The sequence below is a fragment of the Tripterygium wilfordii genome, chromosome 8, assembly GCF_013401445.1.
Source record: "Tripterygium wilfordii isolate XIE 37 chromosome 8, ASM1340144v1, whole genome shotgun sequence".
In the NCBI taxonomy this organism is placed as follows: domain Eukaryota; kingdom Viridiplantae; phylum Streptophyta; class Magnoliopsida; order Celastrales; family Celastraceae; genus Tripterygium; species Tripterygium wilfordii.
In genome coordinates, this window is record NC_052239.1 from 4337134 (window position 1) to 4409222 (window position 72089).

At 36.5% G+C, this 72089-nt stretch overlaps 2 protein-coding genes across 2 annotated transcripts; one reads left to right on the plus strand and one right to left on the minus strand.

The window, feature by feature from the left end:
- Window positions 1–4805: 4805 nt before the first annotated feature.
- Window positions 4806–12273, minus strand: LOC120004112 (serine/threonine-protein kinase SRK2A-like). The gene is made up of 9 exons (XM_038853360.1): window positions 11681–12273; window positions 11259–11333; window positions 11012–11113; window positions 10650–10703; window positions 10469–10561; window positions 10286–10378; window positions 9278–9382; window positions 7778–7876; window positions 4806–5579 (listed from the first exon to the last, which is right to left on the minus strand). The coding sequence occupies exons 1-9, from the start codon at window positions 11798–11800 to the stop codon at window positions 5256–5258; spliced, it is 1065 nt and encodes a 354-aa protein (XP_038709288.1). The 5' UTR covers window positions 11801–12273; the 3' UTR covers window positions 4806–5255.
- A 13167-nt stretch (window positions 12274–25440) lies between these two features.
- LOC120004140 (transmembrane 9 superfamily member 1) lies at window positions 25441–33998 on the plus strand. Its single transcript, XM_038853402.1, has 12 exons — window positions 25441–25686; window positions 27625–27817; window positions 27909–28013; window positions 29711–29728; window positions 29833–29930; window positions 30015–30167; window positions 30380–30514; window positions 30652–30818; window positions 31143–31237; window positions 31337–31710; window positions 32407–32680; window positions 33457–33998. The coding sequence occupies exons 1-12, from the start codon at window positions 25597–25599 to the stop codon at window positions 33522–33524; spliced, it is 1770 nt and encodes a 589-aa protein (XP_038709330.1). The 5' UTR covers window positions 25441–25596; the 3' UTR covers window positions 33525–33998.
- Window positions 33999–72089: the final 38091 nt, after the last annotated feature.

Genomic DNA, 72089 nt, shown 5'->3' on the forward strand with positions numbered 1-72089 from the left:
AAATGGATCAATTTAAATCATATAACGTATGTACATGTAAAATCAATATTAAATGAAAAATCGACCCGAACAAAATCTGGGTATTACAGAACCTTAACCCTAGCATAGATGGTATGAATTGCAAAGAAAGGTTTATATGGGAGGAAAACAAAGACATGCGAAGAAGAGATTCTGCATTTCTATTATCAATTTCATAACTGCCTTACAAAAGCTTACTCACCAACTATATATACAACCAATGATCACCGACTTAACCATAATGACCAATCCTGGTAAGCCACCTGGAACCAAATTGTTAAGCTAAAGAGAATACTAACATGTTAACAGAAATACTAAACTGAATTAACAAACCAACTATATATACAACCAATGATCACCGACTTAACCATAATGACCAATCCCGGTAAGCCAACTGGAACCAAATTGTTAAGCTAAACAGAATACTAACATGTTAACAGAAATACTAAACTGAATTAACAAACTAATAATATGGACACGTATTAATACCCTCTCCTTCAAATCAACCTTGTCCCCAAGGTTACATGATCGTCATATCAAAATTGGAACTCAGGAAATCTTGTAGTGAATGCATCAAAATCCTCCCAAGTGGCTTCCTCTTTGTTATGGTCCTGCCACTGAACCAGAAGCTATGTATCAGCTACACGACCTTTCTTATAAATTCTCCCATCCAAAATTGCCAAAGGAAGTTGCTGAACCAATCCATTCTCAATTACTGTTGGTAAAACAATAGAAAAAATTATGGCAGAACCTAAGTACTGCTTCAAACGACTGACATGAAAAATTGGGTGAATCTTAGTCTCAGCAGGTAATTTCAGTTTATATGCCACTGCACCAATACGTTCCAAAACCTCATATGGTCATAAAATTTGAGGTGTAGTTTTGTAAAAGAATGAGAAGCTAATGCAGGTAATTGGTAAAGCAATAATTTCAAAGATACCAAATCACCAATATTGAACTCCCTTTATGTCATGTGCTTGTCAGCCTGGGTTTTCATCCTTTCTTGAACAATCGTCAAATTATATTTGAGCAAAGATAAGACTCCATCTCTGTCCAAAAGAGTCTGTTCCACAAGATTTAACTTAGCAGAACCTTTCTAATAACAGGTAACAAGAGGAGGTTGGTAACCATAAACCACCTTTAATGGAGTAACTTTGATTGAGGAATGATAAGAGGTGTTGTAGCTCCACTCAGTTCAAGGAAGCCATTGTACCCATTGCTTAGGTTGCAAGCTGGTAAAACATCTCAAATAGGTCTCCATCACTTTGAGGATGGTACCCTAAACTTGTGCATAATTTTGATCCTTGTATCTTGAAGAACTCTTTGCAAAATGCACTAAGGAAAATTGGATTGCTGTCACTCACTATGGTTCTTGGCATCCCATGTAACTTGAAAATGTTTTCAATGAAAACTTTTGCCACTCCAATAGTTGTATAAGGATGAGCTAAGGCCATGAAATGGGCATACTTAGACATTCTATCCACTACCACCATCACTACTGTCTTTCCTCTGCAATTAGGAAGTGAAACAATGAAGTCCATACTTACATCTTGCCAAACTTGATCAGGAACAGGTAATGGTTGCAGCAATTCAGGAGGTGAAATTGTTTCATACTTATTCTGTTGACAGATTGCACATTCTGCTACCATGTGCCTCACATCTTTCTTCATTCCATTCCAATAAAAAACGTGTTTTCAATCTCTGAACACCAAGATGTCCAATAGTGGGTGTAGAATGGCATTCTTCAAACACCTTAGCTCTCCATGGGGAATCAGGACTTAAGACAATTCTTGCCTTGTATTTTAGAAATCCATTATCCATGGAATATTTAGGCAACTTAGTAGCTCCATCTAAACCTTTCAATCCTTGCAATATACTCAAAATCCACTCATCAGATTCATTAAATCTTCTTAACTCATCCAACCATCGCAAATATGGGTAGGAAATTGCCTGACATTCTGACACTACCAAATCCTGACTTGTATTCTCCTTATCAGAGAATAATGGCTCTCTTACTTCCTGCCCTGATCTTGTAACTCTTGAAAGTGCATTAGTAACTATGTTATCCACCTCTTGTTTGCACTGAATTTCATAATCAAAGCCTAACAACTTTGCTACCTATATTTGTTGAAATGGAGTTATAGCCATTTGATGTAAGAAATACTGTAAACTGTGATGATTATATTTAATGATAAAATGTCTACCTTTAGATAGTTTTGCCATTTTCTCACAACATGCACAATAACAATTAACTTTTCGGCAGTGATATACATCCCAGCAGATTTTGTCCCAGCAAAAAAAACAGTTAATGTGGCACGTTGATATATACTGGTGAGCTGGAATAGATTGGTGAGCTGGAAATTTTAAAATTGAAAAAAAAAAACTTTTATTCGGGGCGGATCTCGAGATGCTTCTCTGCGTATGAAGGCTTTCCATATTAATGTAATAATTAAAAAAGCATAAAAGTATAAAGGTGAAATTCACTTTTCATTCTCATATCACAAAAAATATAATAATATTTTAAGTAGCTGAAACACAATATAATAAACATATGTAATAAATGATACACAAAATAAAAAAATATTGTAATAAAAAAATGTAATAAGCTTATATAAAACAATACAAACAATGTAATTACAAAATTGACACATTTAAAAAGAGTGTAATAAGTTTATATTTGCTATTAAAAAGAATGTAGTTATCAACTGGCCTGTTTAAAAACAATGTAATTAATTAAATAACATTGAATGTAATATAAATTACACTAGTTTTTGCAATTCAATTCAATTCTTAATTATCAATATATTTTGGTATCCATGACTTTTTCAAAAAAAAAATTATTTATTTATGTTACATAATCAAATAACAATGTAATAAATAACATGAATTATTATCTAAAATACTTTTAAGATAATTACATTGTTTTTAGAGAACAATGTAATTATATGCTGCACACAAAAACAAATTTTATGACATAAATACACCAGTTTTTCTAAAATAAAATGTTTAGATAATAAAGACAATAGAAGAGGTAAAGTCAATTCTAGTGAATAACCAATTACTGTCGTGCGCGCCGTATGAATGCATTTATGGGTTGCAATTAATTATGACGCAACACACAACACGCATTCCAACTTCCGAAATACGGAACTCTCATTGATACAAATTTTAAAAATTGTCGACAGTGGCATGCACAATCAGCATGCCACATAGACTGTTAAAATGCTGGGACACTTTCATTTTCATTAACTTTTTTCATAAGTTGAGCGGCCTTGGTTCGTGGGTTCCAAAGATTGACTTATAAAAGTTATTGGCCTTCCACCTTGCTGTAGGATAGCCTCTATCCCATTGTTAGAGGCATCACATTCCGGTACAAATGGCCTTGAAAAATCTAACAAAGACAGTACTTGAGGAGATGCCATGCTTTCCTTTAATCTTTCAAAAGTCTTGGTAGTCAAGTCATTGGTTAACTGGTATAAAGAACTGCAAATCTTCCCATAGCCTGGAACAAACTTCCTATAATAACCAATGAGCCCCAAGAAACCTCTTAATTCCTTCATAGTGAATTTTGTGAGATGACAGACGTAAAATTTAAGCCAAATGGGATAACATGTGTCAGAATTACGCCAATTAGGATGTCACGTTTGATTTTTCTGATGGCGGAATCATTTAACGGACGAACGAGATACCTTTGAATATTTGAAGGATGATTTTAGGGAAAAAAAAATTAAGGACAAAAATGAAATTAAGCGCATAGTTGAGGGTCCAAATGTATATTTTTGCTAATTCACTTGATTGGATAGTTCATAAAAAATTAAGATGAAGAATTTGAAGGGAATTGAAATGAAGATTTCATTAAATTTTTGTCAAAATTCTTCCTCTCAAAATGGAGTCATTTGGAGGGAATGGATGATTAATTAAGTTATTTATATGTTAAAAACATATTTTACCCTTGTATAAACACTTTAACATAAAAATAAGAATAAATTAATAAATTAAACTATTTATCTTTCCTTCCTGTTTTATCTATCCAAACATGAGAGAGAAAAATATTATTCTTTCCCCTCCCCTCCCCTCCCCTAAATCCCTAAGTCCAAACACACACTCTAAAGCCAGCTTCAAAAAGTTGCTTCCAACCCATGTAAAACAGCAAATGCCTTATAGGCTCATATAGACACCTCCAAAACCCTTGAAAACGAACTCCAAAGCATAGCCTTGATTCATCCTTAGAGTGTATTTAGATTAAGGGATTTGGAGGGAATAAAAGAGAAGAGAAATTGATTTTCCTTTCAATTCCCTTGTTCGGATAATTTATAAAAAATTAAGGGGAGGGATTTAAGAGGATTTCGGAGAAAGATTTCATTAAAATTTTATCAAAATTCTTTCCTCTCAAAATGGAGTCATTTGGAAGGAAATGATGACTAATTAAGTTATTTATAAACTAAAAACCTATTTTATCCTTATACATAATACTTAAACATTAAAAGTAAGGACAAATTAATAAATTAAATCACTTTTCTTTCATTTCTTTTTTTATCTATCCAAACATGAGAGAGGGAAATGTATTCTCCCTTCCATTCTCTTCCTTCCCTTTTCCTTCTCTTCTCCTCCCCCAAATCCCTCAATCTAAACACACTCTTAGGCAACGAGCTAGTTAAACTGTAAATCGAAGATTTCTCACGGTGGATGATAAAAGAGAGCAAATGGGTCTAGGACTACCGATCAATACAAATATCAAGCACACTGATAAAACAAATCTAGAAAGAAGCCAAGGGCTCAAACGCTGGTGTTGAGAATATGTGACGACTGAATAGATAGCTCAAAACGCATTAAGAATAGGAAGAGGAAAACACACACACACATTACCATAAATCACTAAATATTAATAACAAGGCCACTCTTAGTCTTCTTTAGCGTTCATGTAAACCCTATGAGGATTTGAATCCCCTTACAGAAACATCTTCTCAGCCCAGGCACCAGACACTTTATTTTATGCTAATCACACCGCCTTATGTCAACAATGACATAATAGTAAGAACCCATTTTAACTCGACTGCTCTTAACGGCTGAAATCCACTGAACGCTGCTCAATACACTGTCAATCTACAAACACTTCGTTCAACACCACGTACTTGGTAGAGACTGACATCTATACAAAAACGGAAATCCAACCTAAAGCATTGATGTTGGAAAGGCAAAATCCTAGCACTCCGAACAACTGTTGAGTAAATTATTCCTTAGCTTAATTGAACTTCTCCACTGGATTGTGCCTCCTTGACTTGCTTCTCATACTCATCTTCTTCATCCTCTTCCTCGGGTACAGCCTCTTCTTCCTTCTCATCACCGTCCTCTTCTCCTGCCCACCCAAAACCTCCAATAGATCGTGATGCCGAAGGAGGGATTTTGGCCTCTTCCACAATTTTCGTTATGTCTTCAACTCTCTGGAGGGAAAAGGTTGGATTTTCTTTCTTGTAATAGATTGCCTGCGCTGCCTCTGTCAGTTCCCTGGGCAAGTTCTTTAGGAACCATGGATGGCTTTTTATCTCCTTAATGGTTATCCTCTACAAAAACAAGGATGGTTTGAGATTATAATCTCCTAGTTAAGTTGTCAAACATAAAGAAACAATTGATAGTAAAAGTACGATAAATCAAATGGTAAGAATGGCCATAGGAAGCATGTGCTTTGCAGCATGACACTCAAAAAAACCATTTCCTAATTGCTCTTTTAAGACATTACTGAAATGGTTGGTGCTAAAAGACTATGGGTTTCTTAAACACATATTAATCACATGCCACACAATAGAGAAACTCAAGATCTTTTAGACAGAGAAAAACACAGATGACACATCGATATCGTCACAACAGTGTTAAATTGTTTAATGTAAGAGGCATATGTAAAGACCCTAAGCAATCATAATTATCTCATACATTTATTCTATATTAGTCCACTGGATGAAAATATTCAAACTGCACTTCCCTAGATTATCTAAATCATAATTCATGAGCGATATTTTCTTAAAGGGAACTGATTCGGCTCCTAAGCATGCTGTCTGTAATTCCTGATAAAAACCAAAGATGTTAAAATCCAAAAAGTAGATGAGCCTTCAAGACAATGAGAAAAAAAGAGAGACTCTTGTGGCGATTAATATACAATGAAAAAGATTTAAATATCTACCTTCACAAGACGTCATATGAAAAGCTTGAGAGCTAATGGAAAATAAAAACATAAGTGAATCATATTTCGGGACAATCCCACTACCATTGGTTCATTGGATCCTTTCAGTAAATAGTTGTCAACTACACACTCTGAAATGCGATTTTTGTTGGACTTCTGAACCATATAATGTTAAGGTTCACACAACCCAGATTAATGGCTAAGAATCAACTAGCCCAAAAAAAAAAAAGATTCATCAAAAAGTAAGATGCTATGTGATGCTCTAGCATAAAGAAAGCAAATACTAAACAAAAGTACAAAACAGAAAGAAAGTAGAAAAGTAAGGGTAGTGAGAGTGAAGGGAGAATAAAAAGGTGGAGAAACAACATCATAGCAGGCAAAAATCGTTCTCTATAAGTGTAAACTGCCCTCTCTACGAAACTCCAGTGTCCAGTTATTGCCAGCCTACTGATAAGAGCAGATCAGTCTTCACTAGATATATTGGCAAATACTTCCAAGAAATCAACACAGTAGCAAGACTTCGCTGTACTAATCACTAAATCTGTTACAACTTGCTCAGATAACAACAAAGAAATACTATTAAGGATAGTAGCAACTTCGAGGGTGCTAAGGCCTCCAAAACACACTTCTCTGTAGTCTTCTCCTCCCTTTCCAAGAACGACTCCTGCCAACATAAACCCTACCACAACCTTCATTCAGAACCCTTCGATCACAACCTCCAAGAGCGGTTCAGATCCGTTCACTCAAATCTAACACTTCTCCAACTCTGGGCTTGGTCTTCTTCCTTTTATACTGAATAGAAATGGGCCTGCGTTTATCACCTACCTTCTCCTAATATCCTGATAGTTTAATCACTGTAATAAGTCATCTAGCTTGCCCATTTTATCCAGGTTTTGATTTAGCCCATCCCCAACATAACTTATGCTCTCATCCAGTTTGAAACAAGCAGGGAGAGAGCCTAGCCTTCCCAAACTCCAAAATTATCCATGAGAAGTGAGACCATGGAAAAAGAAAATAGCAAAACAAGCTTTCAGAAAAGGTTCAATGCCACGAAAACAGTACAAGATCAAATGTGGAGTCTGCATCCGAAATACATTCCAGCAAAAATTCATATTTTTATTGGCAGCTGGAATTTGAACTGGTAGCTAAGACAATATTAAGAATCTACATAAGAGCCTGGTATTACTGCATTGAAGAGGATATGGAAAAAGCTTGAATGCAGCAAGAGAAAGAAGAAAACCATGTGCGTCCTCCCACAATCAAGTTAAATGATCTATGATCGCATAACTTAAACAAACAGCAAATATGAGAAAAGTGATACTTTAATCTAAAACAGCATACGACCAAATCCTTCTACCCATTTCCTAATTTGTCAAATGCTTCTAGGTCGATGGAAGATAACTGCATACATCATAAAGATATTTTAATTCTCAGGCAATAGATCCAAAGTTCCAAACATTATGAGGACCTTGGACCCTTGTCTTGGCATATAAAAGCAGCATGAAAAAACAATATTATATAAACACAAACATGGCATTACTAAAATTTCCTGGATGAAGTTAAGTAGCTTGTTGCAATACATACCCTTGCTGGGCTCGCAACAAATATGCGAGCAATAAGATGCTTGCACTCTTGAGATATGTGGACATAGTCAGGGATCTTGTATTGAACAGCCATAATTCTCTGCAAAGGGCAAGCATCAAATGAATTCATAACCAAAAAACTATTTTAAAAAAGGGTTAATTATACTTTTCAGCACTAAAAGATTAGATTTGTTACAACTCAGTCACAAAATGTTTATTTGTTACAGAAGCAACACCCAATATTTATAAACATGACAAAGCACTCACTCTGGTAGATTTCTCTCAGTCTCGGGCAGGCTTCTTGCTGATGTGGCAAGAAGTCAACAATAAGTAATCTACCATATGCTTACATGTCTAGAATTCTCTGATTCTCTTCTTCGTCTTCATCGCTATTCACAGAAATCAAATGTTTAATGGGATCATCATCCTCAACATCGTCCCCATGTACTCTAGCACTATTACGAATTTGGGGCTACTTGAGGAGATGTCCAGGAATTCAGCTCTCGAGAGCAGCAATCCTTCATAGGGACTCAAAGCGCCGCGGAATCGAAGATTCTAGTGAAGCTATCTTCATCAATTACACCATCACCGTCTTCTTCAACTCCATCTTCGTCAAGGTTCTGCTTTTGTTGATTTGGAAATTGGGTTGCTGGGATCTTGCCCTTGTAAAGAGACGGTCCATAAGACAGATTGCGCGAAGAAGAGTGTGTGTGTGTTAGTGGTAGTCAGGGAGGTGAGCAAGGTAGTTAAAATCACGATTTTACGATTATGACTAGGTTTCCAAGTTGAATAGTGATGATATCGGAAGGGAGCGAGTTGATGCCAAAGAGAGCGTATGACTGGGATTCAGGAAACTTGATGACGCAGAAGGAGACTTTGTAGAGGGCGGTAATGTCATCGGCAATGTTGGTGATGAACAAAGAGGAGAAGAGTTGGAGATCCTGCTTGCCCTGAAGGTAAGAGGCATCAAAGAAGATGAGTGGATAGTATGAGCGGGGGGTTTTGGTGGAGGTGAGGAAAAGAGAGACTGAGGGAACTCCTAGAGTCCTCGGTGGATCACGCCATCCTTGGACTGGGATCGCCGAGAGAGCAGCTCTACTACAAGTTCTCAGTTGGAATCGGAGGACACGGTGGTGATGGAGAGGACAAGGTCCTGAGAGCGTGTCATTTTGATGTGAAGATGGTTAGAGAGCATGAGAGAAGGGTTTTGTCTCACTGGGAAGAGGAATACCAAGGGAGGAGAGAGAAGGGATAGATATTTTATTTTTATTTCAAAAAAGAGAAAAAAAATTATATATTGCCACGTAAGCATATGTTGACTTCTATGAGAAATTTGCCCGAGTGAGGGCTTTGTCGAGTTTATGGATATTGGGTGTTGCTTTTGTAACGCATGAACATTTGGTGAATGAGTCGTAATGAGCCAAATCTTTCAGACAAGTATAATTAAACCTTTAAATAAGAAATATGAACAAGAAATACGAACAGTGAGAAGATAACTAACATTAATAGTTTTCCTGAAATTCTTTGGGTCCTCCGGGTCTTCAAATGGGTATGCTCCCACCAACATAACATAAAGAGTCACTCCACACGACCAAACATCCGCTAACTGAACAAAAAACACAAACCAAAAATAAAGTGAACCTGCAAAAGAAATATACCCAGGTTTCTCTTGAAAGCCCATGTATAGTACAGAGCACAGTATCATAATTGGCAGAAAGCTTCAACACTTTCTTGCTTTCTTGAATGAAACGCATAAATTAGTTTTATACTCAGTGAAACAAGACACCGATCCCAAAATAACGAATTAAATTTTACATGGCAGAATTAAAGACAAAAAAAAAAGGTTTTGCACTAGACAACTGGGATTGAATCCGCCCTCACTGATGACAGCGAAAATGGATAGGCATGTCCTTGAATTTATTGTTTCCCATGTCAAGCTTATATCATAATTTCCATCAGCAGAAAGGTTTAACAACTTTGTTAAGTGTGTCATGCATAAATTGGTTTTTCATCGCACAGAAAACACATCACGAAACAAAGAAATACTGAACACGGCACAAATAATGCGACAAATTCCTAGGATTTGAACTATACAACCGGGATTGAATCCACCCAGCAGTGAGCAAAATTGATAGGCATGCTCTTGAGCTTTTTTCTTTTACATGTAAAGATTAAATTAACAACAAATTGTAGTTCTTATTGAAGTTTCACTTTCCCAAGTGAAATTGTCAGAGACCCTGACAAGATGATCCCCCCATATAATTGCGACATTAACCTTGTTGCACTCATTTCCATGGTAAAACCCAAGCTTCACTCGCTTCCTCACCAAACATCTTTGTCTATCTTGGGAATGTTCTACTCAATTGACACAGTAGTCTAAATAATTATACATAATTACAGTATGATGTAGCCCGTGGCAGTAAATCACTAATACCATACAGAAATAACATATAGCCAGCAACAGAAAAAAAAGAAAAAAAGGCATCATTAGAAATACAAACTAACCAACCTTGCCATCATATTCTCTCCGAGAAAGAACCTCTGGCGCGATATATGCTGGAGTTCCAACTGTTGACTTAGGTCTTGAATGCAGCAGAGATGACTGCGTGGAAAAGTTTGTTAGATGTGAAGATTTCAGTGTAAATCCTAAAAGTTACAAATATGATTAAAATAGTAATCTACATTATCAAACCTTAGAATAACCAAAATCACAAATTTTCAGGCGTGGTGCTGGGCTTCCATCCAATAGGGTGTTCTCAAGCTTCAAATCCCTGTGGCATATTTGCTGCAGATCTCGCAGAAGTAGAGGATGAAGAAAGGGTTAAGCTTTTCTATTAAGAAAAAGGTAGAAGAGAAAAAAAAACTTCTTTTACCATTGAATGACAGTAGCTGACTCCTGAGATAAGCTGCTGGAAAAAATACCTAGCCTGAAAATATCAATAAAAGATGAATTGTTTAATTAAAATTCAAAACGTTGTTCTCTTGCTCAAAGAAGACCAAGAAGAGTTGATGAAAAATGTATATTTCCATTGTCCCCTTTTTCTAGTGAATTCATTTAATAAATACAAGATCTCAACCCAAACCAGCCAGATATACAGTGCATACTCGACTGGGAACTTTGGTTTTGAGGTATTAAACAAAATTTTCTACTACTGCATTTTCTCATCCTTCAAATATGGAAACAAAATAATGAATAATGCATTCATTTCCATAGAACTAAGGAAAGCCATAGAACCTCATCCTCGCTGAACCTTCCGGCATTGCAAATCCGCTCAAAGAGCTCACCCCCAGCCGCATATTCCATCACAATAGCAAGATGGGTTGGAGTCAAAACTACCTGCAAAGCAAAAAATTCCGTCCACATTGTCGGAGTAATTTAATCTCTTTTACATACAAATAAAAAAAACAGATTTTCAAACACTGTACAAAACAAGAAGAAGAAGAAGAAGAAGAAGAAGAAAAAGAAACAGAAAAAGCTTAACCTCCTTGAATCGAATTATGTTTGGATGGCGAAGTGATCTGTGATTTATGATCTCCCTTGCTACATTCGCATCAATCTGTTTAGATAATCACCTTAAAACAATTATTAATATCGGGCTATTATACGAAAAGAAAAGGATTTTAAAAAGCAAGTAATTTTTGAACTTCTATGAACTCAAATTATTGATCCTGAGCATTAATTTTTGTTTCAAGAAATAAACATTTCACTTTCACTCCTGATTCTGAGTCCTGACAGTGAAGCTGCCTGCCTGATTATGCATAAAACAAAACATGCATGCGTAGATACGAACCTATAGACACTACTAATGCGCACATATTAGAATATATAAACATTTCGATATGCATTCAACACAAAATACACACATAATTAGCTGATTTTTTCGTGGAATCATAAAAAAGGGACCTTGTAACCACGCTCGATATACTTCATGGCGACGAGCTCTTTGGTCTCCTTGTTCCTCATCAGCCTCGCCACCCCAAAATTCCCAGATCCTATGTCCTTCACCAATTCGTACTTCTCCATCTCTCTCTCGAATTCACTAACAGAAGCCAATTACCCTAACTCCAAATTCAGCTCCCCGAATCCCCAAGACAATCCGAGCAAACAACCGATTCAGCCCCAATTAATTCCCTTGCAGCTCCAACAAATCAACACGCACGTCAAACAGACAATTTTTCCAAACACTAAACCCTCAATTAAAAAAAATAAAGTTGAAAACTCTTAAATTTCGAGAAATGAATTGGAAGGAGATGGGTCTGTTCAGAGAGAGTAATTACATGATGGATTTACCGAGGGAGAAGAATTAAAAGGAAAAGAGAAAAGGCTGCATCGAGTGAGTTTTGGAAAGATTACAAGGAAAGTAAGGAATTTCCACGGAAAACAAACAGTGATTTTCCTGGTGAAGAAAATCTCAGTGTGGCTTTTTTTGTGGGCAAAGAGTGTTTGTTTGTGGGGGAAAGACGGAAAGACAGACAACTTGTTATGGAATATCTTACATTCTCGCTGCTCATAATACCATGTAAGTGAGACATCATAACATGCAGGGACCCGCAGGCACTTTAATGTGAACTCTCCTTTCCTGTCTTCTCTTTTTCTTTTCTGAATTTCCTTTTCTTTATACAGGGAGATAACGAACTTACGTGGCTGCTTCCTCAAGAGATGGATGATTTCCCACGTCTGCATAGTAAAATAGCGAGAAATTCTTTTTTGTTTAAAAATAGTATTTAAATTTGATGATTTTATAGTTAAAAATGCCTCAGCACATTAATATTACAATTATTATATCAAAAAAGCTTAAGCTTATGTTCTTATGTTTTGAAGGAGCCTTATCTCTTAGGAGGTTGTAAGTTTGGTTCCTACCCAATTCATACATAAAATTATCGTATACGTGTTTGACACGACTGATTTATGGGTTATTACATTACTCTGTGCACACCCGAAAAGTAGCGATTGCGGCTTCTCATGTCACAAAAAAAATACTTGACGTTTTTGCGACCTAATGCCAGCATGGAAGAATAGAAAACAAAGCCTCGGTACCGATCGAGGAGAACTCCTCGTTGCCGACCGCAATAGGACTTTCCAATGAATACAAAAATAATCACCTTGATTCAGACCTAGGTAGAAACATCTTTGAAGAATTAATGTCTTGATAGGACACTAACTCTAAACATAGTCCGACTCCCCTTTGAAAATGACTATAGATGAGATTTACCCTCAAAAAATCCTCACAAAGACTAATGAGAGAGAGTCGTACTCCTACCTCCTACTACAATAAGAACACTTCAACTCATATAAAAGGAGACTTTAAGCCTCAGGTAAGCATTCTGACTGTTGCACTTTGAATTACTTATTGAGAAATAGGAGAAGCTTTGGGCACCGAGCCATCCTTCCTAATGAAACTCTGTACTGACTTGAGTGTCGAAGTGGACCCCTGAGCACATCCTCAGGGCCCTATCATAGCTTACATTTGTTCCCTATGTAGGAAGAAAAGCAAAACACTCACTGATTAGGAAGGATATAGTGACTTGAGCTCTGTATGACTAACTGATTCGTCTAATAGGATCGGTTTGGCGCCGTCTGTGGGAAATAGAGTCAATTTTCCAAAAGAAACTCACAATGGTCAAACTGAGGAAGAATACAACTACTACCTCGAGAACAAGCCATCCTGCCAATGATCTCGAGAACTCTAACAGATTTGTTTAAAGCCAATTATGGATGATATATAAGTGTGAGTCTATACTACAACAACTACCTCGGGAACTAGCCATCCTGATATTGTTTTTGAAAAACTGTTCATGTATTGGTGTTGCTTTGTTGAGAACTTGAAGAATGGATACGTGGAATGATATAATTAGCATGTGCACATAGCTACCCCCAAACCTTGGCCCGGTTGTGGGGACTATTGAGCCAAATGGGTGGTTTTATACCGACTTATGGCAATTGATTGGATCGAGGCTAGTTGCTGCTAGACCTAGTATATATGGGCTTAGTTTTTGACTAACCCATACCCTGAAATATAATTCGAGGCTAGTTACGACTAAGCCTAGTAAAGGATTAGTCTATGACTAACTTTACTCTATGAATTTGAATTTTCTACGGTCATGAACAGTAAGTTTTGTGATGGTTGAATATTTATTTTCTTGAATTAAAAATATATTTTGGAAATTTCATTTTTAAATTCTTAAACTGATAATATATTCGGGCTGACCTCTCCTGCACGTTTCAATCGTGTAGAAAAATAATCAAGATTTTTGTAAAAAGGTTTTGGGAATGTATTTGTTATTATCTGAGAATGGAGAATAGCATACAAATATATAGCATGAGGTTATGCTCTCAACTATATTACAAGCAAAAGACTAAATACAGAGAAAAGTAAAATGTATCCGTTGGAGAGTAACGGCTAATATTGAGTTGTACAAAACTTGATTTTAGTTGTGGGCTTTGGTTCATTGGGCTTTGATATATCTTCTTTACCTTCCCTCAAGATTGGGGGCCCAGCAAGGAGACCAATCTTGGAACGCAGCTTGTGAAAGGGAGCTTTGAGAAGTGTCTTGGTGAGAATATCGGCCAGCTGATCAGAGGTATGGATCTTGATGACGTTGAGGGTGCCGTTGTGTACAAGAGAGCGAATAAAGTGAAGGTCGACTGCTATGTGTTTCATACGGGAGTGTAAAACAGGGTTAAGGCTAAGAGCTGTAGCACCTTGGTTGTCACAAAAAATTGGAGGGGGGTAGGTGACAGTCCAATGTAAATCATGAAGGAGATGTTTGAGCCACACGACTTCAGATGCTGTGGAAGCTAATGCACGATATTCAGCTTCAGTGGAGGACCGAGCGACGGCCCGTTGTTTTTGAGAGCGCCATGAAATAGGGTTTGGGCCAAGGAAGACGATGTAGGCAGAGGTAGAGGACTTGTCGTCGGGATGGCCAGCCCAATCTGAGTCCGTGTAAGCATGAAGGCGAAGATCAGGCGTTTTGAAGATAGTGATGCCTTCAGTATAGGTACCTTTAAGATATCGGAGAACACGCTTGAGAAGAGAGAAATGTATGTCGGTAGGGTGTGCCATGAACTGAGCAAGACGGTTGATGGCGAAGCAAACATCTGGATATTCCAACTCTCAAAGCTCTTATAAATGCTTTGACCCACTCACCAAAAGATTGTATCTGTCTCGTCATGTAATATTTGATGAGTCCTTGTTTCCTAGCTATCATGAGTCCCCACCTACACCTACCCCTCAAGGCTCCGATACCATAAAAAGGTTTTGGGAACGTATTTGTTATTATCTGAGAATGGAGAATAGCATACAAATATATAGCATGAGGTTATGCTCTCAACTATATTACAAGCAAAAGACTAAATATAGAGAAAAGTAAAATGTATCCGTTGGAGAGTAACGACTAATATTGAGTTGTACAGAACTTGATTTTAGTTGTGGGCTTTGGTTCATAGGGCTTTGATATATCTTCTATATTACAAGCAAAAGACTAAATACAGAGAAAAGTAAAATGTATCCGTTGGAGAGTAACGGCTAATATTGAGTTGTACAGAACTTGATTTTAGTTGTGGGTTTTGGTTCATTGGGCTTTGATATATCTTCTTTATTTTGGAGGAGGAATAAAAGAGGACGTGGCCTTAGACATGATGGCGATAAAATTTTACTTTTGTTAAGTTTGTTTAATCTTGAGCTATTGTAAGAATAAGAAGAATATTTAATATTTAAGAAGAATAAGGCTTACGGTGATTGGATCAAAGGTCATGAGATTGACTTTTGGACAATTTGTCGTGCCATGTGATATCTTAAAAGAGGGGTGTTACATTTATGGTATCGGAGCGCCTAGGTTGAATCACGACCTAAGCAAAAAAAAAAATGATTTCTAAACATAGGTGTCTGGACACTTGGTATGTCATTCGAACACCTGCTGTGTAGAAACAACAATTGTTTAATCCAACTCATTTCCTATCTAACCCACTTAATTATACTAATTGAAATTATAAAAATAAATATATTTGAAATTTTGAATTTTATTATTATTGGTATTAAGTCAAAACGTTGTACCCTTAACACTATCAATTTACACGTGTCCCATTGGTCATCAAATTTTTTGAATGTTACAGGCCTAGTTTGGTAAAACATTTATAAAGTAACAGATATGCTATCAAAAATGGTGCTAGTAGAAGAAATGCTGGACAATTTTAGTAGCAGATATGCTGCATGAATGTTGAGTGGTGTTTGGTTGAACTTTTGCTGGTAACAATTATGTTATGTAACATTTTGTGACAAATTATGCGTATAGTATTATGCATTTTAGTTGTAATGGAGACATATAAATGTATTTAAACATAAAAATTAAATATATAAAATAAAGATAGTTAATTAAAATGAAATAAAGATAATTAATTTAAAAAAAATTAATTAATTAGTTTCGTTGTAACAGATTATTAATTAATATATAATTTATAAAAAATAGTGATATAAGATAAAACCCTTCCTTAATAAGTGGAAATACTCCACTTTAGCATCTTTTTGTCTTACTAATACATATAAACTAGTTGCATGCCCGCGCTTCGCGCGGTATATATTTTGATTGGAAAATAGAAATGTGTGAAAGTTTTTCGATACTTTGTTAACATGAAGAGCAGTAGAACTTTAATTGTAGAAAATAGAGATGATTGTGAGATGAAGATAAAATATGTACAATACTTGTTTTTTAATTTGCTAAGAAAAAAATTTTCTAATGGGGTGTAAGAAATTTGATGTTATAGGTCACCAAAGACATGTTTATGAGACAATATTGTATGGTTAGTACAACAATCTCTACAAAGTGACATTTAATATCGAGAAGAACAATGTAGCATAAGTAGTATTTTTGAAATGATATTTTTTGAATAAAATTCTTAATATTTTTAGAATAAGATTTTTGAATTTATATATTTGAAATGTTATGTATGACTGGTAGATTTATGCCTATAATCACTTTGACCTTCAACAACTCATTGAATTCTACCGTGCTTTGCTGTTACCACTTACATGTTCCAATACCAAATGGGCTGAATTTACTTACACATTAGAACAATATAGCATGAGAAAAGCCTCTCATGTTGTGTATGTTGCAATCCAAACAGATTACTAAACCTGACCAAACTCTAAACATGCACAATACATCAACTAAATAGTACAAAAACACACAAAGTACAGCAAAAACACACTAAATGATAAAAACACACAAAAATTCCCATAAAATGATGGTAATTAATGCCAAAAACACACAAAATGTTTTCAAACTAAATACTACAAATGAATTTCATTAATTGAGTAATATCAAAAGACTCTCATAATTAGCAATACATGACCTTTGAGAAACCAAAACAACATCAAACCACTCCTATGAAACAATAAATTCCCATACAATTCAATATAATTTTAAAATTATTTGAATACTATTAACTGTATGAGTGTGGTTGTGGGTCTTAAAGTGTATGAATGTGGTTGTGGGTATTAAAGTTTTGCAATATATTTATGTGTGTGGTTGTGGGTCTTAAAGTTTTCTATTATATTTTAAAATTTTCTTTTGTCTATGTAGGCTTTTTTGTAAAGACGTCCACGTGGCACCATGAATTAAGGAGAAGCCTTGTGGATCCTCAGTTATATATATATAGATTGATGATGATTGATATATTTATGTGTGTGGTGGTGGGTTTTAAAGTTTTCTATTATATTTTAAAATTTTCTTTTGTCTATGTAGGCTTTTTTGTAAAGACGTCCACGTGGTACCATGAATTAAGGAGAAGCCTTGTGGATCCTCAGTTATATATATATAGATTGATATATCCAAATAACTTCATACATGTTTCCATAAATTGATAACTAACATACACCACATGCTCATTAGTTGTTGTGTCACAAAATCACGAAACTGAGTCATGTTAGCGTTGTCAATAACCAAATTTTCCTCGCTTTCTTCCACCACATTCCCTTTCTCTGCATCGGCCATGCTCTCCTCCTCTACCGCAAATGTAGACTCAACTTCATTAAAATCAATGTCAACAGCAACATTCAATTTAATAAAGTTGTGAAGAGCTATGTAAGCAATCACAATCCTCGCCTGTATCTTTGTCTTGTATGAAGTCATCGACCCCAATATTCGTCACTTCTTCTTTGTTACTCCAAATGTCCTTTCGATCACATTTCTTAGCTTCGCGTGAGCCTTGTTGAAAACTTCACGTAGTCCTGATGCAGGTGCTCCATTTTGAAAAACAAGGACATGGTACCTTTTCCCCTTTGTACGATGCCAAGAAACCGATCTTGTTTGCATACCCCGCGTCCACCAAATAATATTGACCAACGTGCAAATATGTATTACTATCAATGAATATATAATGATATGCGTATTTAGGAAGATAGAGATATTCATTATCGGGTTGTACCTGGAGGTGGTTTAGGAAACTCCAGATGCTCAACGTGTAAGGAATGTTCCAAGATCGGACTGTCATGTGCCGATCCCCCCTACCCAGCTGACACCTATGTATAAAACATATCAAAGTCGTAGACTGCTAACACGTTCTGCGTAGGTACACCTTTCCTCCCAATATACTTTTGCCTCCTCTCTAGATCAACAACAGTCGGTAAATGTGTACCATCCAATGCCCTAATGCAATCCTTAAACCATATACGGTACTCGACATTGGGATGCTTCCTAATGTATGTTGGAGTTTCATAAAGAGAGCTTCCCCTAGGCCTAATAAACACCTTAGCCATCTTCATAATAGCGGACAGAACCGCATGGAAATGACGACTGATTGCTTCTCTTGAATGTTGAAAATGCTCTTGTACATCTCTGTTTGTTTCTCGATACCCCAAAATATTAACAAACCTTGCAACCATCTCAATAATGGTTGTCTTCTTCGATTGTTTCAACCCATAATCATCTCTCAACACCCTGCACAAACTTTTAAATGCATTAACATTCATTCTAAACGCTTAATGACACTGTATCGAGTTACCATTAAGCACTTCCATCATCCAAGCGTATCCCTTCAATTTATTGGTCCTGCATGGTACACTGGCACTTCGAGGTGAGATGTTCCTGGAACATTGTAACCTTAGGTAGTAAGAGATTAGAGAAATTCTTTGTAGTTCACAGTGTCAATAACCTCATCATTGCTGTCACTATCGTATTCCATGCATTCATCATTACTTTCACTACTATAGTCCATCCTTTCATCCATATTTGTCATAAATTGGCAAGAGAAAAATTATATTAATACATACCTATAGCTCCATTAAAATTTATAAAAGATTAACAAGTTGCAATCAAATATATAACACATGAACACCAGCTGCAATAGTAATCTGACAATATAATCATCAGTTAACAACTGATAAATCCACATTAAAAACAATAAACCGACTAGCTTGTACCTTAAATGTAGAAATGTACTCAAATCAAAAACAATAACAAACCAATTTAACAATCCAAAGTACTAAACAACCAGATCCATTTGAAATGCAAAACTGTCGAGAATAAATTGACTACTAGCCACTCGGTCCAAAGCCATTGCTCTTGTTGTAAAGCCTCTCAATGTAACCGAAACGGTAGTGATGATAGCAAGAAACAAACGTCGCTGTACGCGTGATGTGAACAACTCAATCCCAAAGTCGTAAAAATAGGGAGAACTTTTAGATATGTTCAGTTTAACCAAAGCTTGCACACATTGATCATAATTATCAAGTTCAATAGTCATCTTCTCGTAGTACACCTTCTTCGATGCAAAAATACGCAAGTTGTTCTTCACTAGTGGTCTTCTTGGAAACATAGTAAGAATGCTGCTCTAAGCTGGATGTCTTCAATTTGATGTAGAGATCCTAAACCTCAGGTGGGGTACTGTCAGCTTTGGAGTTGTTCTTCCTCTTACGGCCTTTACTATTTGAAAAAGAAAGAAGCCTGCCTGGAACTAGCAACATGCCCTGTGGAACCAACTTCTTGCAATGGTGTTGTAACTCTATTAGGAGAAAAGCCGATGGATAGGTCATCCCCAGGTTTTCCATATCTACATATGTGATTGATTGTGGAGTGTGGCAGCGGTCATATCACCCTGAGCTTGTGAAATAACCTCATCATCTGTGATAGAGTTGCCACCCCAGAGCTTGTCAATCTCCTCACGAAGTGGAAGTCCAGTTGTCTTAAACTTCTTGAAGTTTACATACTCCTGAAACAAAAGAAAAGATTATAATCAAATGCTTATATAAGTTGTAAAATTTATAAAAGTAATTGAGGTCATGTTTGAAACTTGAATCATTGCGGCTCACCAGTCATCACTTGCCTTTATCAATCCAGTCGTAGAGTTAAAACCCAATCCAGTTTTTGAACTCCGAAGTCTATTGAACAATTGCCAATTATGGTTTATGTTGTCGTGTTTAGATTTCAATTTCACAGACGAGCAGGACAATCCGCTAACCTTCTTGAATTCTTTAGAAACCTTATCCCACTTGACTACTCCAATGTTTTTCTTCTTCTATACAATCAACACCTCTAGAAATTTTTTTGTATTGTTTGTATCCCACTTAAACTTCTCATTGACAACCTTTACAAATGGTTCTTTTCCTTTTGAAGACATGTTGCATATAGTAAACTCATAACAGATGCATACAATCAATAAATCACCATGGAATGCATAGACAATAAATGCACAATACCAAATGTTTAATATTTACAGAATGCCAAGTATATAACTTTCAATGTTAAACATGCCAAGTATCCTAAGCTAAGATGCGGCAATAATGAGCCAAACATAAATAGGTAGCACTAAACCCTAATCCCTAAACCTAAACCCTAAACCCTAAACCCAATCCAGTTTTTGAACTCCTAAGTCTATTGAACACTTGCCAATTATGGTTCATGTTGTCGTGTTTAGATTTCAACTTCACATACGAGCAGGAGAATCCGCTAACCTTCTTGAATTCTTTAGAAACCTTATCCCACTTGACTACTCTAATGTTTTTCTTCTTCTATACAATCAACACCTCAAGAAATTTTTTTGTATTGTTTGTATCCCACTTAAACTTCTCACTGACAGCCTTTACAAATGGTTCTTTGCCTTTTGAAGACATTTTGCATATACTAAACTCATAACAGATGCATACAATCAATTATGCTAAAATAAATCACCATGGAATGCATAGAGAATAAATGCACAATACCGAATGTTTAATTTTTACAGAATGCCAAGTATATAACTTTCAATGTTAAACATGCCAAGTATCCTAAGCTAAGATGTGGCAACAATGAGCCAAACATAAATAGGCAACACTTATTGAACATAGTCAGTACAGAGGCAAAAATTAGCTAAGCATCACTAGTTTGACATAGTAAAAAATGATACAAAAAATGAGCTAGGCAATCCAAATATGGTAAAAAAAGCCCTTAATCAAATAGATCCACTAGAGCCACTAGTTAAAAATAGTAAAACATGCAACAAAAATTAGCTTGGCAATCCAAATAACCTACGTAACAGCCTCTCAAACAGACCCAGTCGAGAACACTAGCTGAACAGATTTAAATATGAAGCAAAAATGAGTCAAACAATCCAAATAACATAGGCAACAATAACTAAAACAGATTCAATCCACAAAAGTAGTTGAACAGAGTAAACAATTAGGCAAACATGAGCTAGTCAATCCATATTTTAGATTAGCAATAATGAGTCAAACAGAGGGAAATTGAGGCACTACAATTATGCAATCACACCAATCCTGAGTCATGTTGAGACACTAACTGAGGCAAATTTGAGTGTAACTGAGGCAAATAGGTAAGATATACATGTTTTATGCAGAGCACGGGAAGAGTTGAGAGTGTTGTGGTTTCATTTTGCAAAATATTTATGTATTTCGTTAAACCAGAAGCCAATGCTCAACCAAGAACACATGTTTATCATCTCACCTTTACACAGTGAAGAGCAAAAAATTAACCTGGAATCCACGGGGTAATCCATGGTGAAGAGCATAAATTAACAAACATTTCACATAAACCTAAACTATCGATCAATAAACCCAATATGTGAAATGTTACAGATTCGAATATCAACCCTAAACGATCGATTGATCTATCCACTATGAGGGAGAATAGGATAGATGGTTGGACATTACCTTTGTTTGTCAAAATTTTCTTCTTTTGGCCGATTGAATCTTCGGTGGTCGTCGTAATGAAATACGTAGCGATGAGCTTCACTCTCCAGTACGACGTAGGGAAAATAACCCTAAAGACTTGTTGTTCTTGTGTTAACAGTTTAGTTAGGGTTTAATAGGAATAAGAACAAAAAAAGGGGACAAAATAGACAATATTAGACAAAGGCTACTAAAATGCTTCAAATTTGTAGCATTTTCAAAACACAATAATATGCTACATAAATTCTCTCAAATCACGTTCACGAAAAAGCTTGTAAAAAAACCCTTACCAAACGGGCCCACAATATCCCTTCTTTCATGATGATCTCTTGGACTTGATTTTCGGGGCTGGCTGAACGATGACTAGAGCTAGGGTTCGCCATTACAGAGTGCATATGAGAACTTTGGAAGAGAATAACAGTTTGAGAGAAAATGGAGACAAAAAGGCAGGAGGAAATGAATGGTTTAACTTTGTTAGAGTTTTTGTGGAGGTAAACCGTCCGTAGTAAAAGCATATTGCACCATATTTTTTCAATGATTGGCTTAGGGGGACAGTTTGAATTTTGAAGTGGCGCGAAATTGAGGGAGGATTCGAAAGTCAAAATTCAAATCATTTGCTTTAAATAAGACGAATGTTTGAAGGGGGCTTTTTTTTATACCAGAAATGACCTTCACTCATCTACTGACATGTAGTAAGGATATGGGAATTTTGATTAATGTTTGTTCATTTTGTAGGAGAATCCGGTGCTAGCTGGCTTGAAGTTCAAGATTCAGTTTCTAGAAATCAGGTCTGTCCAAAGATTGATATCCAAAAAGCTATACACAACAGAGATTTTGTCTTAATTATTTTAATATTGATTTAAAACAATTCGTTAAACAAAATCTGAGTTTCTAGCTGGATAAGTGCAAAATAGCTCAAAAGAAATCAAAAGTGGCAGCTTGCGCGTTCTTGAATTTTCTCAAACATATTTTCAACAACTTCACGTCAACCAGAGTGCAAAGTCACGATCGTCCTGCACCTCGAAAAAGAAGATACTTTTTCACGATCTATCATACAATAGCACTATCAAAATAACAACGGTTTGCCATTTTCTCTCAATCATGAGCATGAGGCCTACAGTTCAGGAAGTTGGTGTAACATCCATGCCCCCATTTTTGTCACATCTAACATGAGGAAGGAGCACGATTCAGAGTGTCCACCAAGATGCCTATTACTAGGAGAATGTTGCGGTTATGAAAAGTTCTGACCCAATAGTCCCAGCAATAAGCAAGAAGGCAATTCCCCATGATTCTCCATTTTTGCACATGTTCACAATGTGCCAAAAGAACAGGAGTTGAAGATCACCATGGTTACTATGAAAAGTATAATAGGAGGAAAAAGAGAAGTTTACAAATACCCCGCATCAAAACACAGACTCTGCATCTTCAAATTTTTACTAATTACTTAGCCAATTACTTCGGTCATTTATCCTTTCAATTATCATGGCGTCGGCCAACTAGTTTTAGATTTGTCATTCTAGGATGTATTTCCTATCAATGAAATTCTTGATGCATTCCAGCAATGTGTTGTTTTTCATTGTATTTCAATATAAATTCTTTCATTCCGGTGATATTCTTCTCTCTCCTATTTTTCCAATTTGGCATGGAGCAAATTTCAAGTCCTTTTCCCATAAAGAAACCTCGAGCCAACGGCCTTGCGTTCTTAGTCTACACACAGTTCGTTTGGTGAAGATGTCAGATTTGGTGCAATCCCTTATCAAAAATCTCTGGACTGATAGTAAGTCTTGACACACTTGAATACACATCATTCATAACCCAAACACTTCTATCCCCAATAGCCAAAATTTCGATATCTCCTATCCAGCACGAAAGATAATGAACAATAATACACTTAATTACCAATTAATTTCATGTTTAAGATTGTTGTATACACTTAATTATTAATTAGTTTCCACAAAATCTCAACCATTTGATTCGAAAACATGTGAATTAATTTGCACAAAATTTGACTCGATTTAATTTGGATGAACCTTATTTGCACCCTATAATTTACTATGTACACCCTAATCTAAACAAATCCCAGCTAAAAATGTAACAATTATGAGTACACCCCTTTTTTGTAATTTCTGGAAAATTATAATCTGCACACCACCTTCTTGCTTTCTCTCTTTCCTCTGCCGCCTCTCTTCTCTGTCAATTTCATCGGTAATGATTGTGCTTCTGTGTTGCTTGAGATCTAGATTGACAAGTTACGATCAACCTCCGTCAAAGGTGCTAACACGTCACTCCATCCGAAGCTGCTGTGGGGATGAGAATGGTAGGGTTAGTGGGGGTGCTGATAGATTAGGTTTTTTATAAGTTTTTGGGATGTACTTAGTAAATGATGGGATGCAGATAAGGTTCATCTTAATTTGGAACATGTAAATTAATTTCTAGCCATTTAATTTGGAAACAAAATCTCAACCATTAAATTTCCACAAAATCTCAACCCTCAGCTCATTTACTTCTTCAAGAATTCAAGGTCCTTTGACCTCGCCAAAGAAAACGAAAAGTCTCAAAATTCGGATAAGACCTGCCTCATCATTGAAGATATCCATTTATGACACTACCAAGGCGATTGAGGGCGAGTTTGAGCTGGATCAGACATGTCTCATCATTGAAGACCTCGTTACTATTGGTGCATATGTTCTGGAGATGGCGGTGCCTCTATGGGTGGTGGGACTAAAGGTAACAATGCGATGTTGTTGATGGATAGGGAGCATCTATTTTGGATTTTAAGGTCGATGGAGATGGTGAGGGTGTTGAAGAAGGGCAAGGTAAGGGAGGAGATGTATGGCGTGGTGATGATGAACGACAGGAAACAGAAAGGGGCCATTTATTTTAGGATAATGCTACATTCCCCATTTTATGACCTCTAAATCTATGTGACATTAAAATAGCCATTGATTAAAAACACACATATATGACCCACTTCATATCAAACACTTCATATTAAATGAGGGTCTCAAATATTATCCTTTATTTTAACATTAAAATAATGTGCAGCGGAGCTATAATGATTTGCTGCATCTAGCAGATCATTGTAGCACCGCTAACTTAAGCGGTAAAATAGCGGATTTGATGAGGTACGGTTTTTATATATATATATATATTTGTTTTGACTCTGTAAAATAGGATACATACCCTCTATCCTCTTTAGAGGGTCTGATGGAGATGCTCTTACCCCTTTATATGGGGGATAAGACTTTATTTTTCAGACGCTACATTGAAAATCTTTTTTATACAGGCTTTTAAGGTTCAAGACTGGGCTAGTCTTAACCTTATGGAATATGGACTACCCTCGAAAGCCTATCAGCCCATATAAGTTGTGACCATGATCCGGCCTACTCTCATTCAGTAGGCCCAGAGATCATCCAGATCAGGAACGGGCCTGATCCAATCCAGCCCACTGATTTCATTTATCTTAATTTTTTTGATAAGATCGTTATTTCGTTTTGGCAAAACGAGTCACATATCCAGAAAGCAAAGCTCAGTGTCTCCTCTCTCCACAGTATTAAAAGGTCCGAGCCAATTCGTTGCTCGGCAAATCCAGAGGAGGAGTGACCCTAAATCCTGAATTGACATTTCCTCGTGGAAGACCGTAAGATCGGCGATCGCCATGTCCTCTGCCGGCCGATTTCTCTCTCTCATAGGCTTCATTTTTCTCTTCCTCTCTCCCGCTACGTTTGCCTCCGAGTCCGATCATAAGGTATCTCTCTCTATGTCTGAATTCGTCTCGGAGATCTCGTTACTCGCCCTCATCTCTTGTTGGATTCGACTCAGTTCCGTGGATTTGATATATGCTTTCTCATTCTCGAGTCCTTGGTGTGTGGTAGTTTTTGCTTCGTAACAGTTGATAGGGTTTTTTTTTTGGGTGATTTCGATAATGTGACTATAAGATTGGTCTGCCAACTAAACTCTTTGGTTCTTCATGAATTGTGGAGCTGAATAATGTATGTATTCAGAGTTGGTTAAACGGTATATCTCAGATATGCATGCATATGTCAATAGGTATGCCTATTGTTGCGGGCATTTTGCTATGGAGTATTGTTGGGCATTTTGCTATGGATAACTTTTAGAGGTCAGGTCTCAAGTGAATTTTTTGTATATTGATAGGTGGTGGAAGTTATGGTAGCTGCATGGAAGTTGGGTTATGGTAGGATTATTACGGTGAATGTAAGTGGCAGCATAGTGTCTATTGTTCAAATGCGACTGTATGCTTGTGTGCCATTGCATGCCTAAATTTGGAATTGGGTTCTACCTCATTATCTTGGAATATGTACAGTTGTGGTTTCCATTTTAGTAAAGGACTGGTAATTCTTAAGATGTAGTCTTTTGAGCTGGATCTAGTAATGGCCTAGTCTGCCTGGGCATTTTCCATAACATCGAATAGATTTCCATATACACGTGATGTAGAAAGATATTCAACAGCAACAGGGAAAAGAGAGTTACTTGCAATGTTTTATGAAGCACTTGTTTTTTTACTTCTAGAAATTATTAGGTCTAACAAATGGTGTTGAGGGGTAAGTACCCAAAAACACAGTAGTTTTCTAGCAATTAGTCCCACACAAATGTGGGGATTTACTTGGCCGTGTGTCATTTTATGTAGAATACAAAATTGACAGTTTAAGTGTTTCCCTTCTCAAGACCTTGTTTGAAAGCGCTAGCTCTGGTTTGCTGGTGAGGCCATTTTGCGTTGACAGGGTACTTTCTTGCAGCTTTGCCTTTAAGCTATAATTTTGGTGAAAATTTTTTATGATCCAGACGTCTAAGCTCACCTCCACAAAATTGAGCTCCTCTGGAATAATTTGATGTGATATTTCAATTTGCTGGCGCGGATCAAATTTTTTGTTTAATAATTAATTTCTTTAACCTTCCTTTATTACTCTATGACCTTTTAGAGCCCACCTGCTACCATTTATCCAGAAAACGGCTTAAGATCTTTAAACTGATTTCTGGATGCAGAGAACATTGAACTGAAAATTTCTCTGTCCAATTAGTATACATTTGTCTTACGTAGTAGCAGTGTGGGCAGTGTTCAACTCGATGAGCATGGCATTGTGTAGGATAATAATGAGAGGATGTTCATAGCCTCTTTCGAAAGAGGCCTACATGTCTGGAGCCTGTACTCTGTTATGAGGATGTATCATGACTGATTGCCAAAAATATTGGTTGTTATTAGTTTTTCCTTTTGTCTCCCCTCTTATGGAATATTTTCTGTTCATTTGTGGAATATTTTCTTTCCACTCTTTGGTTATTTACTGTTTAATTGTTCCACACTACTTTTATTCCCTAGTACGTGTGCTTCTTCTGGTAACTCTCTCTCAATGATTCTTATTTTGCACAAGAAATATTACTAAAATTTCTTGTGATCTTGTTCATTATTGTGTTTTGATCTTTCAGGATTGCAAAGCATTTTTTATGGTTTCATTCAACCTAACTTTTATATAAGAATTTTATTTTATAGCTGGATTATAAATTGGTCCGGTGATTCGACTTGATAATTTGATATGCGTGTCATAATTGAAAGAAGAGCTCTTGCTAACATGCCTGTCCTATGTTCTTATTTATTCTGAGTCCTTTGTCTTCATGGATTGTTCGTATATATAAAAATGTCTGATTACTTTCATGTTCCTCTCTACTGCAGTATCAAGTAGATGATCCAGTTAAACTTTGGGTGAACAAAGTTGGTCCTTATAATAATCCTCAAGAGACGTATAACTATTACATCCTTCCATTTTGCCATCCAGCTGGTGATCCTGCTCACAAATGGGGTGGCCTCGGTGAGGTCCTCGGTGGAAATGAACTTATAGACAGCCTGGTCGACATAAAGTTCCGAAGTATGTACGGTCTTGCTATATTCTTAATTTTGCTTCCATACTGCTGATAAAAAGCTGTTAATTGTTTTCTCCTTCTTTATACATTGTACAGAGAATGTTGATAAAAGTCTGATATGTCGACTTGATCTTACTGCGGAGAAAATCAAACAGTTCAAGGATGCAATTGAGAACAGTTATTGGTTTGAATTTTTCATGGGTATGTTTCCCATGCATTATTATTCTTGAAGATGATATTGTTTCATGGAATGGCATATTATTTGGTTGGAAAGATTTTTTTCTATCTATGGAAACGGTCTTAAAAAGTCATATCTCTTGGAGACAAAATTCTAGTCAATATTAAAAAGTTCTGGTAGACAAAAATGTTTGTAGCAATTCTTGGGGTAGTTGATCGCTACTCAAAAAGTTCGAGGTCATGACTCCATTTTTGTGGTAGTTGATCCCTACTCAAAGATGGCTCGTTTTATTCCTTGTTTGAAGACTTCAGATGTTCATGTTGAGGATTTGGAATGGGGGTGAGCCCACGGTACATGGGCCTAACACATGGGTTTACTTGGCATGGAGGAAAGCCCATCTTTACTCATAAACCACACACTTTTGTTCTATTTTCCAATGTGGGACTTTGTGTGGGTTCCAAACACTTCCCCTCACACACAAGTCCCTTAAATCCCATCCCAATTGTTTCTCACTATCGTCTCTAATCGTGATGTGAAGTTCATGAGTTATTTTTGGCGAACACTATGGAAGATGCTTAAGACTAAGCTGAAATTTTCATCAGCTTTTCAACCGCAGATTGATGAATACACTGAAGCTGTTAGTCGAAGTTTACGTGATTTGCTTAGTTGTTATGTTGGTGATCATGTTGGTAATTGGGATAAGATGCTTCCTATGGTTGAATTTCTGTCAATCGGACTATGGGTTGTAGTCGTTTTGAAGTTGTGACAGATGTTTTTCCAAGGAAACCAATTGATTTGGTTCCATTACCCATTGAAGCACGTCCTAGTGTTGAAGTCGATGAATTTGCTAAGCATATTCGTGAGATTCATGATGAAGTTGGAATGAAAATTGCAACCAGAAATGAAATTTATGAAATGCAAGCTGATTTGCATAGACAATTTGTAGAATATGAGGAAGGATACATGGTGATGATATGGATCAGACCTGAAAGGTATCCTAAAGGCATGTTTAAGAAGTTGCATTCAAGGAGAGCTGGTCCAGATAAGGTTCTCAAAAAGATAAGCTCTAATGCCTACATCCTTGACCTACTTTCGGACATGGGTATAAGCAATGTCTTTAACATTGAAGATCTCACTTGATTGATGAATGAATGAATGAATACAGCTTTAAGAGATATGCTAGCATGTGATTTGCTTCCCGATTGTGTGATGCAATCATCCTTTGGTGTGATGCCGAGGAAGGAGGAACCCTAGGTGTGATGATTAGGTTGTCTTTCCTTTTCTTCGTTTCTTCTACTTTTCTTGCAAATTCAGAACTGATTCTGCTATTCTAATCACCAAAATCATAAGCTTTAGTTGCTGATCTACCTAAGAACTCTTCTAAAGGGGGATTCCCACATCAATATCACTTACTCCACCTTTCCTGTATCTTTTCTTGTATATAGTGTAATAGCATTTTAACTTGCTTGCATGATTGCTGTGCCTTTTCGTTTGCCCTTTTGGTGCATCATGGTGACTTTTCATTGCTACATCTGGCATACAAATCTGATTGCTCTCTCTCTCTCTCTCTCTCCCCCTCCCCCCCCCCTCTCTGTGCTTGCGTATTTGCATCCCCATGTAAGAATTCTCTTTTCTTGTGCCACATCACTTACCTTTCTCTCTTCTTTTTTTTTCTTATGTTGGTGCTGGTTGATCCGTGGTGTCCTAATTGCAAATTCAGATGACCTGCCATTATGGGGTATGCATTCCTCAATTTTTTTATGTTTTTCTATTGGAAATTTTTAGAATTTTTATTTAGAATTTGATACATCTTGTTTGAATACTTAATGTGTTTTGTTTTAGGCTTTGTTGGCGAGTTACACCCGGATAAGAACAGCGATAACAACAAGCATGTTCTTTACACACATAAGAGCATTACTGTTAAATACAACAATGACCAGGTATGTGATGCTTACTTCATGCATAACTCTTGAACTACGTGTTTGTCTATGTAGTTATTATGCGATAAATTTTTTTCCCTGCAGATCATTCATGTTAATCTCTCTCAAGAAACCCCAAAGCCCTTGGAAGACGGGAAAACTCTGGACATGACATACTCTGTTAAGTGGGTTCCAACTAATATCACTTTTGGACGTCGTTTTGATGTTTACCTTGACTATCCTTTCTTTGAGCACCAGGTACTCTCCTTTTTGCTCATACTTCCATTTATAGTTCAAATTGAAGCGCATTCACTTGATACGTAACAGTTACATTGTTCAGTGTTTGCTACTTGATTGTCTGTTTAACTTATTCTGGCTTTGATTCTTATAAAAATGACAAGGGCCTGACTTTGGTTGGACGATAATGGGAATTTTTTAATGATAACTGTGTGTGCATTTGAAATTTGCAGATCCACTGGTTCTCTATTTTCAATTCTTTCATGATGGTTATCTTCCTCACTGGTTTAGTGTCGATGATATTGATGCGGACTCTGAGGAATGACTATGCAAAATATGCACGGGAAGATGATGATTTAGAAACTCTGGTGATGGACATTTGACTTTTTTTGGGTGTTACCTTGTGTAACTATGTCAAGAGGATAAGATTTTTAGTTCTTTTAATTGAAGGGTTTGTGTAGATTCTAACATTTCAAGCTTGGTGATTGTTATGTTGATATTGCAGGAAAGGGATGTGAGTGAAGAGTCTGGGTGGAAATTGGTTCATGGAGACGTTTTCCGGCCTCCACAGAACTTGGTTCTTCTTTCAGCCGTTGTGGGGACTGGTGCTCAGCTAGCTTCACTCGTCCTCCTAGTCATCTTACTGGCAATTGTGGGAACGTTGTATGTCGGGTATGTACAGAAATCACTTTGAAATAGTTCTTTCTCTGGAATTCCCTCTCTCCTCCCCTTTTTTCTCAATTTTGATCTCTTATTTGTTTGGTTTCACTATTAATGATTACTGGCTATCATTCCAAAAAAAAAAACCTTATTGAGGGAATTGTTGCGTAAACCTAACCATCTGCGTGGGTTTTGATGTCTTAAGTTGTGTTGCAAGACACATTTCACTACCATGTTATTTGTATGACATTTCAGTTTTAAAAATGTTGTTTCCATTTTTGTCACTTCCTTAATAAGGGTTTCATTTTGTAACTTGATACACTGTATATGCCACAGGAGAGGAGCAATTGTTACCACTTTCATAGTTTGTTATGCTCTTACATCATTCATTTCTGGTTATGTGAATGGTGGAATGTACTCCCGCCATGGTGGTACGCTTTCTTGTCATTGAGTTTGTTGTTTGTTTTGCTTATTTTCTTTTTTGAGCTTGTATATAAAGGATTTTACTCTTTTTATTTTGGTTTCTCTAGGTAAAAGTTGGATAAAGTCAATGATTCTCGCAGCATCTCTATTTCCATTTATGTGCTTTGGGATTGGATTCATTTTGAACACTATTGCGATATTTTATGGGTCCCTGGCTGCTATTCCCTTTGGCACAATGGTGGTGGTTTTTGTGATTTGGGCTTTCATTTCTTTCCCGTTGGGCCTTCTTGGCACTGTTGTGGGCAGAAACTGGAGTGGTGCTCCTAACAATCCATGCCGTGTGAAGACAATACCTCGTCCGATTCCTGAGAAGAAGTGGTACCTCACGCCTTCAGTGGTCTCAATGATGGGTGGACTGCTGCCATTTGGAAGTATATTCATTGAGATGTATTTTGTCTTCACATCCTTCTGGAATTATAAGGTAAGTATCAATTGATGGTTCAATTGACTTGAAAAAAACGTGCGAGTGATTTTCATTCAAATAAATAAAGAAAAAGAAAGAGCTTGGGCGTTATTTTTGGATATTAGTGGATAATACAAGACAGTATTATTTGGTTGTGGCTGAGTTGTAGCTCCTATTTGTTTGACAATATGATGGTGTTTTGCTGAGTTAGAGAGGAAAACACGCATAAAGTTGCGGAGATCATAAAAATAAGAGTTGTTTCCTGATGAATGATAAAGATATAGTCATTGCTGTTGTTGAAAGTTTTGCTAAGGGAAAAATGATGTTCTTTGGCCTCTTAAATCTTGCTAACCTGCAAATTATAAGCTGGTCTCATTGTGACGGCTGCAACAAAATGCATTGTGATCTCGCTATGTGTGGGTGTTTGAGACATGTCAAGGTGTACTTTGACTTGTCTATACTTGGGACTTGGGAGACAAAGTGCAGAGGGTTTGGGGTTTTGTAATGGGTTAGACCTTGCAACTATTTTCTGACACCCGATAAATGTTCGTGATGCATATTTCAGTGACACCACGCCATAATAGTCTTACAGGTGGGGTCTATTTATTGAGTTAAGCCTTGGAACTTTTTCCCGACACATCACTAATGTTCTTGATGCAAATTGAGGCAATATCATGCCAAAATAGTCTTACTTTTTATCCTTTTGCGTGACAGGTTTACTACGTTTATGGCTTTATGCTACTGGTTTTCTTGATTCTCATCATTGTAACTGTTTGTGTGACAATCGTGGGGACATATTTCTTGCTCAATGCTGAGAATTATCACTGGCAATGGACATCATTCTTCTCCGCAGCCTCGACAGCTGTATATGTTTACTTCTACTCTATATATTACTACTACGTGAAGACAAAAATGTCGGGCTTTTTCCAGACCAGCTTCTACTTTGGATACACTTTGATGTTTTGTCTTGGTTTAGGAATCCTTTGTGGTGAGTTTCTTATTTTGAGCTATTTTATTTGCTCTTTAAATAATTTTCAGTGATAATATCGTGAGTAAAGTTTAGTTTTTTTTTTTTTTTTTTTTTTTCTTCACCTCCTACCTGTTCACTATTTTGTTGTATTTTTTTGTCATTGTGCAGCAACTATTTTATTTAGAGTTTAACTGTTGATTTTGTTGAACAATTTATATTACATTTGAAATTATGCTCAATATTGGTTTTCCCTGTATGAAACTATCTTTAGGAAGTTGATTGAATAAGTGCTGAGTAGTCAGAAAAAGGGAGACTTGAAGTTTCTGTTTTCTTGACTCGTGAAACACAATTTAGCAAGGATTGATGTTTTATTCTTGCCCAATTTAGATGATGCTTACATGATATCCGTCGCTTTGAGCCATATGTTGAACTTTTCTTCTTAATTTGCGACTGTCAAAGTGATCTTGCTAGTGGAATGTGCTGCTTGGTGCATGCCAACGGTATTACTATTAGCTTACAAACCAACTAATTGAGATAGACTGCTTCTTACCTCTTGACAAAAACGTGCCCTGCTTTCTTCCCTGGGGAGAGACCCAGTCAAGATATTTGTCTCTGCTTAATCAATCATGTTGACTTATATCTTATGAATAAACAAATCAAGCCCATGTGCACTGTTCACGTCTCCCTAGAATAGTGAGGAAAATAAAAAGTAAAGTCAAAGATCATATCTGGATGAAAAAACTTGGATGCTTTCTTCTGTACATTTTCAAATTATTTTATATTGTGATCTACAGGTGCTGTCGGTTATTTGGGCTCCAACCTGTTCGTGAGACGAATCTACAGAAACATCAAGTGTGATTAAAGGTTCTTGGGAGAAAAAGACTGGACGGTGCTTCCCTGAGCTAGTTATTACATATGTTGAAACAATTGATCTAGTAGGGAGTCCATGGTAATGCATGGAGTACCCAGCAATGTTTGCAGGTGCAAAACACGGTCTTAGAAGGGGGAAGTACTGGGGAAATCCCTGATATTTTCTTCTTTTGTCTCTGTACCTTTTTTCCCCATCCACTACTGAAAGCCTTAATTTACATTTGAGATGTGATTTTTTATTATCTGAGAAGCTAGCTAGTCACACAACATAGACAAATATCTTGCAAAGTTTTGATATTTCATCTTTTTAACAAATAGGTGTTCCATGTAATGGGAAGATGCTCAATATCCCCATCTCTAGAATTTGTTTTTGTTGCTTGCGAGGTGTTAAAAGTAAATTTCTCTTGGTCCTAGTTGGGTCCAGATGATACTATTTCTATGAATCCATCAAGTTGTTTTGCATATACTTCTGGGTTCTATTTACAGCTTGCCCTATTTGATGGAAGACAAGTATCTTACATGTAGTGAATACAAGCCAAAAGTGGTTAATTATGGTTAGTTTGGAGTTTGGTCTTACAGCTAATTCCTCGTTGGTGGTCTTCTTCTACCATATATATATATATATATCGGAAGCACTACATGTTTATAATTTATGTGTTCATAATTTATGCGTTCATAATGTGCTCATAACTAGGTGACATGGGGAAATGTGGAGACCATAACTAGGTGGCGTGGGGAAAAGTGTGGGGATCATTAACAAGTCACCCAGATTATAGATAATTATGGACACATATCATTTTGGTATATATATATATGTGTAAATTAATATAACTTACGTATGTCCGTATAAGATAATTCATATATATATATATATATATGAATATATATGAATTATCTTATACGGACATACGTAAGTTATATTAATTTACACACATCAATCTCACCATTGATTTGAAACATATTTGTGTGTATGTTTGTCTCTCTTTCAAATGACTTCCTTTTTCTTCTTTCATTTCTAGTCTCAAATATTGAAACTGCTCTTGTAGCTTCAATAACATTTTTGTTTACTATTTGAAGGTTTTTTTTTTCTTCTCCTCCATTTTTGGCTTATGGTTCCTATTGACAGACTTGTATTATTGCTATAAAAGTTGATATTACATCTTCATTTTCAACTTCCTATGTGAAACCATCCATCCTATAAAAGAGGTGGCCCGAGTTCAGATCAATTAGAATGGGCCAAAAATCCCTAGTAATTGCTTATTTATCGTTATTCAATGCCACATGTGGCGGCCATGGTTTCTCCTTAGCCAGGTGGCCCAAGTCCTGACCAATTAGACTAGGATTGAGACATAGTCCAGATTCCTACGGGAGGTAGCAGTCGGCAATTTTTCGCAATGGATGAAAGTCTAACAGAGCAATGACGCATGGAAGTAGAAGGTTTACAGGTCATGAATTTTGTTCCCGGAGAAGAAGCAATGACGATATATGGGGAATAAGCATTGGCTAACTCTGTGCCAATAGTCGTGGTAATACAAAGGAATGAAGGATGCAAGTGTTATCCATAATGATTGGACGTAAAGTGTCTGTCAATGACTTTTTAAGTCCGCCATCGAATCTCAGGGCTCAACATTGGACAAGCAGTTGCATCTTCAAAACCCAATATCGTAGGTTCAAATCCGACAGAGCACAATTTTGTTCTTGTTTTGTTAGGTCAAAATTACATGGGAATAATCAAATAGACTCTCAACCTTTGATTAATAATTAATTAAAAGTCCAGTTGATCACCACGTCTATATTGTATATATGCAATTACGAATAGATCAGCCAAAGTAACAACAATTAGTAGGGCTATAAACGATCGTTACTATTGTTAAATACGACTGAATTGAAATTCTCGATTATTTCTCAAGACAAAATCAAAAACCGACTGTGAAGAAATAGTGTGTTGAAAAATCGACCATTCGATTTTCGTTTCAACCTATGCTTTATAAATCGTTTCGGCACAAAATAATAAACGGTCTCTCCAGTGCATAAATGGTTGCGAGTTTACATTTTCATCGTCTTTGGTAAAATGAAGTCCAACATGGAGACATTCATAAGTTGTTTTACCATAATTCTTAGCCGATAATCCCAATTTGGGTTTATGTGGTACATCCCAACAGAGGGCATCCATACTTGTTCAATTTATCTCTCAATTTGGATACCATGCGGGGGGCCTTGGGAAATTTTAGAATAAGAAGAGGGATTCCCTAGGCGGAGTCTCTACTCTATTAAGGACCAAGTGACTTCATTGGCGTGGAACTAGGCGGCTTTCTTCTTGACTTGATTGCTAGACTGCTTTCCTTTGGCAGTATCGTATCTAAGAGATAGTAGTAGTACTACTAGGACCTGGGCATGCTGAAAAATGGACAATTCGATTTTCGATTTTGGACCGGGCCTTATTATTTGGGCTTCAATTTGTTTATCTAAAGTATATATTTTAAAAATTGGATTGGGCCTTCACTTTAGTAAGGCCCAAATCAAGCCGAAGCATTCATAGTATTTTCTAGAATCTTTTTTGAAGCACGAAAACAAAAGTACAGCTGTACAACTCTCCATACAAAACATCCATTGCATCTGAAACCAAATAAGGATGAAGTATCCCAGTAGATAAAGCTTAAAATACTCGTCCAAAAGTATTGCCGCTATTGAAGTAATGACATACAAAATTAGGGGTGTCAAATTCGATCCGCAATAAAGAAATTGATTTAAACTGCGGTTTTTCGATTAACGGTTTCAGATTTGATTATTAATTTACATTTTTCGGATTTGGTTTTTTTTTTTTTTTTTTTTTTTTTTTTTTTTTTTTATGGATTCGGTCTCATATTTAACTTAAAAAATAAAATAAGATTTATATTTATAATTTTAATTATTCAAATAATTTAAGGCCCAAAAGGAGAATGTAATTTCAGATTTAACAAATGTTTATTTTGTTCATCTTTTTTTTTGCACTTTTGTCTTATACTGACTATTTTCATTGTTTGTGTTTTTAATTTTATTGTTTTTGTAATAGGATAATGTTTGAGATCCTCAAAACGCGACCCCCATTTAATGTGGAATGTTGGATGTGAAGTGGATCCTACATGTATGTTTTTAATTAATGGATATTTTAATACCACATAGATTTGAAGACCTTTTGAGTCATATTTTAGGGATTTCTAACATTGTCCTTTGTAGTATGTATCCGAGGATTTGGTTATGCACTGAATTCTCTGTGCATGCACATATGCTCCCATCCAGCACACCTAGTGGTTGACACCCTTGATGAAGTATCACCTTCTTGAGGATATGTACTTTCTCTGGTTATAAAAATAGAGTGGACTCAACTTCTAGGAGAATCTGCGGGGTCATTAGATTTACCACACTAAAAAGTTTGAAATGAAATAGAATAGTGCAATTTCCCGTTCATTTTTTGTTTCTGTTTTTAACAATTGTTAGGAAAAAATGTTTATGTCGTGATGCTTCCTCCGTAAATGAGCAATTTTCAAGTTGGAAAACCGAAAACTGATCCGATCTAAAAAATATTGTTTTTTTGGTTTGGTTATCATACATATATTTTTCAGGTATGGATTGTAAAATATTATAACCGAATCAATTAGGACATTTCAGTTTCTGTTCAATTGATTGGGTGGTCAGTATTTATAAAGTAAGGTATTAAGTTAATCCATGCTCTGAATTTATTTGGCAGTGAGTTTGAAAGTGAAAAAAATGAATGAAGTAATATATTCCACTAGTTTTACAAGGAATACCATCAGAATCCATTGGTATTTACAATGGAATATATGTAATCCATTGATTTTAACAATGGATTAATATATTCAATAGAAAATTAGAGTAACATGGGTAGATATAATACAATATAATGCCGAAATCCATATTGTTCAGTACAAAATTAGAAATTCACAACGATAGAGATAATATCAAAGAGAGCACATTTGGTGATGGAGATAATACAGGACATTAACTTCTCTCTTTATATTTGATATACTCAATAGTTTCGGGTCAACTATAGTGCTATTACCTTTTGTAATTATTTCTTGTAAATCAGTGATCTAGTTTCCTAATGTGTAAAGGAGACAGTCCACACATTCATGTATTTAACTCATAGTACACGTCTAATACAATTACAGTGATTTCCACACAAAAACCTTTATTTGTTTATGGTATCGGAGCCTTACTGTCTTGAACAGTCAACACTTTTTCTGATTTCTTCATCTCTTCAATTCTCCTTTTCATCATGTCTAATCTTCCATCATCAAACTCAACCCCAGAAACTTCTCAAGTAAATCCTGTGACTATCACCTCAAACACGGCCATACCCGGTACTGCTATATCCTTTTCTGGGAATCTCATTTCACTAAATGCTTCATCCCAAATAACTTTCAAACGCAACAAAGATGGTGGAAATTACGCCTCCTGGAAATCGCAAATGACCAATCTTTTATTTGGATACGGCCTTCTTGGATACATCGATGGATCTCTAGTGTGTCCAGCATCGACTGAACCCGGTTATCAGCTTTGGCTTAGACAAGACCGATTGGTACTGCTTGGTATGCAAGCCACAGTACACAGCACAATCGGACCTACCATTGATGGCTGCAAAAGTTCTACAGAAGCATGGAATAAACTCAAATCAGGTTATGCAAACAGGTCTAATACTAGAATGTTAACTCTTCTCTCCACACTCATGAGCATGAAGAAGGAAGGAAAAACTATTGCCGAGTATATGAATCGCATCAAAGGACTCGTTGAAGACTTGTCTCAAATCAGTCACAAATTGACTGATGCTGAAATAATTGCCCACACTCTCAATGGGCTTGGTGATGAATATAAGGAATTAACGGCTGCTGTTAGAATTCGTGACACCTCAATTATGTTTGAAGATTTGTATGGCAAAGTGCTAGACGAGGAGCTTGTCAAGAAACCCTCGTACCCTGCCCCTGTAGAGTCACCCATCACTGCTAATTTTTTCTCTAAACGAGAAGGAAGAACCTTAGAGGAGGGCGACACAATCGTGGGGGATATAATGGTTATCATCAAGGAGGTCGCAATCTACACTTTTCTAGCCAACCCAATGGCTCTCGGGAAAACCTCTCACACGGTAATACTGATAATCCCTCCTATTTTGGTACTTTCGCTAATCCAAACTATTCTTCATGGCGTCCAAACAGTTATAATACTCCACCACGGTGATATGCCAACTATGTGATAAATCGGGTCACAATGCCAAGGAATGTAGATCCAAACCCAAGCCTTCAGGTCATTTTAATTGGGAGCCGCAGGCTAATTATGTTGGGAATGACTTGGGCTCCTCTTCATCTTCTTGGGTGTTTGACTCTGGCGCAACTCATCACGTAACATCCGATCTTCAGAACCTACACATGCAAACTGACTATACTGGGGATGATAATGTCACGGTTGGCAATGGTAACAGTGTTCATATTTCTCATATTGGTTCTTCTTTACTTCATTCACCCACAAGCACCTTTACACTCAATAATGTTCTATGTGCACCTTCCATTAAAAAGAATCTCATTTCTGTTTCTCAGTTTTGTAGGCAAAATCATATGTCTGTTGAATTTTATCCTAACCATTTTCTTGTGAAGGATTTGAGCACGGGAGCATCCTTAGCGCAAGGCCGGAGTAAGAACAACTTGTATGAATGGTCCAATTATCACTCCCCTTCCTCATCTTTCCATCCTTCTGTCAATCTTGCTACGACATCTCAACTATGGCATCAACGTCTTGGTCACCCATGTGTCTCTGCTCAAAAGAAGTTAATTGTTTCTCAATTAATTCCTTCTTCAAATTTACTTTCTTCTTCTTGCAATTCATGTTTTTGTAATAAGAGTCATAAACTCCCATTCAAGTCCTCATCTGTTAAGTGTGTTGCACCCTTTGAATTAATTTATTCGGATGTTTGGGGACCTACCCCGGTTTCTTCATTTGGTGGTTTTCGTTATTATGCTGTTTTTGTCGATTACTTCACAAAATACACATGGTTGTATCCTCTCAAATTAAAATATGATGTTACAATTGTTTTTGCTCAATTCAAAAAATTAATTGAAAATTTCTTTGCTACTCCCATCAAAACGGTTTATACCGATGGTGGTGAATTTCAGGGTCTCTCACATCTTCTAAAAGCACATGGCATACAACATCTTACATCTCCACCCTATACTCCAGATCATGTGGGATCTGCCGAAAGGAAGCATCGCCACATTGTTGAAACGGGACTCACTCTTCTTCACCAAGCTTCGGTCCCCTCTCATTTTTGGCCTTTTGCCTTTCAAACAGTGACCTATCTCATAAACAAAATGCTGAGCTCTGCAATACACTTTGATACACCATACCACAAACTTTTTCAATTTCATCCGAACCATGAAAACCTTCGTGTTTTCGGGTGTTTATGTTATCCTTGGCTTCGTCTCTACACTAAACATAAACTTGAACCTCGCTCGAACCTGTGTATCTTTCTTGGCTATTCAATATCAATGTTATGATCCATCTAGCAACAAAGTTTGAAATGAAATAGAATAGTGCAATTTCCCATTCATTTTTTGTTTCCGTTTTTAACAATTGTTAGGAAAAAATGTTTATGTCGTGATGCTTCCTCCGTAAATGAGCAATTTTCAAGTTGGAAAACCGAAAACTGATCCGATCTAAAAAATATTGTTTTTTTGGTTTGGTTATCATACATATATTTTTCAGGTATGGATTGTAAAATATTATAACCAAATCAATTTGGACATTTCAGTTTCGGTTCAATTGCTTGGGTGGTCAGTATTTATAAAGTAAGGTATTAAGTTAATCCATGCTCCGAATTTATTTGGCAGTGAGTTTGAAAGTGAAAAAAATGAATGAAGTAATATATTCCACTAGTTTTACAAGGAATACCATCAGAATCCATTGGTATTTACAATGGAATATATGTAATCCATTGATTTTAACAATGGATTAATATATTCAATAGAAAATTAGAGTAACATGGGTAGATATAATACAATATAATGCCGAAATCCATATTGTTCAGTACAAAATTAGAAGTTCACAACGATAGAGATAACATCAAAGAGAGCACATTTGGTGATGGAGATAATACAGGACATTAACTTCTCTCTTTATATTTGATATACACAATAGTTTCGGGTCAACTATAGTGCTGTTACCTTTTGTAATTATTTCTTGTAAATCAGTGATCTAGTTTCCTAACGTGTAAAGGAGACATTTCACACATTCATGTATTTAACTCATGGTATACGTCTAATACAATTACAGTGATTTCCACACAAAAACCTTTATTTGTTTACACAATATAATAGCCACTTTCACATTGAAATACTAACTTATACAAAATCCTTTGGATTTTTTGCCAACATTTTTGTGACCTGGTATATTTTTTCATCCCATGAATGTCCTAGATCATTCAGGAAGACAGGCAAAATATCAGATCTAAACCTGGCAATATCATCACTTGACAGTTCCTTTGGAATGAGAATATGGTTGAAGATGCAATCCATAATTTACATGATAATTATTCCACAGTCCACACTATTGTAACAGCAAGAGACAATGAAATGAATTAGAATTCCATATTTAATGTGAAGTGATAAAAAATTTGGAAATATAAGGTAATATTGTGTTACTTACGACCCAGGAGGTTGCTGTGGGAATCAAGTACTGTGATATTAGTTCCTGATATACAATTCAATGTGAATGGCGTCACTTTGTTGTAGAAGTTTATCTGTAATAAAAAAATTATGAATAAATTGTACGCACAAAGCATAAAGATTTAACAATAGTCGAGTTCTAACGAATTCATGAGCATCTTTTAGGTAAGGATATCTTGCATCCTTAATCCGGGGCAATAATGAATTTTAGTGCTTCCATCCCCCATCCCATGTGTCTTTAATGAGCAAAGTCCAATGATTTGCTTCCTTGTGGTCTCCTTGTGCATGAATAGGAAAATGGAGTTATATGTATTCAGTACCCACCATTTTTATCTTGTCTGTGACTAACTTCTCAACCACATCAGTCTTTCTAAGTCTGAGGAAGGCCTGCAATTAAATAAATCAAGCAATTTTATTAGATGTGATATTAGTTTAATCGTATTAAATGAAGCATATAATTTACCAAACTAGAACTTGTAAACGCAATTGATTTGCCCATCTAGAGTTGTTGAGTGTTTTCTTGTGTTTGTTGTTGCACCCTCATCAAAATTTCAGCATAACAATCAATTACCTACATTATGGATGCAGTAATTGGTATGAAACTAATTGTATTATCAGTATATAAAAGTACAGTTTGCATTGATTTAATGTCTTATAGTGTTCGAAGCCATATCTGTGCCAGGCAAAGCCATTACATCACTGTAGTTCACTAAATTTTCCCCACTCAAGACGATTGTGCTGAAGTGATAAAGCAATTCAAAAAATAAGTAATTCCATTGTTTTAAACAATGGAAATCATTTATTCCATTGAGTAAAACTAATGGATTGAAGCTAGTCAAATTGAGATAGAGGTAATTCCATTAGTTTTAAACAATGGGAACCATATATTCCATTGAGTAAAACTAATGGATTTAATGTAAATTACTTGAGTAAAAGAAATTCCACTTATTTTTAACAATGGAATGTCTAATTCCATTGTTAAAAACAAATGGAATGCAGTTAAACAACTTACGCATTAGTTCCAACGTTAGAAATTTGTAACAATTTCTCATTGTCTTTAGGGGTGATGAATTTATTTGCCTTTGATTTTGATGGTAGTGGCTTCAACTTCTTGACTGATACAATATCCGATATGTTGTCAAGATTGACTGGATCTGGCTTCTTTATTGCAACTCTTTTTTTCCCCACAAGTTTCTTCTTCAAATCGTACTCGAAATCATCATCTAACTTATCCAACCTTGTTTTTTGTTTCGAACGTACTATCATTTATCTTGGTTCTTGTTTAACTCCTCCACGTCCCCTCCCTTTTCCTGCTCTTCCTCTTTCTATTCCTTTGCCTATTGGAGTTTTTGACACTTCAATATCTTTCACATTTTTCTCTTTCTTGCTGTCCTCCTAAATTAGCATCAGATTCTTGTAAAGCTCTTAGTTTTTCTAATTCCTCCAATATTATCTTCGATTCATTTGCCCTCAGCAATTGTTCATCAATCAACCTCTTCATTTTAAGAGAGAGATCATCGTTTTCTCTTTATTTTTTTGTCAGTACAACTCTGAGGTTTTCTATCGCTTTCTTGCTTTGTTGCAATTAGGGGTGTCCATTTGGTTTTCGGTTCAGTTTTTAACCATAACCGAAATGTCTGAATCGATTCGGAAATGATATTTTAGAATTCATAACCGAACCATATATGTTCGGATAACCAAACCGAAATAACCATATTTTTTGGATCAGATCGGATCGGTTTTCAGTTTTTTAAGAAATGAAAAAAAAATATGAATAAATCTCAAATAGAGTGAGAAAATAGTCCATGATCGACTCCAACTCCATCTAACAAAGTTTGATAAAAATTCATGATAATGATAATAAATATATTATCTCATCACAATTAAAGAAAAATAAATTTACAAGACCGAGAGAAATAATATGATAAAAAAAGAAGAAGAAGAAAACATACATGAAGATGTTTCCACACTTTCGCTTTAGCAATAATCAATCTTAATTTATATGAATTTTAAAATGATAAAGCCACCATGAGTTTCAATTAGTCAATCTTAATTTATAATTTGTGTAATGATTAGTTTAATTGGTATCTAAATTTATAATTTGTTATGAAGATATAATCAGAGTTTTACAAATATTACTTTACCTCTCATAGTCTCGTATTCCAATATGTAACTTATATATATATATATATATTGTAGTAACCGGTTTTCGTCCGGCCAAAAAATATTAATAAAAGAAAAAATAAAGATATGAAATCTAAAATAAAAATTAAAGGAAGAAAAATGAAGTCCAAACTCGTTTATTTGCTTAAACACTACAAGAAAACAGCTTTTTTGCGACGGAAGTTTTCGTCGCAAAACATCAAAATTCCGTCGCTAAAATTAGTCATGGAAAAGTGCGACGGATTATTTGCGACGGAAATTAGCGACGGACTTTTAGCAACGGAATTATTTTGCAACGGAATTGGCGACGGAAAATTCCGTCGCTAATTTGCCACGCATTTTGCGACTACATATTCCGTCGCAAAATATATTTTTTTTAAAATTTAAAATTTTGCGGAACAAATTTTTGCCATGACTTTTGCGACGGCAATTCCGTCGCAAAATTTTTATTTTCTAAATTTTTATTTATTTAAATAAATATATTTTATTTATAAAAAATATTTTATTTTTCATTTTTCATTTTACGTTTTATAATAATAATTTTTTAAATTTTGATATTATTATAATTCAACTATAATTATCAATTTAATAATTTCATTAAAAATATTTTATCAAAATGTGCAAGAAATAACATATAATAAAAATTAATATTATAGATAAGTGGTTCAATATTTTTACGAAATACAATCTAATCTTCATCAGAAAGGTGTCCATGTGAAGCATGATCATCTTCAGGGTTGTTTCTAGGAGATCGCATCTGCATCTGAGAAAATAATTGCTGCACCATCCGCTCCTGATCTTGCATCCGCTGCCGCAAGTCACCGACCTCATCCAATAACTCAGAGTTCATCCGAGCGATGCGCTCCTCTAACTCTTTCTCCAACTCCGCCTGAGTATACAATCTGGAATGTCCACTGGAGCAAGATGAAGAAGTAGGCAAAAAGCTTGCCTCAGATCCAAGCCCGTAGAAGCGATTTTTTTTATTCTTCCCACCAGTCGCCGTAAGGAATAAAGGATCCTCGTCCAACGGCTCAAGAGGTGACTCACTGGTGGAGGAGGCTGATCGCTGTGTCAGAATGTCCTCCTTCAGCTTGTTAAATTTTTCCTGCAAAAGAAGATACTAATGCTCATGAATACTGGTAAGAAAACAACGAGCAACAACACAATATATTGAAGAAAAAATAGAGAATAATAGGATATCCTAGATGTGTAAGCAAACATAAACAGAAAAATATGCAATCAAATGAGCTAAAATAAATATATCCAAAAGTGACTCAACATATATCTCTACAAAAGTGACTCAACTCAGTAATGGTAACCCAAATGGGCTCTGGCAATGCCCTAAATGCAATTGGAAGAAGTCGCTCCATGAAAACATGACAGTCATGACTTTTCATCCCGAACAGCTTTCCTTCTCTCATGTCTACGCATCTACCGAGGTTGGAGGCATAGCCGTCTAGCAACTTCAAACTGGAGACCCAATGACAAACAACCCTTTTCTGCTCCATGTTGAGACAAAATTGTGCTTTCGGTTTGAGAGATTTACCGTTTCCATTCTCCACCAACTCTAAAACTCTGCGTTTACAGTAAAGGGAAAGGTCCAATCGCGACTTAGCATTATCCTTTGTTTTCCCCTTAATGTCCATACACGTATTGAAAACGTTATCAAAGACGTTCTTCTCAATATGCATGACATCCAGGTTATGTCGTATTTGATTATTATGCCAGTAAGGCAAATCCCAGAAGATGCTCTTCTTGGTCCAATTATGTTCTTGGCCATATCCGGGCAATGATAATAGGCCAGTATCAGTGATCTTTGGAAAGTTCCAAACTGTTGCCAATACTTCTTCCCCTGACAAACGTGGAGGAGGTTCTGATCTCTCAATTTGATTTTTGAAAAATGCATCCTTGTTCCGCCTAAAAGGATATGTCGTATCCAAAAATTGTCTATGACAATCAAACCACGAATTTTTTCTACCATTTTTCAAGGTAAATGCCTTTGAGCGCTCCATGCAGTAAGGACATGCTAATTTTCCCTGAGTCATCCATCCAGACAGCATACCATAGGCAGGAAAGTCGTTGATAGTCCACATCAATGAAGCTCTCATAATAAAATTTTCTTTCATGTGCACATCGTAGGTTATCACACCTTCGCACCATAACTGATTGAGCTCATCTATTAGAGGTTGTAAATAAACATCAATTTTGCTCTTCGGATTTTGAGGACCCGGAATGATTATTGTCAGGAACATAAACTCCCTTTTCATGCACATCCCAGGCGGTAAATTATAAGGCGTCTGTAGTAACCGGTTTTCGTCCGGCCAAAAAAAAATACAAAAATAAAAAAATATATAAAATATATTAAAAATAACAAAAAATAAACAAAAAATAAAAAAAAGATAAAGTGGCCGAAAGTGGCCGAAAATGAGAAAAGAAAAAAAGAAAGTGAAAAAATAATAATAAAAGAAAATGGGATTGATTGTTCCTAACAACAAATGGTTGCCTTTCGACTTACCCACTTGGAAAAAGAATGGGTGGTGGCTCAAAAAGAAATCTTTTTTCAATCCCATGTTCTCCAAGAATAAGAGGTGGATCAACTTTATTTTGTCTGCCATGATGCCATTGACTTTTTGGTGGGTTGGGTAGATATCCAGGGAAGCGCATAGAGAGGAAGGAGAGGGTGAGGGAAGAAAGGAGAGGAAGAAAAAGAAAGGAGAAAAATAAGAGAGGAAGAAGAGGTGTTCAACAAGAAGAAGGAGAGGTAACGATTCTGTTTCCTATTTATTCATTTATCTTCGTATTGATACCTGGAATTTGTCTGTTCACTGTGTTAAAATCTGGATTTGTTTGTGCTATGTTGAAATCTGAATTTGTGCTATGTTGATGCCTCTGTTCATGCTCAGTTTATATCTAATTCATACCCGATTATTCTCCGTTTATATCCGATTTAGATCTCCCTGCTTATTCTTTGTTTACTTGGCCATTGTTGTCCCGGTTATTCTTTGGATCTGATATCAGCTTGTGTTGATTCATATCAGACTCTAAATCTGACTCTGTTCGTATAGCTTTTGTTAATTATTTGATATCATTGTGTATGTATATATATATATGTGGTGTGCGTATATATATCAGCGTGTGAGTATATATATATGTCTGTATGTGCGTGTCTGTATGTGTATATATATATATATGTAGTGTACGTGTATATATATCAGCGTGTGTATATATATATGTTTATATGTGCTGTCTATATATATATGGTGTGTATATGCTGCATATATAGGTGGTGTGCGTGTATATATATATACTCTGTGTGTGTTTATATATATTGTATATGTGTTTGCATACCAGTTTGTATATTTGTATGTGTGTGTTTATATGTTTATGATGTATATGTACTTAATTTGATATTGAATTTTTATGGCATTTGAGTACAACTTTACCCCTTATCTTGTTTGTTTTGGATGTTGGCTCGGGCTTGGATATTATTTGGACGAGTTGATGGAGGCTTGAGCAATTTCAAGATTTTGTTTGGTTTATTACAATTTGTGTATATTTGGCTCCCATATTGTGTAATTTATCTTATTCATGTCGATTTGTATAATTTCGACATTTATTATTTGGATTATTTGTACAAGTGTGGATTATGAATATCTAGGCTTAAAATTGAATATAGGTCATTTCAATTAAAGAAATCATAAGTTGATTTCCTTTATTTGAATTATAAACCTTATTTGATTTCATTTATGAATTTGCCATAAGTTGGCAATAATAGGTTAAATTGATAGATGACACTTTTCCAAATAATCATTTATACCATAAGTTGGTATTTAAAATTAAACCTACCAAAAGTTGGAAGGTCATTTTATCATTTATGCCATAAGTTGGTATTTAAAATTAAACCTACCAAAAGTTGGTAGGTCATTTTATCATTTATGCCATAAGTTGGTATTTAAAATTAAACCTACTAAAAGTTGGTAGGGCATTTTATTAAATAAACCATAAGTTGGTATTTAAAATTAAACCTACCAAAAGTTGGTAGGACATTTTATCATTAACACCATAAGTTGGTGTTTAAAATTAAACCTACCAAAAGTTGGTAGGATATTTTATCATTAACACCATAAGTTGGTGTTTAAAACTAAATCTATCAAAAGTTGGTAGTGTGTCTCCAAATAAAAACTATCATAAGTTGATAGTAATATTACAATTCTTTTTTAATGCTATCATAAGTTGGTAGTATTCTTACAAATCTTTTCCCAAAACTATCATAAGTGGATAGTGTTATTTTAAACCTATTTCCAAATAAAAACTATCATAAATTGATAGTAATATTCCAAACTTTCTTTTTCAAACACTATCATAAGTTGATAAGTGTGTTGAAAGTAATAATTCAAACTTTAACAATTACACCTTGCAAAGAGCAAGTTTCCATAAGATAGCCATTAGATTAATCCGGGTAACCGTTTTCAAACGGGAGTTGTGGGGTGCCTAACACCTTCCCCACACTCAATCGATCCCCGTACCCTTTTCTCTGGTTCGCAGGTCTTTACGGTGTCCAATTGCACCTTAAATCAATTGGTGGCGACTCTAAACATTTTTTCATCCTCAAATGCCGGTCCGCGTCGTGACCCCGGTTGCGACAACTGGCGACTCTGCTGGGGAAATCAGGTTTTTAAACCTAAGAGGGTCAAGCCCATATGATTAAATTGATTGGCTACGGTTGCTTTTTTTTGTATGATTAATTGTTTGTTTCCTTTATATGTCAGAGATGTCGATTTATTTTGTTGTGGTAAAGTATTTGTCATCTCATACATTTACACTCACTGTAGCCTACTAGCTGGGCTCTACCTTTAGTATTAGAGAGGGTTGACCACTATTCTCGTGAGATTCCGTCTCCGCATGGGTAGTGGAAGATATCCTCACCGGATCGACTTCCCTTAAAAGTTAAGGGAGGAGCTTTTGTCCCAATAGTTGGGATTTTAAAAGCAACATGATCTGGGACCTCGCGGAATAGTTAGATAAACTTACCCAAGCACTTTATAAAGCCCTAGATCCATGTCCGAAACCTTCAGAAGTTTAGGTTACCCAGTGTAATGGCATATTCTATTTTTGTGTGATTTATTCATTTGTCGTTGATGTTTTGTTTTACACATTTTTAATTGTAATTTCCATTATCGGTTTCTTCTCTCATGCATTCACGTAGGCACAGTCATTGCATTTTGTCAAACTAAATAAGTTCATAGTCATGCATGAAAAAAAAAAAAGAAAAAAACCAATTCACTCATGTCTTTGCCATCCTTATAGTACAAGATTACAGTTGTGAATTGCTAAAACAATGAAAATGAACAACAAAAAAATATAATGGGGCAGTTTGTGAGGAAATTGACTCTTAATTTTCTTGTTGATCAAGTGGGAATGGATCATTCTATGTCTGATTCTGAGGAGGTTTACGTTTTGGCTGTCGATGACAACCTTGTTAATAGACCAGTCATTGAAAGGTTGCTCAAGATTACTTCCTGTAAAGTAACTGCAGTGGACAGTGGAATAAGAATACTTCAGTTTCTGGGATTAGACGAGGAGAATAATTGTCCTGTTGGGTTTGATAGTTTGAAAGTGGATCTAATTATCACCAATTACTGTATGCCTGGAATGACAGGAGATGAGTTGCTAAAGAAAATCAAGGAATCGTCTGCCTTGAGAGAGATTCCGGTGGTAATCAGGTCATCTGAGAACATAGTGACTCGAATCGACAGATGCTTGGAAGAAGGAGTAGAGGATTTTATTGTAAAGCCAGTGAAGTTGTCAGATGTGAAGCGCTTGAAAGGTTACATGACCAGAGACGGAAACCAAGAGAGATGCATCAACAACAAGAGAAAGCTTCCGGAGACTTGTGATCTATGTTCATCATCACCGTCACCGTCATCCTCCACTCTTAGCTCTCCGCCCCCATCGCTGTCAGTTTCTCCTTCACTACCACCATCACCATTAGAGCCATGTTCTCCACCACCGTTGGAATCTCTTATCAGACAGCTTAGAAGGTCCTGCTGGGATTAAATCCTGATCGTCTGTTATGTCCCCTGCCTCACTGTGCAAATATTCGTAATTTCTTGGGGAGTGTGAAAGTTTTTTTTTTTTATTATTATTATTCTGTTTTATTTTTATTTAAGTTGAAAAAAAAAAAAAAAAAAAAAAAGAAAAGAAAGAAAAAAGTTTGTCCTCAAGCGGGAAATGAACAGTTGAGTGTGACAGTTTTGTTTTTATTATTATCTAGTTGAAAAAAAAAAAAGAAGGAAGAAAAGAGTTGTCCTCAAGCGGGGAAAATAACAGTGGAAGGTGACAGTAAAGTAAGTACTGATGTGACAGGCACCGCGAATGTCTTCGCATATGCAGAGCCATCTTCGTCTTCATCTCCATCTCAATCATTTCTGGCAAAAGCGGGATTTCTCTCTGAGCCATCTTCATCTCCGTCTCCATCTTCATCTCCATTAGTTGTGGTAAAAGTGTGTTTTCTCTCACAAAGATCAAGAGCTATGCCGAGACGCTCACGCACCATCGCCTCAAGATTGCAATCCAGGCTTGCGTTGTTCAACGAAGCTGAAATTATTCCGGAGTGTAGAATTGATGAAACGGTACAGCGAGAAGCAATCAACAAATGGGCGATACGCTGCTTGAGGGAGCATTCCTTGCTGTTTTTAGTAGATCCAGATCCAGAAAATGACTTACTGGTGTATCCTCAGATCGTTCGCTCCTTCTATCACACTCTCATCGAGCTACCACGAAGTGAGCGGACTAGGAATCAACTGGTTTATCAGGTCATTCTAGCTGGTGTGAAAGTTCAATTCACGACAGCAGATCTGTGTCGCTGCTTGGGATATCCACCAGTAGATGATAAGCCCATTGGATCTCAACAACCAATCTGTGCGTCAAAGCAGAAAATTGTTGATGATATGTGTGGAGGAAAAAAGAATAGGCTCAGCAACGCTACACGCCGTGCTTATTTACCTTCGAAGATGTGGTTGCTGGATGATGCTGTCAGGAAAAATCTGTGCCCTATTGGCCATGAGCAAGAACGACGAGGAAAATTCTTGTCAGTCTTATACTCTATGTATAAAGGGCAGTGGTTTGATATTGGGAAGATCTATCTGGCCACGATCTTCAAAGCCAAGGATTTTGTCGAGAAGAAGCCAATAAAGGCGGGGAAGTTATTTTTCCCACGGCTTATCACAAGGTTGCTTTTGTTCAAAGGCATTCGACCTCCTCAGCCTCGAGCATCTTTGGGATATCAAGTCACCTTGCTAGAAAGAAGGACATGGCATCAGAGCATCAGCCATTTGAAAACAACTGCTACTAGAAAGAAGCAGACCCAAGAAGGTCACTCAGCATCACCACCTGGTGATTCCTCATCGGCAATTGCAGCATCTCCACAATCAGATCGCATGCATGCAGCGATAGCCCGGCTAGAGATGGGGCTACAAACACTAGAAGATGGACAGCAAAGGCTGGAGCACATGTTGGTCGCAGTCATGGACATGATAAGGAAGTCCAAACACTAGAAATTTTGGGGAGTTATGTGAGTAGTTTGAGGGATTCCATGTTGCTATTATGGGGAATGATCAAAACTTTGCTGTTAAGCCTTGCCATGGCCTTCAGGTTTTAAGCTCAGTAACTGGACCAATTTGGAATTGTCAGATTCTGTCAGCAACCTTCAAGAGTAATATCCATGTGCACTACGATCTGGGATCCAGCTCACGACCATTGATTGGGTTTTAATAATGAGCATGTCTTTACTTTACTTTGATAAATTTCTCTAGTACAGCTTTTGCATGTTCAATATTTCCAATCCTCATGTTTTTGATGCCCTGTTACACTTATCATTCCCACATTTATTTGCCCAATTCCCGTGTTTTTGATGCCTTTGTTACATTCATCATTCCACATTTATTTGCCTTTATTTGTCCATTACTTGCAAATTCCAAATCTTGCAAATTCCATTTTGGCAGGATTGAAATTGATGATAATGAAAAGATGAACCGAAGGAACCAGATTTTGGGGCACCCATTAACAATGTCGAATTTGACTTGAACATTGAGGATAAATCTGAGATATAGTCAGAAATGTTGAGACAAGTTTAACCAAAAAGAAAAGGTAATTCAAATGGCTAAGGTTGTTAATTCGGAAGTTGAAGATCAGAAAGAAGAAGTTTGAATTGATGCAGCACTGGAAGAAAAGGATAGAAAGAGATTGATAAAGTGGTTGCGTGAACCAAGATGTTTTTGCATGATCATATCAGGGTATGCAGAACTTGATAAGAACATAGTGGTCCACAGATTGTCACTAAAGAGTTTATCCTCCATTGAAGTGTATGTGGATGACATGATTGCTAATTCCAAGCAAGAGGAAGATTACATGATTAACCTGGAAAAATTGTTCAAGAGGTTGAGAATGCACTAGTTGAAGTTGAACCCCTCAAAATGCACATTCGGGATAATTTCAATGAAGTTGTTAAGTTTTATTGGTAGAAAAAAAAAAAAAAAAAATTCCCGCCAGAGTGAAAACCCGAAAGGGTACTCTAGGCAAAATTAGGAATATATAAAAAAAACCCGCTAGAGTGAAAACTCGCAAGGGCGCTCTAGGCAAAAATAGGGGCAAAAAAAAAAAAAAATTTCTGCTAAAGTGAAAAAAAACCTCACAGGCGTTTCAATTTGGGCTGCAAGTTCAAATTTCAGATTGTTTGAAGAAGGATGGTTGGATTACGAGTTTGTTGAATTGATGAGTGGTGCCTGAGTTGGCTGTTAACTTGTCTCACATTGACATAGGTGGGAGTGCAAAATTAATTTCGTAATTGAAGGGTTGGAGATCAGTTAATTGGATATGTACCCAAAACTGGGGCAGATTTTGGGGTGCTTTTGATACCATCAGATATTTTACCTTGCTAAGGTGTTAGTCTGTTACATAGAAGAAGAAGTTTGTTGGCAGAAATGGAAGGTTCAGAGATAGCCTCATACAAGTCAGATTTGATTATTGTTAATTGGGTGCACACCAAAATTGGGGCAATTTTGGTACAATCTTTGAATTATCACATATTTCATCTTGAAGAAGCTCGGTTTGTCCTTTCTGCCTTTGATTTCTCTACTTTCTTGTACATATTTCATTCTAAAATATTTTATTACCACCTATCCTTTTCAATAAAAATTGTGAGGAAATTCATTTCTTCAATTTTGTTGCTTGTAGTCTCCTTTTACATATCTCAATTCAATTCTCATTTCATACTCCAAAAAACAAATTGTGAGGAAATTCATTTCTTCGGTTTTGTCACTTGTGGCATTTCTTTTCCATATCCCAATTCAATTCTCATCTCATACTCCAAAAACAAATTATTATCATTTGCTTTCAATAATTGACAAGCATGGCTGTACTTTTGAATTTATCACTGACAAAGTTTTGACAGGAAATATAATGAGTGCATGAGGACAATACTTTTGATAGGAAGTTGATGGATTTTGGCATCCTAAGCTGGAAAGGATCTGAGTGAAAAGCCTGAAGCTGAAGCAGGTGTTAGCAGGAAAAAGAAGCTCACATTCCTAAGCCATGCAAAAAAAAAAAAAAAAAAAAAAAAAAAAGATTTGAATAAGGAAATTCAGATAAATGGGTAGCTTTGAATTCAGATGCGTACGAACATGCAAATTTCAGGGAAAATGAATTGATTATGGGAATGCACATTGGAAAAGGAAAATAGATAGCTCAAGAGCTGGGATCCAGAACGGAAAAAGGCCTTGACTAATCAGATTAGAGAAGATACATTGAAAGCTCAGTGAGTCAGAAAGTCAACCCTGACAGAGAAACAAATTTGGTTTAGCAATTCGTAATTGTACGCTTGTTGGAGGATGGCAAAACCATGAGAAAACATGCATCCATTCATTCATGAGACATTCATAATTGAGCAAAATAGGTCAGTGCATGCATCATCACTGCATAAATAAAAAATTTTCAGCCAAGCCGGGAATGGCTACAGTGATCCCGAGCACCTTTTTCTCAATAAAAAAAAAAATTTTAAAAAAAATCAAAAAAATCTTTTCCAGCCAAGTCGGGAATGGCTACAATGATCCCGAGCACCTTTTTCACAATAATAAAAAAAATCAATCAAAAATCAAAAATTTTCAGCCAAGCCGGGAATGGCTACAGTGATCCCGAGCACCTTTTCACCAAAAAAAAAAAAAAAAAAACATTTGGCCAAGCCGGGAATGGCCTTGTGATCCCGTGCCCCTTTATTTTCTTGCACAAACATTGGCCAAGCCGGGAATGGCCTTGTGATCCCGTGCCCCTTTATTTTCTTGCACAAACATTTGCCAAGCCGGGAATGGCCTTGTGATCCCGTGCCCCTTTATTTTCTTGCACAAACATTTGGCCAAGCCGGGAATGGCCTTGTGATCCCGTGCCCCTTTATTTTCCTGCACAAACATTGGCCAAGCCGGGAATGGCCTTGTGATCCCGTGCCCCTTTATTTTCTTGCACAAACATTGGCCAAGCCGGGAATGGCCATAGTGATCCCGTGCATTTCGTCCGGCCAAAAAAAAATACAAAAATAAAAAAATATATAAAATATATTAAAAATAACAAAAAATAAACAAAAAATAAAAAAAAGATAAAGTGGCCGAAAGTGGCCGAAAATGAGAAAAGAAAAAAAGAAAGTGAAAAAATAATAATAAAAGAAAATGGGATTGATTGTTCCTAACAACAAATGGTTGCCTTTCGACTTACCCACTTGGAAAAAGAATGGGTGGTGGCTCAAAAAGAAATCTTTTTTCAATCCCATGTTCTCCAAGAATAAGAGGTGGATCAACTTTATTTTGTCTGCCATGATGCCATTGACTTTTTGGTGGGTTGGGTAGATATCCAGGGAAGCGCATAGAGAGGAAGGAGAGGGTGAGGGAAGAAAGGAGAGGAAGAAAAAGAAAGGAGAAAAATAAGAGAGGAAGAAGAGGTGTTCAACAAGAAGAAGGAGAGGTAACGATTCTGTTTCCTATTTATTCATTTATCTTCGTATTGATACCTGGAATTTGTCTGTTCACTGTGTTAAAATCTGGATTTGTTTGTGCTATGTTGAAATCTGAATTTGTGCTATGTTGATGCCTCTGTTCATGCTCAGTTTATATCTAATTCATACCCGATTATTCTCCGTTTATATCCGATTTAGATCTCCCTGCTTATTCTTTGTTTACTTGGCCATTGTTGTCCCGGTTATTCTTTGGATCTGATATCAGCTTGTGTTGATTCATATCAGACTCTAAATCTGACTCTGTTCGTATAGCTTTTGTTAATTATTTGATATCATTGTGTATGTATATATATATATGTGGTGTGCGTATATATATCAGCGTGTGAGTATATATATATGTCTGTATGTGCGTGTCTGTATGTGTATATATATATATATGTAGTGTACGTGTATATATATCAGCGTGTGTATATATATATGTTTATATGTGCTGTCTATATATATATGGTGTGTATATGCTGCATATATAGGTGGTGTGCGTGTATATATATATACTCTGTGTGTGTTTATATATATTGTATATGTGTTTGCATACCAGTTTGTATATTTGTATGTGTGTGTTTATATGTTTATGATGTATATGTACTTAATTTGATATTGAATTTTTATGGCATTTGAGTACAACTTTACCCCTTATCTTGTTTGTTTTGGATGTTGGCTCGGGCTTGGATATTATTTGGACGAGTTGATGGAGGCTTGAGCAATTTCAAGATTTTGTTTGGTTTATTACAATTTGTGTATATTTGGCCCCCATATTGTGTAATTTATCTTATTCATGTCGATTTGTATAATTTCGACATTTATTATTTGGATTATTTGTACAAGTGTGGATTATGAATATCTAGGCTTAAAATTGAATATAGGTCATTTCAATTAAAGAAATCATAAGTTGATTTCCTTTATTTGAATTATAAACCTTATTTGATTTCATTTATGAATTTGCCATAAGTTGGCAATAATAGGTTAAATTGATAGATGACACTTTTCCAAATAATCATTTATACCATAAGTTGGTATTTAAAATTAAACCTACCAAAAGTTGGAAGGTCATTTTATCATTTATGCCATAAGTTGGTATTTAAAATTAAACCTACCAAAAGTTGGTAGGTCATTTTATCATTTATGCCATAAGTTGGTATTTAAAATTAAACCTACTAAAAGTTGGTAGGGCATTTTATTAAATAAACCATAAGTTGGTATTTAAAATTAAACCTACCAAAAGTTGGTAGGACATTTTATCATTAACACCATAAGTTGGTGTTTAAAATTAAACCTACCAAAAGTTGGTAGGATATTTTATCATTAACACCATAAGTTGGTGTTTAAAACTAAATCTATCAAAAGTTGGTAGTGTGTCTCCAAATAAAAACTATCATAAGTTGATAGTAATATTACAATTCTTTTTTAATGCTATCATAAGTTGGTAGTATTCTTACAAATCTTTTCCCAAAACTATCATAAGTGGATAGTGTTATTTTAAACCTATTTCCAAATAAAAACTATCATAAATTGATAGTAATATTCCAAACTTTCTTTTTCAAACACTATCATAAGTTGATAAGTGTGTTGAAAGTAATAATTCAAACTTTAACAATTACACCTTGCAAAGAGCAAGTTTCCATAAGATAGCCATTAGATTAATCCGGGTAACCGTTTTCAAACGGGAGTTGTGGGGTGCCTAACACCTTCCCCACACTCAATCGATCCCCGTACCCTTTTCTCTGGTTCGCAGGTCTTTACGGTGTCCAATTGCACCTTAAATCAATTGGTGGCGACTCTAAACATTTTTTCATCCTCAAACGCCGGTCCGCGTCGTGACCCCGGTTGCGACAGCGTCAAAATGACAGGCCGACATGAATAGTTCTTACCAGATTGTCCAAAAGGAGTGAATCCATCCGCGCACAAACCTAATCTTATATTTCGCGGGTCTGAAGCAAAATCTTGATATGTTCGGTCAAAGTGTTTCCATGCTTCTCCATCTGATGGATGGCACAGGTTGTTGGACTCGCTTCGATGCTCATAATGCCATCTCATCTCCTTTACTGTAACTGTTGAACTATAAAGCCTCTGAAGTCTGGGAATCAGAGGCAGGTACCACTACGTTTAACTGGAATATCCTTGTAATTTCGTCATCCAATTCTCTGAGGTTTATAACGGTATGCCTCACAAAATTTGCACTGCCTCTCATTCGCTTCATCCTTATAGTATATCATACAACCATTCATACAGCAATCGATTCGTTGATACCCAAGTCCGAGTTTAGACACCGACTTCTTGGTTTGATAGAAGTCTGCAGGCATCCTATTATCTTCCGGCATAGTCTCTTTCATTAGATGAACAACGTCATCGAAACAACCTTGGGGCATATTGTAGTCAGCTTTAATACCTAATAACCTCATCGCAGCTGACAACTCTGAGTGTGACTCGCATCCGTCCCATAGTGGAGCTTGTGCAGCAGACAACATGTCAAAGAAAGCTTGTGCATCTGGATTAGGAGGTTCCGGCACAACATATTGGTTGTTATCTTCTCCTTGTAAGAATTCATTCCCAACTGAAGGTCCAGCAGCATCCATCACCATCTGCTCGTATGGATTGAAACTATCCCGATTATTGTCTTGCCAATAATAATTTACAGCTTCTGTTTCCACATCGACAGTCACCATAGTGGGAATTTCTGGCATTTCTTCACCATAAGCTGTCCAGTAATGATATCCAGGCTGAAAACCTTTTCTGTATAAGTGCACCCTTATATCATCCAATCCTTGAAATCTTGTGCATTTATACCTCACGCATCGACACCTTATAGTTCCTGTGTCCACAAATCGTGGATTATTTCCACACGCTTAAGAAATGAACTCTTCAACACCACTAAAAAACTCATCACTAGGTCCCATTCGATTGGGACTGACCCTGTTGTACATCCATTTACGAGACTCAGGAACCTCCATTATCAAAGGAAAAAGATGAAGTAAGGAGGTTGAAGGGGAAGAACAAAATGAACGGAGAGAGAAATGGCGAAAAAGAGGCAGCAACGATATACTAAAATAATTTTATGAAATATTAACAACGGTATTTGCAACAGAATTATTGCCGTCGCTAATTTGTGCCAGAAAAAGTAGATTCTTATGTCAGAAGATAAAGATTAGCGACGGACTTTGCAACGGAATCATTTTCATCGCTAATTTGTGTCAGAAAAAGTGGATTATTGTGTCAGAAGATAAAGATTAGCGACGGACTTTGCAACGGAATCATTTTCGTCGCTAATTTGTGTCAGAAAAAGTGGATTCTTGTGTCAGAAGATAAAGATTAGCGACAGACTTTGCAATGGAATTATTTCCGTCGCTAATTTGTGTAAGAAAAAGTGGATTCTTGTGTCAGAAGATAAAGATTAGCGATGGAATTATATCCGTCGCTAATTTGTGTCAGAAAAAGTGGATTCTTGTGTCAGAAGATAAAGATTAGCGATGGAATTTGCAACGGAATTATTTTCGTCGCTAATTTGTGTCAGAAAAAGTGGATTCTTGTGTCTGAAGATAGGATTTAGCGACGGGATTTGAGGTCGTTGCTAAATCCGTTGCTAAAGTCCGTTGCTAAATCTGTTGCGAATGTTGGCGGGAATTCACGCGCGAAACTGCAACGGCATTTGCGACGAATTTTTGTGCAACGGAAATTTTGGTCGCAAATTCCGTCACAAAATTTTCTTAAATTTCACCAAACTTTAGCAACGGAAACTTTTGAATATTCCGTCGCAAAATCGATAATTTGCGACGGAAGAAATTCCGTTGCTAAATAGCTGTTTTCTTGTAGTGAAAAGCCCGTGGACTCATAAACTCAAAATTTAAGGCCCAATTTCTAAGTTTTGATCCAATTGCAAAAAACAAAACCCTAGAAAATATCTAGAGAATGAAAAAATAAATCAATTAAATGGAAAATTAAAAATGGAAAAGACAAAAGGGTAGTCATCTTGGTTAAAAGGAGAGAAAAAGTAGGGGCAAAAAGGAAAATTGAAAGAGATAGGGTTTTAGTGGGGAGATGGTTGCACAATATAAAGAGCACACCATAGGGTTTTAGAGAAAAAAAAGAGGGGGCAGCCGCACAAAAAGAGAGAAAAAAGAAAAAGAGCAACCGGGTGAGAGAAAAAAAAAGAAAGGAAAAAAGAGAGAAAGAAGGAAAACGGGAGAGGAGAGGAGAGCAAGAAGAAATCGCCGAAAATAGAGAAAATCGTGAAAGACAATAGAGAACAAAAAGGGAGGAGGAAATCTGGAGAGAAAAGAAAAGAAAGAAACAAAAAGGGAGGAGGAAATCTGGAGAGAAAAGAAAAGAAAAGAAAGAAGAGATAGAGAGAAAGAAAGAAGTAGCAGCCGAAAGAAGCAAGAGAGGAAGAAGGTGTTGAACATAGGAGAAGAAGAGGTAATAATCTGTATACATCTTTACAGTTCTCTAGTTCTATTGCCTTGATTAGATCTGATCCTTTTGATGGAATCTGTGTTGGGTTTCCTTGCTCTTCAATTACATCCTTGCATTATTCAAGTTATGGTGCTGAGATGACAAAAGTTTGCACATATTGTTGTTCATTCTCTATCTACAGCTTCCGGTTCTATTTATTTTTGGTCCCATTTCTGTAGTTTTTTGATACATATATGCCATACTTGAGGTTCTTAAAAATCTTGGTTCGTCAAGATTTTGTTGATAATGAATGTTTGAGGTACATGTATGGTTTGCACAGATTTAAAGGAAATGTTTGTTTGTGTTCTATAATTTATTTGATGTATGTACAGTGGGGGTGTGTGTATATATATATAGTGTGTGTATATCTGTGTGCAGGGTGTGTGTATATACGTGTGCATTATATGGTGTGTGTGTGTATGTGTACAGTGGGTGTGTGTATATATATAGTATGTGCATATATATATAGTATGTGCATATATATGTACAGTGTGTGTATATATGTACAGTGCGTGTGTATATGTACAGTGTGTGTATGTGGGTATAAATACCGTAGGTTTGTGTGTATATATTGTATGTGTTCATAGACGTATATGTGTGTACTCCTATGGGTAAATGTGTATATATGTACATGAATTTGTGTTTATATATGTATATGTAGTTGGGAGATGAAATGTGTATGATATTGTATATGTTTATATGTGTATGAATCTTTAAATATGGATTTGACTTGATATTATGTTTGAACACTTATTTGACCCATTCTTATGTTTGATTTGTTGGGTTTGGATCGGGTTGACCCTACTTGGGCCGGAGGATATATTTAGAAGATTTGAACCGGATTTGAACAATGGGCCCCCATGAGCAATGTTTGATTTTTGTATATTATATTTGTGTTATTGTTGAGTTTATTTGTCATATATATCCTTGTAAAATGTAAACCTTTGTAATAGTGTAGTGAAAAATAGTGAAAAAAGCATACATAAATGTTTAGGGTGCTAGAAGCATATAGACATTAGGAAATGATTTTGTGAATGATGATTGCATTAAAATGCATGCTTAGGACTTTGAATTCTCATATTATGCCATGATACATAGATGTATGTTAGGACATGTTTGAATGCCATGAAAATAAATGCAATGCGTTAGTTTTATGACTAATCCAAGCCGTCTCACAATTAATAAACACACCAAGATCAAATTATGGAATCCTTATGTTTTGTTTAAATATCAAGGAGCCTTCAAGATATTAGGGTTCCATTGGCATTCATACAAAACATTTGGATTTCGTGGACCCGGAAAGCAAATATGTTTTTAGGGATTAGGAGAATTTATTTAAGGACTCAAAGGTGGGTTTAAAGATATTTGACCTATTCAATGAGCCATAAATAGATTCTTTCTTTTCTCATGAAGAACGTAATTGTAAGTAAGGCTTGAATTGAACATTTTTCATTGATTGTGGGCTTTTTTGGTGCATCAACCAAGTTCCCAAAAACCTCATTTTTCAAAACCATCAAAACCCATTCCAATGTTCATATCCAAATAGCCTCTTTTCCAAATCATCAAGAACACTCCGATATGGATTTTTCATCCGAGACCAATTAAACATTTTTGGTCAAGCCGGGAATGGCCATAATGATCCCGTGCACCTTTTTTATCCAGAACCACTTCAAGTGGAATTTTTCATTAAGTATTTTTGGCCAAGCCGGGAATGGCCATAGTGATCCCGTGCACCTTTTTTTATCAAAAGACACTTCAAGTGAAGTCTTTTATTAAACATTTTTGGCCAAGACGGAAATGACTATAGTGATCTCGTGCACCTTTTTTTTTTATCAAAAACTACTCCAAGTGGAATTTTTCATCCATTTCCAACAAAACCCATCAAAATAGGATTTTCAAAATCAAAGCTTGGTCTAACATTAATGGAACATTTCCACCCATTTGATAATACATGATTTTCTGGGCATATGGAAAACTCATTAAAACATTTGGGACATACAATCATTCCTCAAAACAAAGTAGAGTCAAATAGGAAAACATTTTTGAAGGTAACCGATTTCGGGAGTTGTGAGGTGCCTAACACCTTCCCCATGCTCAATAAACCCCTTTACCCACTTTTCTCGTAGACCAAAACGGATGTCCAATTGCATCCTAAAAATCAATTGGTGGCGACTTCATTGTTTTTCATGCCGATTGCTTCATATATATATATATATAAAGTCTAATCTAATCTAATCTATATTTATATTATATGATATATATAATATGTAATATATTATATGTCATATATGATATATATATATATAATAGATAATATATATTAATATTATTCGGTTTTTTCGGTTATAACCATAACTCTAACCGAAAAAATCAAAACCGGCTAAAATATCCAAACATTTACTAAAATCATAACCATATCGAAAACCATATCCGAAAATCGAATAACCACGGTTACGGATCGGTTTCTCGATTGCGGATCGATTGTGAACACCCCTAGTTGCAATTCATAACTCAAAACTGCCTTCCATTGACATTTTTGATTGGTTAGTTTCTCTTACATCGCTGAATGCAGAATTATCTCTTTGCTGCATTTCTATTCTTAAGCTGCGAAGTTCAAGAAAAATCTAAGATTTTTCTCTTTATAATTCAAGATTCGCTTCCTTCAGTGCTTGCATCTCCCCCATTAGTTGTTCTCTATCGCGCATTTCTTTCTCCAACACATATTTTATCTTACTCAATTCTTTACCTTCCAAACTCCGCTCATGCTCAATGGCTCGCATTTGCTCCAACACATTTTCAAGTTTTTTTGTTGTTCTTTCAAGTTCTTTTAAATCTTGACCAACAGACGCGTACTGTTCATTGTAGAAGAGTAACAGTGGAAATACCTTTAACATAAGTCTTCGAAGTACAGCAGAAGGATTAAACAGAGGGGAACGACGAATATATTCAGTCGAAATCGTGGTTTTTTGGAGGAAATCTTCTGGTTAGGTTTTCTTTTGGAAGAGATGAAGTGAAACTGCCTCCGTGAAAACGTAACCAATACGTAAAACATAGGGAACTGAACCGTATCCCGCTTTTTAATTTTTTTTTCAATTTTACACAATCAGCAGTTGAGTCAGCATGCCACATGTAGTTGGGTTCTTTTGGACTACCATTACTTGGTCTAACTATCACTATCGTTGTTTTTAAGTTTTTTGTTTTAGTTTTCAAAAAATAGAAAACAAAAATAAAAAAAGGTTTACTTGGGTTAATTATCACTACCGTTTTTTTTTTTTTAAATTTTTTGTGTTGGTTTTTATGAAAACGTACAACAGGTTTTTCAAAATTTTTAAAACAGAAAAAAAGGTTTCTAAAGTTTTTAAAATACCACACACACGAGACACGATGACCCCCTTTCTCTCTCGCACGACATACATGCCGACCCCTTTCTCTCATTTTTCTCGTTCTAGGGCTCATAATTAGGTCTCGACATCAGGCTAGGTGGTCCAGGAATTAGGGGCCCAAGCCTGGATTGCCCATACGGACTTTGGCCGGGCTTGGGACAAAAATGACAACCCAAACCTGGCCTAGGCCTAGCTAGATCGAGGTTATGAGCCGGACTTCGAGCCCTGAAATAACTTGATTATTGTTTGCTAGTGATGACAATAAGAAGAGATTAAGAAGTGAGATGTAGGCAAGTAGCAGAGTAAAGACAGATATTAATAAGGACCAAGAAGCTCTTTGGTTTTCATTTAATTTAAAAGTAGGTCTTATAATTCCCACTGCAACATATATACATAGATGTTAGATATACAACGATCATTTGTGCAACTGTCATATTTGACACAGTGTTGGTGTGATGTGTAGTCCACATATTTTAACAAGCCCAGGTCTGACCTAGGAAAATCTTCGGGCCTATTTGTTCTTCACGCCAAACATTATCAATCACTGACATATATATCATAGTAGGCTGATCACATGAGGACTCCCTCATATAACTTTATATAAGAACTTTTAATCTCAACCATTAGAGTCATTCAATGGTTGAGATTAAAATCAAAATTTTAAATGATTTTATCAAACTGCCCATATTTTATTCTTCTGTCTTTCTCACTCCTCTGTGCCTTTTCTCTCTCTTCTCCCGCAAGTCGTCGGGCTTTAGGCTCCCGCAGTAGTTTTTTGTATATCTTTCGAGGATTCTCCGATTTCAAAGCTAGCAATGTACAGTTCAATCTAAAATAGCTGAAAACTAGAAGAGATTTTATAGGTTTTGGGGGGATTGGTGAGAACGAGTTTGTAGAGGTGACAATTGGATCAAGGAGAAGTGAGAAATCTGAGAAAGCAAAATGGCAATGCCAGTGAGGATTGTTGAAATTGTTGTTTTGGGTTCGATACTTACGAGAAGACCATCAACATCGTCGTCTTAACCAACAAACAACAAACAACAAACCACGCATTATATTCTTGCCTGCCGCCACTATCTCTTCTCCCACACGCAGATCCGACAAAGAGAGAAGGCGTTTCCCTCCAACTATTAGTGTTCTCCGACTTTCGTGGCTAGGTCGGCGTCTGTGCAGGGATGATGGAGATCGGGAAGATGCGAGGTGATGGGCATTTTGATCCTGTCAAACTCTTAGGGGCATGGGCATTTTGGTAAAGTGATTTAAAAAGTAACTTTTAATTTCAACCCTGAATTCATTTAAGGGTTGAGATTAAAAGTTCTCATGTAACATATAATAGGTGTCTTTAATCTTTAACTAATGTAGTAACATACGCACTAATGTTGAAACTCAAAACTTTATAGCGCAGCTGCACAAATTTGGGTGCACAAATTAAACTTTCCCAGAATTTCATTGTTACACAGTGCACGGCTATCCATGGTAACAGACTAACAGGTCACGCAAGCCCAGTTCTTACCAAATACCAAATATATTACTCTGCTAATCATGATCACTATATATATATATATATATATATATATATATATATATATAATGGTATCGGGCCATTGTTCTGATTTCAGGCTCGTTTGACCCGAAATTAGCCCATGGAGTTTGGTTTCGGGCTAGAACCAACCCAAAAACTAAGGCACAAACTCGCCAATAACTATTTTCGACAGTGTTATCAGAACCGACCAGTGAAAATAATTTTTGAAGGTTCAACCGGTTAGCCCAAAGGGTCAAGGGTTGAACCGCATATTTGTTAATAATTTATTTATTTATTTATAAATATTAGTGATAGTACAATAAATAAATCTTAACTTAATTATAGTCTTATGTATACTTATGTGGTTTTATATCAATAATAATAAATAAATCTTGCAAGTGAGTCATTAGTTGAATGGTAATCACATTGTCACTCATTAGGTTGTGAGTTCGAATCATACCGCTCTCCCCAAACCCCTGTTTCAAAAAATAAATAACTAAATCTTAGCCATGGGACCTACGCATCATGCCATATTGCCATGACAACGGTCGAGTTACCTTTTTGCACAGTTTTTAAAATTATTTATGTCTCTTTTATGATTTTTCTTTGGTGGGAGAACTAAATCCCACATCGGAACTTTTGTAAAGAATAATGCTTGAGACCCCCAAAAAGTGACCCCCAAAAGATCCTCATTTAATGTGAAGTGTTGGATGTGAAGTGGGTCCTATAGGTGTGTTTTTAATCAATGGTTATTTTAATACCACATAGATTTATGAGACTTTTGGAGGTGATATTTTGAAGGTCTTTACCATTGTCCTTATGTAAAATATAACAAGACAAGTCTAATATAAAAACAAAAGCGGTCTTGATTGTTAGTGCTTCGCTTTGAAAAGAAAAAAACTTTGAGTTAAAATATTTTTTTAAAAAGCTTTTCAACTTGGCAACCGTGTGAACCGTGCGGTTCACCATTTTAACCACGGGTTTTTACGGTTAGCCGAGGGTTCCATTTTAACCACGGGTTTTTACGGTTAGCCGAGGGTTAACTGCTAATTTGGTTCAACATGAGAATCTACCCGACTTTCATGAAAAATGCAGGTTAAACCGGTCCGATAGACGTGCCGGGCCGGGTCTAATAACATTGATTTTCGGGTTGCGCAGGCTTGATGTCCTTATGGGTTTGGGCTGGGCTTTTTCTCGCAAGCTTGGACTAGGTCTCGGCCTGTGGGCCATTTGGTGACCTCTACTTATATTTGAATCAAGAGCATTGACTATTTCTATGAATTAAAAACAGAGCTCTCATCTTAAATCAAATTTATGTTTTCATTTTTTGTTTTAGGTACACAACCAAACAAGTTGTCAAATTTATGTTTTTAATTTTTTGTTTTTGTTTTTAATTTTTGTTTTGATAATTTTTGTAAGTGATACTAAACAAGACCTTAATGTCTTTAAGTATTGATTTCTTTTCTTTAAAAAAAACTAAAAAACAAACAAAGTCACCCAATCAAAATGCCCTATTGCCTGACCGACACCAAAGTGTTTGTACTTACCCAAAGTGTAGGGTAACATCAAGTAATAAATTTCAGGAGTTCAGAGTCGAATCCTGAAAGAAACGGTATACAAATTTAGAAGTGGATGATATGCAAACAACTACTCCCTCCGTCCCATTTTAATTGTCATCTATTCCTTTTTGGGATGTCCCAAAATGTATGCTCATTTCAATTAATTAAAACTAATTTCATCCATTTTTCCCATCTTACCCTTAAATTGAAAAGCTAATGGAGTGAATTCCCAAGGAGTAATTGACATCTTAATTGTCCTCTATAAATGAGGGTATAAATGTTAAATTGAAGGGGAATAATATAATTTCTTAAACTGTGTGTAAAATTGAAGGGGACAATTAAAATGGGACGGAGGGAGTATGATGTAGATCAAGAAGCCCTCCTCTTCATGGAGAAATATGAAGGAGATAATATTTGATCTGTAGCTTCTTCCTTTTGTATGTTTGTAATCTTGTTGTTTTGGGCCCTTTAGCCCTTTAGCTGTTGTCTTTTGTTTATTTTGTTTGGGCTGAACACCAAATTTGTTGTCTTTGAGTCGTTTTGAAGAGGAAATGGGTGAGACAGGTGTGGTGTACATTCTGGTGGCAAAAGAAATTACAAAAGGCAGTGGTATTCCAAGGGTGGTGCAAGAAATTTTAAATGAATTTAATGATCTTTTTCCAGATAAGTTGCCTGTTGGGTCTAAATTAACCTTACTAGCAAGTGTACTAGTCGGCGACTACAGCACAATGATAAGCAAGGGTCGAATCCACAGGGACGGTGTTATATCTAATCCAAATGTATATTTGTATGTACGTATGGACAATGCAAACAAAAGTAAAGTTCAACTCAAGATTGTTTGGTTGGGTAATTAAACTAAGACAAGCAAATAACAAAGTGTTTTTGGTATTTTCTTAGAATAAGGATGCAACTAATGCAAATGAGATGAATGAGATGAACACCAAGGCTTTGGAATCCCCCTTGGGAAATGACTTGCAATGACACAAATTCACACACATATTTGCTAATTCGGGCATAACGAATCCGTACCTAAGTCGGTTTTAGCGCACTTAAGCCAAATCTCCCTAAAATCGATTACTAGTCATCTTATTGGTCTAGGTCGGATATTCCTAAATACATTCTAGCCATCTTATTGGTCTAAACATGCATAGGAATTCATGGAGTTCTATGGAGATTAGAATTCATACAAATTGTCACCTAATTAAAGGGAGACACATTCATAATCAAGTGTTTCAAGAAGCATAATCTACTTGACATATTATTGTCTAAGCAAATTCTCCAAACAATTTCATCCAAAAACCTAAAGTGTTGGCCAAACACCACAAGCATGAAGAAATTGCAATCAAACATAGAAACACAAGATTTATACCCAAATCAACTCATATATATGTAAATCAAGTCATAAACAAAATCATCAAACCCAAGGCTTCAACCTAGCCTTGGCAAAAGAGGTTTAGTTACACATAATGAGAGAAAAACACAAGAGGAGAGATGAGAAAATCATGAATAAACCCAATTAGTTGAGTAAATCCAAGCTGAGCTGAAGAATCTCTCCTCCTAGCTCCAAGAGTCGCCTTCCCCCTCTGTTTTTGCTCTCCAGAAAATCTGTTCGAAGTCCCAAAAGTCCCCTGCGGCTCGGGCAATTCGCGAATTAAAACATCCCAGAAATTTGCTATGTGCGCCTAGGCGTGTTGAATTCACGCCTAGGCGCCCCACGCCTAGACGCACGCCTAGGCGTGCACCACTTCAATTTCAAGTCATCTCTCTGGACTGGGCGTGCAGGAGTGATTCTGGGCGTGCACAATGGTGCGCCTAGGCGCGAACACGCCTAGGCGCACGCCTAGGCGCGTTACTCCTAGTCCCACAATTCAAATGACCATAACTTCTCCATATAACCTCAGATTTGCCTGATTTTAGCTTCTACGGAAAGCTTGAGATGTCTAGTTTCCAATGCCTTTTATTTCACGTGATTCCAATAACATGACAGAAAGTTATGACTATTTGAACACACGAAGGTCGGTGGACATTTCCTTCAATTCAGCCCATTTTCCGTCGCTTTTCATCCAAACCGCAATCAACCTATCAAAATACAAATCAACACATAAATACACTCATTATTTATCAAAAGGAAGCTTAAGAGGGGGAGATTTCTACCAAAAACAATAGGTATTATCATACCTATCATTGCCCACTGGCTTACCTCCTTTACGAGACATTCAGCATAGAATAGATTTGGTGCCTGGAAGTATTCTCCCTAACCGACCACACTATCGGATGTGTCCCAAGGAACACAAGGAACTCCGTCGACAAGTAGAAGAATTGTTGGAGAAGGGGTATATTCGTGAAAGTCTTAGTTCGTGTGCGGTCCCGGCATTGTTGACACCGAAGAAAGACGGTTCTTGGCGTATGTGTATTGATAGTAGAGCGATCAACAAAATTACGACTCGCTATCGATTTCCCATTCCTAGGTTGGATGATCTCTTGGACCAACTTTCGGGTGCTACAACTTTTAGCAAGTTAGATCTCAAGAGTGAGTATCACCACATCCGCATTCACCCCGGTGATGAATGGAAGACGGCTTTCAAAACGTGCTAAGGCCTTTATGAGTGGCTTGTAATGCCATTTGGGCTCTCGAATGCCCCAAGCACCTTCATGCGTTTCATGAACCAGATATTTCACCCCTTTATTGGCAAGTGTGTCGTCTTTTATTTCGACGACATCCTGGTTTATAGTACGGGACCCGAACAACACCTTCACCATCTTCGGGAGGTATTATCTGTTCTTCGGAAAGAGCGGCTGTTTAGGGGTATTCAAAAATGCTCTTTTATGGAAACTGAAGTTTTATTTCTTGGGTATGTGGTCTCTGCAAAGGAGCTTGCTGTAGATGAAGCCAAAGTGGCTGCTATTCAGAGTTGGCCTGAACCAAAGTCTCTATTTGAGGTGCGTAGTTTCCACGGATTGGCTTCGTTTTATCGCCGATTTATTGCCCACTTTAGCTCTATTATGGCACTAATTACTGAATGTATGAAAGGGAAGGTCTTCAAGTGGACTACAACCGTTGCTATTGTTTTTAAACGGATGAAAACTGTGCTGACCAGCGCACCTTTGTTGGTCCTCCCAAACTTCTCTCAACCATTTGCACTTCACTGTGACGCTTCCAAGGTAGGGATCGGGGCTGTTCTCAGTCAATCCAACCGCCCGGTTGCCTTTTTTAGTGAGAAGTTATCTGGAGCTAAACTAAACTATAGCGTATATGATGTGGAATTTTATGCGATTGTGAGAGCATTGCGGCATTGGTATTGTTACCTTATCCATGATGAATTTATTTTGTATTCTGACCATGAGGCTTTGAAACATATTAATAGCCAATCCAAGTTGTCCTCCCGCCACGCGCATTAGGCCAATTATCTGCAGCGCTTTACGTTCATAGTCAAACATATGGCTGGAACCTTGAATCGTGTTGTCGATGCCTTGAGTCGCCGTACATCTTTGCTCAATGTTTTACAAACCCAGGTTCTAGGTTTTAACAATATTCGTGACTTGTACACTTCTGATACTTATTTTGCTGTTGCCTTAGAAGTCATTATAGCCAAGGAACCTTCGGAATTCCATCTTCAGGATGGGTTTATTTTTCGTGGCAACCAGCTGTGCATTCCCGAGTCTAGTTTACAACTCCAAATTATACGAGAGGCACACAATGGCAGCCATATGGGCCAGATGAAAACATTTGCTGCCGTGTCTAGCTCCTATTTTTGGCCCAGCATGCGCCGTAAGGTCTATCGATTTGTTGAGGGGTGTCGTACTTGCCAGATTTCAAAGGGAGCCTCCTCTAATGCTGGGTTGTATATGCCACTGCCAATTCCTTCCCAACCTTAGACAGACGTCAGTATGGATTTTGTCCTAGGACTTCCGCGTACCCAATGGGGGGTTTGATGAATCTATGTGGTGGTTGACCGCTTTTCTAAGATGGCCCATTTCGTGCCTTGTAAGAAAACCACAGATGCTAGCCGTGTTGCTGATTTATACTTTCGCGAAGTGTTTTGTCTTCATGGTCTCCCTCTTACCATTGTGTCTGACCGAGATACACGCTTCCTCTCCCATTTCTGGCGGAGTTTATGGAAGCTCACAAGGACCGAACTTAAATTTAGCAACGCATATCATCCACAAACGGATGGACAAACCGAAGTCATTAACAGAACCTTGGGCAATTTATTGAGAAGTTTGGTAGGGGATCACCTGAAGTCTTGGGACCAATGCTTGTGTCATGCAGAATTTGCCCTTAACAACGCTGTTAACCGCAGTATTGGCTTCACTCCATTCTATATTGTCTATAGGCAGTCTCCTAGGACCCCCTTGGACTTTCTTCCCACACCAATTCTACAGCGTGTGCATGGTAAAGCAGAGGCTTTTGTTGATCAGCTTCAGCAGGTCCATCGGGTCACCCAACAACGCCTCCTTGAGTCAACCAGTAAGTACAAGCACGCAGCTGATAAGAAACGTCGTCACCATGAGTTTGGCGTTGGAGATTTTGTGTGGGCTATTCTCACCAAGGATCGCTTTTCTCCGGGAGAGTATAACAAGCTTTCTGCCAGGAAGGTTGGTCCATTGGAAATCATTGCCAAAATCAATCCTAATGCTTACCGCCTCAAACTTCCTAGCCATCTTCGCACCAGTGACGTTTTCAATATCAAACACCTCCTTCTTTTGTGAGCAATTCATCTGGCGACGAGGATCATCATTCGAGGACGAATTTCTCTTCACCTGGGGAGAATGATGTAGATCAAGAAGCCCTCCTCTTCATGAAGAAATATGAACGAGATAATATTTGATCTGTAGCTTCTTCCTTTTGTATGTTTGTAATCTTGTTGTTTTGGGCCCTTTAGCCCTTTAGCTGTTATCTTTTGTTTATTTTGTTTGGGCTGAACTCCTTTTAGTTTGGGGCCTGTGTCTTTGTGGAGGCCCATGTTAGTAGGGTTATGTGGCATGTTTTTCGTGTTGTTCAGCAGTTAAATGAAAATAGAAGAGAAACTTTTCTCTGCCGCTGTTCATCTCTTGGCATTCTGTGTGAATCAACAAGATTTGAGGGTTGAGTTTACATCAGAGTATCTCTAAACTAAAAACACAATAAATAGCAAATAAGGAAAAAAGGATCAAATGACTCGGTAGCATTCAAAAGAAATTGTGACCAAAGTAATTTGGGCTGAAAACAATTAAGTTATAAAACCTAGTCCATAATCTATCTACTGGCTACTCGATTCTTATACTCAAGGTAACATTACAAACACGCACAACCATGCACGATGCCAAAAATAATGATGTGATGATAGATCAAAGGAAAACAACAAGTTTGATAAATCCCATGGTGAGTATGAGTAGATCTAGTTCGAATATAACAAAATTCAGGATGAAAAAATACTAAAAAAATGCCATAGAACTCTTGAATAAGCCATGTGGGATGGAGACGAAGCTTCCAACGGAGGTCAGAGATGAATCATGTACAAAAGGCATGTGCTATGTTTGAGGATGAAGATGAGAGTATTTTAGACAGTATAATCATATATTTTAACTTTTTGTCATTTTTGGAATATTAATTCAAACTACATAGATTTTATGCAATAAAACTTTTAAAAGTGTCATTCTCCAATGATAAATCTTGCTAAACACAGGTAGAGAACAAGAGAGTTTGAAAAGAAATCTCAAAGTTTTTTGATACATTAATTGACGAATATTGCTACGTTACAAGCTGGCTTATATAGCCATACCCATGCAACCCGATTTGACTAGAAATAGGAATACTAAACTAAGAAGGAATTTCCCTCAAGACCAACCTAATTAATAGGTAAGAGTTATTAATCTCAAACATGTAAAACTTATAAAGTAAGTAACTATTAACTCCTAAATATGCAGCCACTACGTATCACGCCTGATACGTTTCCTTTGCAAGAATGTCTTCCTGTATAGCCCCCTTCAATCTTCGAGTTGGATTATAGGCATTCTTTAACAGTTTGCCTTGGTCCTCATCATCCGAACAAAACTCTCTAATGAAGGACTAATATTTAATTTTCCCTAATAATAATAACAACAATAAAAAGAAACTAAATCCAAAGCTACAACATACTCAGCGTCAGCATCCTCATATCATCTACACATCATTTAGCTCTTGCTGGACTGCATTGACATCCTCTCCAGCCTGAATAGCACTGTTACTGATACAAGAAAATGAAAAGGAAATACATATTAAAAAAAGTACAGTTCAATCATCTGTGATTTCAATCATTCCATCCGATTATGTGTACAACATATCTTCCAAGCATCAATTGAAAATTAATTTACTTACAGAACCACATCTCTCGAGATCAAGTTCACAATCAAAACATAGCTATGATGTAGTTTTTGAACTGCTGATAAAGAATTTGTGTTTAGGATTAAGCAACCAAAACCCTAACCCCAAATTTAACCCAAAAATTAAGAACATTAGGACAAAGATTGTCAATTCTTTGATTTTTTGAAACTGAAACAGAACTTCCAACAAACAAGCAAGAATAGAAACTTAAACTTCTAAGTTGAAATCCTGAATCTCGCAGGTAGGATCGGACAAACTCACCTTCCCCTCTCAGCCTCTCGCCGGGTGTGTGTAAGGAATCTCTCCTATATATAGCAAATTTGCATAAAAATTCTCAATTAGGAATCTCTTCTATAGATTCGTGCATCATGCT

Coding starts and splice junctions, on each gene's coding strand:
- LOC120004112 (XM_038853360.1), bottom strand. CDS start 11,800: ATGGAGAAGTACGAATTGGTGAAGGACATAGGATCTGGGAATTTTGGG. Junction 11,334..11,680: donor ATATCGAGCGTGGTTACAAG/GTCCCTTTTTTA, acceptor TTATCTAAACAG/ATTGATGCGAATGTAGCAAG. Junction 9,383..10,285: donor GGAGAGAATATGATGGCAAG/GTTGGTTAGTTT, acceptor TTTTTTGTTCAG/TTAGCGGATGTTTGGTCGTG.
- LOC120004140 (XM_038853402.1), top strand. CDS start 25,597: ATGTCCTCTGCCGGCCGATTTCTCTCTCTCATAGGCTTCATTTTTCTC. Junction 30,819..31,142: donor GTGGGAACGTTGTATGTCGG/GTATGTACAGAA, acceptor TATATGCCACAG/GAGAGGAGCAATTGTTACCA. Junction 31,238..31,336: donor AATGTACTCCCGCCATGGTG/GTACGCTTTCTT, acceptor TGGTTTCTCTAG/GTAAAAGTTGGATAAAGTCA.